This window comes from Cherax quadricarinatus, chromosome 7 (genome assembly GCF_038502225.1).
Source record: "Cherax quadricarinatus isolate ZL_2023a chromosome 7, ASM3850222v1, whole genome shotgun sequence".
Lineage (NCBI taxonomy): Eukaryota > Metazoa > Arthropoda > Malacostraca > Decapoda > Parastacidae > Cherax > Cherax quadricarinatus.
The window spans coordinates 17183953-17245742 of NC_091298.1; the positions used below are offsets into that span (position 1 = coordinate 17183953).

At 40.5% G+C, this 61790-nt stretch overlaps 3 protein-coding genes across 3 annotated transcripts; all 3 read right to left on the reverse strand.

The window, feature by feature from the left end:
* Positions 1 to 10407: 10407 nt before the first annotated feature.
* Positions 10408 to 12701, reverse strand: LOC128706263 (MFS-type transporter SLC18B1-like). Its single transcript, XM_053801230.2, has one exon. The coding sequence runs from the start codon at positions 12473 to 12475 to the stop codon at positions 11087 to 11089; it is 1389 nt and encodes a 462-aa protein (XP_053657205.2). The 5' UTR covers positions 12476 to 12701; the 3' UTR covers positions 10408 to 11086.
* A 22679-nt stretch (positions 12702 to 35380) lies between these two features.
* On the reverse strand, positions 35381 to 40099 carry LOC128686817 (MFS-type transporter SLC18B1-like). Its single transcript, XM_053773932.2, has one exon. It carries the CDS (start codon positions 37617 to 37619, stop codon positions 36222 to 36224), a length of 1398 nt encoding a protein of 465 aa, XP_053629907.1. The 5' UTR covers positions 37620 to 40099; the 3' UTR covers positions 35381 to 36221.
* Positions 40100 to 44592: 4493 nt separating this feature from the next.
* Positions 44593 to 46835, reverse strand: LOC128686816 (MFS-type transporter SLC18B1-like). The gene has a single exon (XM_053773931.2). It carries the CDS (start codon positions 46503 to 46505, stop codon positions 45126 to 45128), a length of 1380 nt encoding a protein of 459 aa, XP_053629906.2. The 5' UTR covers positions 46506 to 46835; the 3' UTR covers positions 44593 to 45125.
* Positions 46836 to 61790: the final 14955 nt, after the last annotated feature.

Here is a 61790-nt window from a genome sequence, read left to right on the forward strand (position 1 = left end):
TCATGGGAAAACCTTACCTTTTACACTTCTCCTTCAAATACTGACACCATGACCTGTACTGAACTCTACAAAAGCCTCGGTGCTGGAACAGTCAAGTATGCATGTGAATCACCGCTTCACTTCACACTCACCCAAGTTCTTGAGTTCATCAAGCCTCTACGTTTCACCTTCAGCAACAAGGCTAAATTATACCACCTATCTAGAAGCAGCTTCAAAAAGTTCGAAAATGGCTCCATTGCCAACCTGCCTCCTCAGTTACTCCTATAACTCCCATATGTGTTCTACCTTCTGATGTGACCTAGCCTGCTGCCAGCTACTCAAGATTCAAGACTTAAACTACCACAAGTTCAATGCAACAGTCCCTGCTATTCCTGTTCTCAAGTCTGCCCCACGATCGCCTTAGCTGCTGGGTTAAGCCCTGGCTCTATTTCTCTTACTAAGAACACTCCTCTCCAGAGCTATTCTTCATCTGTCCCGTCTTCCCCGCTCATCCCATTGGGATCTTACCTAAACTTGTTTGCTTGCTTGCTTTTGCCTGCTGCAGTGTTTCTCCATATGCTCGTACATCAGCGGAGGTTGTAAATTGTATGCGATACCCATAAAATGTCGAAAAGGACGATTGTGTACTAAATAATGTAGATCTTAATATTACGGATTGCGAAAAAGATTTAGGAGTTCTGGTTAGCAGTAATCTGAAACCAAGACAACAGTGCATAAGTGTTCGCAATAAAGCTAATAGAATCCTTGGCTTCATATCAAGAAGCATAAATAATAGGAGTCCTCAGTGGCAATATAAACACAAATGCAGTATAATGTGATCCTTTATTGACTACGTTTCGCCCACACAGTGGGCTTTTTCAAGTCACAAACAGAACTACCTGGGGTGGAAGGAACGCGAGTATTTATAGTCCGGCTGAGGTCAGGTGAAGAATGCTGCATCTGATGATGTACCGAGTTGGGTTGTAGAGTCTAAAAACTTGGGTAGCTTGGAAAGGAGACTGGACAAGTTTGTGAGCAGACCTTCTACAGTGTTCTTATGTGGGATAGCGATGAAGAAGTTTCTTGGCAAGTGGTTCAGCTATGTTATAGAAGCCACTATTCTGGTTGAAGTTGTCGGATATAGGGGTATACATAATCCCTTGTAATGACTGCAACAAGTTATACGTGGGCGAAACATCAAGGGACCTCCAAACACGTATTTCAGAACACCAATACGCAAGCAGGTCTGACGACACAAGGAATGCCTGCGTACAACACCGTAATTCACACAACCACTTGATAAACTACAGAAACTCAAGACTTATCGCCACAGAAGACAACACTCAATACCGAAGAATCCTGGAATCATCACTTATTTCTATATCCGACAACTTCAACCAGAATAGTGGCTTCTATAACATAGCTGAACCACTTGCCAAGAAACTTCTTCATCGCTATCCCACATAAGAACACTGTAGAAGGTCTGCTCACAAACTTGTCCAGTCTCCTTTCCAAGCTACCCAAGTTTTTAGACTCTACAACCCAACTCGGTACATCATCAGATGCAGCATTCTTCACCTGACCTCAGCCGGACTATAAATACTCGCGTTCCTTCCACCCCAGGTAGTTCTGTTTGTGACTTGAAAAAGCCCACTGTGTGGGCGAAACGTAGTCAATAAAGGATCACATTATACTGCATTTGTGTTTATATTGCCACTGAGGACTCCTATTATTTATGCTTCTTGATATGAAGCCAAGGATTCTATTAGCTTTATTGCGAACACTTATGCACTGTTGTCTTGGTTTCAGATTACTGCTAACCAGAACTCCTAAATCTTTTTCGCAATCCGTAATATTAAGATCTACATTATTTAGTACACAATCGTCCTTTTCGACATTTTATGGGTATCGCATACAATTTACCACCTCCGCTGATGTACGAGCATATGGAGAAACACTGCAGCAGGCAAAAGCAAGCAAGCAAACAAGTTTAGGTAAGATCCCAATGGGATGAGCGGGGAAGACGGGACAGATGAAGAATAGCTCTGGAGAGGAGTGTTCTTAGTAAGAGAAATAGAGCCAGGGCTTAACCCAGCAGCTAAGGCGATCGTGGGGCAGACTTGAGAACAGGAATAGCAGGGACTGTTGCATTGAACTTGTGGTAGTTTAAGTCTTGAATCTTGAGTAGCTGGCAGCAGGCTAGGTCACATCAGAAGGTAGAACACATATGGGAGTTATAGGAGTAACTGAGGAGGCAGGTTGGCAATGGAGCCATTTTCGAACTTTTTGAAGCTGCTTCTAGATAGGTGGTATAATTTAGCCTTGTTGCTGAAGGTGAAACGTAGAGGCTTGATGAACTCAAGCACTTGGGTGAGTGTGAAGTGAAGCGGTGATTCACATGCATACTTGACTGTTCCAGCACCGAGGCTTTTGTAGAGTTCAGTACAGGTCATGGTGTCAGTATTTGAAGGAGAAGTGTAAAAGGTAAGGTTTTCCCATGAGGGTTTACTGGAGTCGTCGTTATCTTCCTCTTGAGGAGTGAATTCACTGGGAGAATCTACAATGGTGGTAGCAGGTGACTGAGGTTCGACAGGAGCAGCTGTGAGGTGTAATGGTTGTGTAACAGCAAGCTGGGAGAGGTGGGAGACGGTGGCTGAGGCAACTTGATCAACGTTGTCAGCGGTGGAAGTGGTTATAGAAGTTACAGGAGCAGTTGCTTGGGCAGGAGACAGGTCTGCAGGTGCAGTAAAGTTCGTGACATTGGGAACATAAGAACATAAGAACGAAGGAACACTGCAGAAGGCCTACTGGCCCATGCGAGGCAGGTCCAAGTCTCCTACCGGCTTAAGCCAATGCACCCAACCTAGTCAGGTCAGGTCACATTGACTTAAGGGAGGAACACGGCAACCGACCTGGTAGCACAAGCTATCAGGTCTAACTCACACCCACCCACATCTACTCATGTATTTATCCAACCTATTTTTAAAGCTACACAACGTTCTGGCCTCTATAACGGTACTTGGGAGTTTGTTCCACTCATCCACAACTCTATTACCAAACCAGTACTTTCCTATATCCTTCCTGAATCTGAATTTTTCCAACTTAAAACCATTGCTGCGAGTCCTGTCTAGGCTAGATATTTTCAGCACACTATTTACATCCCCTTTATTTATTCCTGTCTTCCATTTATACACCTCAATCATATCCCCCCTAATTCTACGTCTTTCTAGAGAGTGCAGTTTCAGGGCCCTTAGTCTATCCTCATAGGGAAGGTTTCTGATACATGGGATCAACTTTGTCATCCTCCTTTGTACATTTTCCAGAGAATTTATATCCATTCTGTAATACGGTGACCAAAACTGTGCAGCATAATCTAAATGAGGCCTAACCAAGGATGTATAGAGTTGAAGAACAACCTGAGGACTCCTATTATTTATGCTTCTTGATATGAAGCCAAGGATTCTATTAGCTTTATTGCGAACACTTATGCACTGTTGTCTTGGTTTCAGATTACTGCTAACCAGAACTCCTAAATCTTTTTCGCAATCCGTAATATTAAGATCTACATTATTTAGTTTATATGTGGCATGGTTATTGTCCTGTCCAACATTTAGAACTTTGCATTTGTCTATATTAAACTGCATCTGCCACTTCTCCGACCACTGCATCAGTCTATTCAAATCTTCCTGGAGTGCTCGAATGTCCTCGTCAGAATGAATTCGACGGCCTATTTTGGTGTCATCGGCAAACTTGCCGATGTCGCTCTTTATGCCCTCATCTATGTCGTTTATGTAGATTGTGAACAGCAGGGGGCCCAACACTGACCCCTGTGGAACACCGCTCGTGACACTTCCCCACTCTGATTTCTCCCCATTTATGCAAACTCTCTGCTGCCTATTTGTCAACCATGCCTCTATCCAGGAAAAAATTTCTCCTCCTATTCCATGTGCTTTAATTTTCCTCAATAGTCTCTGATGTGGGACCCTGTCAAAAGCCTTACTGAAGTCCATATACACAATATCATATTCATTACCATGATCTACCTCCTCAAATACCTTAGTGAAAAAAGTTAATAAATTCGTAAGGCAGGAACGCCCCTTTGTAAAACCATGCTGAGATTCGTTGATTAATTTATGCTTTTCAAGGTGGCTACGAACTGCCTCGGCAATTATTGATTCCATAAATTTTCCCACTATGGAGGTTAGGCTTATTGGTCTATAGTTCGAAGCTAAGGACCTGTCACCTGTTTTGAAAATAGGTATCACATTTGCCATTTTCCACTTATCTGGCACCATGCCAGTTTGTAGTGATATGTTGAAAAGATTAGCCAAAGGTGTGCTAAGCTCCTCTTTACATTCCTTTAGAACCCTTGCATACAGTTCATCAGGGCCTGGGGATTTGTTAGGTTTTAATTTATCTATTTGCCTAAGGACCATGTCACTTGTGACCCTAATAGTGCACAGTTTATTATCGTCCTGTTCTACATAATTTATCATTACTGGAATATCGCTGGTATCCTCCTGTGTAAAAACTGAGAGGAAGTATGTGTTAAAAATTCTACACATTTCCTTATCACTGTCAGTGAGCTGACCCGAGGAACTTTTGAGTGGGCCTATCTTGTCCCTGATCTTACTTCTGTATACCTGAAAGAATCCTTTTGGGTTAGTCTTCGATTCTCTTGCAACTTTAACCTCATAATCTCTTTTTGCTTTTCTAATTCCCTTTTTTATTTCTCTCTTTAACTGAATATATCGATTTCTCAATTGCCCCTCTCCTCTTTGGATTTGCCTATATATGCCTCTCTTTTGACCAATCAGATATTTTAATCTATTGTTCATCCATTTAGGATCATTTTTGTTTGATCTGATTTCCCTATTTGGAACATAATTTGACTGAGCAGCTAGAACTATGCCCTGGAAAGCATCGTATCGGCAACCATCACCACCTACCTGACCCTTAGTCAGGTCATTCCAGTTCAGCCCACCTAAGTAATTTTTCAGTCCTATGAAATCAGCCAAGCGAAAGTCAGGGACGGAGACTTGATTGCCATTATTAGGGGAATTCCATGATATATTAAAACTGAGTGATTTGTGATCACTTTCCCCAAGCTCATCATTAACCTCAAGATTATTAATTAGTGTTTCTCTACTGGCAAGAACCAAGTCAAGGAGGTTATTTCCCCTAGTTGGCTCTGTCACAAACTGTTTTAAAAAACAATCCTGGATCGTATCAAGAAAGTCACCTGACTCTAAATTTCCTGTCAAATTGCTCCAGTCAATCTGTCTATAGTTGAAATCTCCCATTAGCACAACATTTTCGTATGTAGATGCCTTACGAATTTCATCCCATAGAAGTTTACTGGACTCCCTATCAAGATTTGGGGCCCTGTAAATCACACCCAAAATTAGTTTTTCTCGGCCCTCGAGAAGCTGTAACCAAACAGATTCAGTGGCTGACGCTTCTAATTTAATATCTTGTCTAACACAACAATTTAAATTGTCTCTGACATACATCGCTACTCCACCACCTTTCCTGTTGACCCTGTCATTGTGGAATAATTTATAGCCTTGTATGTGACATTCAGAGGGCATCTCTCTATCTTTCAGATTGAGCCAGGTCTCTGTTATAGCAATAATATGTATGTTTTCTGCACTTGCAATTAATCTTAGCTCATCTATCTTATTTCTTACACTCCTGCTATTAGTATAGTAAACCTTAAGGGAGCTAGTCCCTTGCTGCCCTCTGCTGTCCCCCTTTGTTTGCTGACCTGATCTATTGTCTTTATTTATAACTTCATGCTGAATGCCTTTTATACATTTACTGTTTCCAACCCAAGTGTTGCAACCTGCTTGTTTCCCACACACACCCATACCTCTATCTTCCATCAGTTTAAAATCATAGGCATTTCACCAATGGCCTTCTCAATCGAGTCTGCAAGTGCTACCACCCCAGCCCCAGAGAGATGTACCCCATCCCTTGCATACATATCATGTTTGCCATAAAAGTTGTTCCAGTTGTCAATGAATGGGATTGCAAGTTCCTTGCAGTATCTGTCTAGCCAGCAATTTACACCAATTGCCCTAGACAACCATTCATTTCCTACTCCCCTTCTAGGCAAGATGCTACATATGATTGGGATCCCTCCCTTAGACTTAATGAAATCTATAGCTGACCTGTACTTATCTAGCAGCTCCTCTCTCCTACCCTTCCCAATATCATTTCCACCAACACTGAGACAGATAATGGGCTTGTTCCCATTACCTGACATGATATTATCCAGCCTGTTGACAATGTCCCCAACACCAGCTCCAGGGAAGCACACTCTATCTCAGAAGACATCTTGAGGATGTCTTCTGAAGGTGTGGAGTCCGGAAAATTGAAGGCAGGCATGTTGTTCAGACGGAATAGTTCGTTAATAGTGGTGTTGAAAGTGCCGGGGTTTGCTGCGTTTGCAAGGTGTGCATACACCATGCAGTACAGCACCTTGGAAGGAGCACCGTCGGGGAGTGGAGAGAGGGAGTTGCTGGGCGATGGTGCCTGTAGATTAGCGTGTAGAGTCTTGATGGTGTCGGTTTGTGGTTTGGTTATTGCAGCATATGTCGGTGAATTGGAGGTCTTCTTCAGAACTTTAGTTTTCTTCAATATGATTTCTTTCCTGAGTGGGCACTTAGAACATAAGAACATAAGAACATAAGAACGAAGGAACACTGCAGAAGGCCTACTGGCCCATGCGAGGCAGGTCCAAGGCTCCTACCGGCTTAAGCCAATGCACCCAACCTAGTCAGGTCAGGTCACATTGACTTAAGGGAGGAACACGGCAACCGACCTGGTAGCACAAGCTATCAGGTCTAACTCACACCCACCCACATCCACTCATGTATTTATCCAACCTATTTTTAAAGCTACACAACGTTCTGGCCTCTATAACGGTACTTGGGAGTTTGTTCCACTCATCCACAACTCTATTACCAAACCAGTACTTTCCTATATCCTTCCTGAATCTGAATTTTTCCAACTTAAAACCATTGCTGCGAGTCCTGTCTAGGCTAGATATTTTCAGCACACTATTTACATCCCCTTTATTTATTCCTGTCTTCCATTTATACACCTCAATCATATCCCCCCTAATTCTACGTCTTTCTAGAGAGTGCAGATTCAGGGCCCTTAGTCTATCCTCATAGGGAAGGTTTCTGATACATGGGATCAACTTTGTCATCCTCCTTTGTACATTTTCCAGAGAATTTATATCCATTCTGTAATAAGGTGACCAAAACTGTGCAGCATAATCTAAATGAGGCCTAACCAAGGATGTATAGAGTTGAAGAACAACCTGAGGACTCCTATTATTTATGCTTCTTGATATGAAGCCAAGGGTATGATGATTACCCTTGCAGTTAAGACATGTTGGTGCTGTAGTAATGGTGCAAGATCTGAAATCGTGTCCATCATTCCCACATTTTGAACAAAACTTCTTATTCTTGATGGGGCAGTCCTTGGTGGTGTGATTATAGGAGTAGCAGGTCCAGCAGTGGGAGATGTATGTGAAACGTTCTTGTTCTATATGACTTGGGTGAATGTGGTAATATGAGATGCCCAGACCGTCAGAGAGAGCTTGGGCAGCCATGGAGATGTCTGAGAATGTAATCTTTAGCATTGATGCGGCGTTGGGGATCTTTGAGATGTTGTCTACCGAGGCCCACGTGTTTTGTTCCTCAATAGATGTCTTCAGTGCTTCAGTAGAGAGAGAGGTGACGATATTGTCAAGTCTTTTCACAAAGACCGAACGTTTCGACTTCAAGAATGGAGACGGGGATAGAGTGAATTGTTGTGTTTGTAGGGTCCTGATTGAAGAGTCGTCCATTAGTTTTAGTGCTTCCGTGTCATCTGTGCAGACGACAATGAAGGAGTCTTTCAGAGAGTGGATTGCCGTAAATTTGACCTGCAGGCAGGTCCTAACGACAGTAGCTAAAGCTAACTTCGAGGAGTCATTTATTGCACCATTCACAGGCTTGATTTTCACACGATTCGACAGCATTGTGAAAAGGATATCACGTTTGTAGAATATAAATTCTACACCCCGACGGGGTCAAAGAGAGGCTTCTTGCGGTGTAGAGCAACTGTATGATCGGACTGTGTTATCGAGCGACAGTGCAGCAGGCCTACTGGCCCATGCTAGACAAGTCCAACTCATACCCACCCACACCCACTCATGTACCAAGGTTCATGATTCAGCCTGGGAGTTTGTTCCACTCATACACAACTACATTGCCAAACCAGTGCTTTCCTATATCCTTTATCCAGCACAGTGTTGCAAGAGTGAACAATACTTCACGCGTGACTGCAACAACTCTCCCCGCACATAGAGAGGAGCCCACGACGACAACTTGTGGATGGTCCAAGTTGGACCCGACCCTCGTCCCGGGCTTCTCTCTCCTGTGTGCGGGATGTTTGTGTGTAATTCCCACCTAATTCATGAATAGTGGACGGAGAATCGAGCCTTCACTACCTATTCTAAATGATCCACGTGGGTTTTGAGTTTTATAATAATAATAATAATCGAAAATTAATAATGAAAGCAAGACGACGTTTCGCTTCGTTCCTAGACTGAAACTTGATCATTATCTAGGAGAGACCGAAAAAAAAAACTTGAAAATGGTCTAGGACAGATCGCCACTGACTGGCGAAGATACCCAAATGTCTCATTTATAAATTTAGTTTTCTAAACCATTTATACATTCGTCCTACATAACGTTTTTAAAAGGCTGTTAAAGTGCACTTTTTCAATTATTATTATTATAATCATAGCCAAGCGCTAAACCCATAAGGCTTATACAGCGTTGACACTTTTACAAGGTTTCGACTGGAAGCGCTGAAGTGTTAAATTCTAAAGTTAAATCATCCGCTTGATCTTACCAGCTACACCACAACTCCATGTCAAAGTTGCTGGGAGAGTTCTAAGGCCGTAAGAGTCATACAGCGTATGGGAAGTAGTTTGACCCATGAAACAGGAGGGTAACTCCAATTCCTTGGATCAAGAGCCCTTCACTAAAATCAATATCCCTCCTTTTAAAGGGTGTGTTATACATATCTTAAGTGTGCTGGCACCGCTCAGCCGGAGAGCATGTAGTAGTAGCTGCGGTAGTAGTATTACTGTAATAGTCGTGGTAGTAGTAGTAATAGTAGTAGTAGTAGTAGTAGTAGTAGTAGTAGTAGTAGTAGTAGTAGTAGTAGTAGTAGTAGTAGTCCAGTAGTTGTAGTGGCAGTGGTAGCAGTAGTGTAGTAGTAGTATTAGTATAATAGTTGTGGTAGTAGAAGCAGTAGTAATAGTAGTAGCAGTAGTAATAGTAGTAGCAGTAGTAATAGTAGTAGCAGTAGTAGCAGCATTACAGTAGAAGTAGCATAGTAGTTGCAGTAGTAGTGTAGTAGTTGCAGTGACAGTAGAATTAATGGTACTAGCTATGGTAGTAATAGTAGTAGTATTGTAGTAACTGTAGTAATAGAAGTAGCTGCAGTGGTAGTAATAAAGTAGTAGTAGTAGTATCAGCAAAATTGTGGTAGTAGTGGTACTAGTAGAAATTGCGGTAGTAGAAATAGCAGTAGTAGTGGGCCTAGTCAGAGTACGTAAACCTGTGCGATCACATTATGTCAGAATTTTCAAGGTACAGTCATGACCTTTGCTGCCAGTCACTGACTGCATTTTTACCACAGTGATCTGTTGGCATACATGATACTTAAGCAGCACCAACCCAACAACACAGTAGTCACATGATTTCATCGTCTACCCGTCCTCATCATAGGCAGAGGTTGTTTTGATAAGGACCTGCCTCGCATGGGCCAGTAGGCCTTCTACAGTGTTCCTCCATTCTTATGTTCTTATGACATTCCTCAGGTCACGTGCGTCACATCTCACTCTCCGCCTATATATATAATGTCTTTCTACCTCTGTATGTTAGAAGTGATCAAGGTCCCAGGACCGAAACGTTTTCTAATAAATATGTCACAGTGTTTGCTTACGTGTCTTTCTAAACCAACTTGTCGGTATTTATTACCAAGGTTTATACCATGACGTTACTGTATACAAGACCAAGTTAATTACAACAAATCAAATTTAAACTTCATTATGAACATTCTATGATTTAGTGTTATACTTTGACAAACAATATTCGATTTTTATTATCTTTTCCTTTATTTTTTTTTATTAAATTTTAATCTCTAGCCTTTTTCATTTTTATTTTTAATTATTTATTTGCATTTTTACTAATAAGTAGCAAAGTACTATGTTAGCTCTACACACACACACACACACACACACACACACACACACACACACACACACACACACACACACACACACACACACACACACACACACACACACAAGGACGTGTATAATAAATATTATATCAAAGGAGGTAAAATCAAATTAAGTTTTATATAAACTGCAGTTTTATTTTATAAGTTAGACAACATTCTCACAAACGTTTGACTCGATATATCTACAACCTGGGTAGAGATGAGAGGCCCTGAGGGCAACACTTATAACAATATTGAGCAGTCGGTAGGAGTACCATTAGGACTAATTAACAATACTACTGAGACCTGCAGGGGGTGACTTAGTTAAACCAACATTAAGTACGGCTAAGGAACAATAATGCTGAGTGTTGTAAGATAGCAGGAACCACCTCTCCGCCGCCTGCTTCTCCTGTTCTCCTGGACCACAGTACTAGGTCGGTCGGTGACCTGTGCTTGTACTAACTGATGACATCTGGACGCTGCGCAGCCACTCTGGTACAGTTGCGGTGGTTATCTACGGTGGGCGCTGAAGTCATCTGACTTGGAATCTTTCAAGTTGCGGACAGCTGTCGTGAAGCTTTATACACATCAACTTGCGTAAATCTTCGTGTCGTGGGAGTGTAGAGATCGTCCATTTGATAAACATTGAGTTACCTTCCAAACACCTCCACTAGATGCCTGGTACTTGCCAGACTCGGTGGGACTGTAGAGGATGTCCATGAAGTAAACCATGATTTACCTTGCCAACACCTCCCCTGGGTGCTTGACACGTGCGAGGACTAGTACATTACTCACATCTAAGAAGATCTTTTGATCAATACACGTAATATTCATTTGACGAGTCTGACGCCCCACTGAAGTAAGAGGAATCTGTTATGGAGGTGATGGAGTGTTTCTTACCAAGAAGCGAAGCTTTCTCTGGGTCGTTGTGAGCTAAACTTTGGTGGATCTTGGTGTACAGTCCCGCGCTGACCTTCTTTTTGCCGAAGCACATGTGGAGTGAGAATGACAGCGCGACGATGAGATGCAGCGCCACCACGAATACGGTCGCCCAAGAGAAGCCGATCCAGTCGAACAATGCCCCGGCTGCTGATGGCCCAATGAAAGCTCCTAGGGCGAAGGTAGAGGTCCAGAGACCTGAGACCAGGCCATAGGTCTGAATGTCGTCGGGGAAACCATTTTGGACAGCATCTCGGTGAGCACTGGTGAACGTGGCGACAAGTTCGGCGCCAAACCCAGTGCCGTGAAGGACAAGAGCGATGATACACAGGGGCAATGTGGTGGGGATGGGCAGGAATGGAGCTGGTCCTATTATGATGAAAGCAGCCATCACCACAAGGGCTCCAAAGATCACCACAAACCTGGGGTTGATGCATTTGTCACACAAGAAACCCCACAATGGAGCGAAGAGGCCGTAGGTAGCGCCATTAAGGACGAACATGAGACCTAACTGGAAGGGTGACATCTCAAGTGGACGAAGATGAGGCTCCAACGTCGCTTGCAGGAAGCCAATACTGATGGAAGAGGCAATGATGGCGTAGGCAGCGAGGGCGATAGCAGGGACCTTCATCAGTGAGATAATATTGCCTTCAGATGGCGCTTCACCTTTTGAATCTGAACCGTAGGATGGCAGGATACAGTAGGTCAAAGAAGCAGCGACGAGCAGCATGCTACCCAGAGTGACGAAAGGCAGAGTGTAACCACCCAGCTCGAACAGTGCACCACCCAGCGTGGGACCCACGATCATTCCCAGGCCGAAGCAGGTCTCTAGGGAGGCGAAGGTGGCACCAACATTTTCAGGGAACTCCATAGCGATGATACTGAACGATGCTGTTAGAAAGCCGGAGTTCCCCATGGCCTCCACTATTCTGATGGCGAAAGACAGCCCAATGAAAGCTGTGGTGTTGTTGATTCGATCTAAAAATCCGAACAATATGCACGTCGTGGCGGTGGTGAAGATGCCAGCGTTGAACATGAACTTTGGGCCGATTTTGTTCAAGTAGTTACCGTAGATGGGGCTCACGATAAACACCGTCAGCTCGAAGATGCCGAAGACGAAGCCATACTGAGTCGGAGTCGCACCCTTGGACTCCGCCATCATTGGGTAGAAAGGAGCTTGTAGAGATACGCAGACGGCACTGCAGAAGTCGGCGATAGCAAAGACGATGAGGGTGAGCCATTGTTGACGTGTATATTTACCCATGTTGATAGAGTAGATGTGATGTTGCGTATAACTTTGTGAACTGCTACGAAGATGTCGAGAGCCTGATGCCTTGAGTGAGATTATTTCTTCAACCACGTTGTGGAAGTGGCAGAAGGTGGCAGGCAAAGGGGTGAACGGCCAGTGATGACTGAGAGGACAGTCAAGATCACTTACACCGCCTAGGCTCCCGGGCGAACTGCCCTGACTCCATGCTCTCCCAAATATATATAGGAGCCTGACTGAGGATGGCGGAGGTATGACTGCCTTCTTAGACGTCTAATTAATAACTTTTCATCATTAAACGTTGCTTAACCAACAAACTCGCTTAACATTTACACATAAGATAATATTTGATTGAGATTCTACACCAAAGTCGGAAATGAAAAGCTGAAATGTGGGTTGGTAGAGGCGTGCGGCATCCCAAGAAGAGTTAGTGACGTGGGAAGGGCAGGGATGTGGCCATGACAACAAGGGCATGTGCTGCCCCCGACGCCACTATGTCGTACTCTTGGGTGCCTACATGCAAAATCTGGTTGACGAGACAATCTGCCGAGTAACTAACAAATCAATCCCTTGTATCTGTGATGTCGTCATACACGAGCACTAATCACCAGCTTATCGCTTTCCTCCCACCTCCTCTCTTACTCGTAGCTAAATAGGTATGGCCAGGAACTGGATGGGTGACCGCGGAAGCTCGTGGCTTGTAGAGATCTCCCAAGACTGTGTACTATTATTTTAATAATATTACTGATCATTACTATATTTCAATAAGTGTTAAAACTCGTGGGGACTATAAGGGTATCTCTAACTCCTTGGATCAAGAGCCATTCACCATCTTAAAATTACCTTTCCCACCGGGGTAAATACACAAGACCTACCCGGAAATTAGTTAAATCTTCAGTATATAAACATAAATAGGTGTATATTATTATTATTATTATTAATATATGCATGGAGAAGCCCTTAAGCAGTTGTAGTCATACAGTAACAGGATGAGAGAAAATCAGGCCCGACCCCAGGAAAGGGAGGATAGCTCATATTCCATGGATCAAGAGCTTTCACCGGCATCAGGGAGCCCCCTCCCCCTCATCTAGGGGTAAGCAGAAACACCTAGTTTTGTGCATTAACACATGTCCGGAAGTAACTCTAATAAAAAATGGCTCTTTAATATCCTGTTAGAAGAAGTATGCGAAATGGTTGGTTGGTTAATGTAGTTTAAGTCTAACGACCACATCAGGGTATTAAGATGCACCTAACGTGTTCACCACCATTGAAAAATGGTTTAATCCCTTAAAAGGGGATTAAAATAACTTCCCAGTGTAGAGTCTATATATCAGACAAGACTGGCCCAGGGCAGGGCTACGGGAGGCATGGAAACTCTCAAAACCCATCAAAGGTATATTACAAGAAGGTAACATACACCTGTATCTCTCCCTCCTCTCTCTCTCTCTCTCTCTCTCTCTCTCTCTCTCTCTCTCTCTCTCTCTCTCTCTCTCTCTCTCTCTCTCTATATATATATATTTATATATATATATATATATATATATATATATATATATATATATATATATATATATATATATATATATATAGGGTGGTAGACAGCAACCACCCAGGGAGGTACTACCGTCCTGCCAAGTGAGTGTAAAACGAAAGCCTGTAATTGTTTTGCATGATGGTAGGATTGCTGGTGTCTTTTGTCTGTCTCATAAATATGCAAGATTACAGGCACGTCTTGCTACTTCTACTTACACTTAGGTCACACTACACATACATGTACACGTTTATTTATACATACTCATCTAAGTTTTCTTTGATTTTATCTTGATAGTTCTTGTTCTTATTACTTTTCCTTTTATATGCATGGGGAAGTGGAATAAGAATCTTTCCTCCGTGAGCCATGCGTGTTGTAAAAGTCAACTAAAATGTAGGGAACAATGGGCTAGTAACCCCTTTTCCTGTAATAATTGCTAATAAGAATAGGAAGAAAATTGTCAAAGTGGTATGTCTGAAAGTGCGTGGATGTGCGGATGATAAGAAAGAGATGATTGTGGATGTTATAAATGAGAAAAAGCTGGATGTCCTGGCTTTAAGTGAAACAAAGCTGAAGGGGGTGGGAGAGTTTCAGCGGAGAGGAATAAATGGGATTTGGTCAGGGGTATCAAATTGAGTTAGAGGTAAAGAAGGAGTAGCAATAATGTTGAGGGATAAGCTATGGCAGGAAAAGAGGGACTATAAATGTATTAATTCAAGTATTATGTGGAGTAAAGGGTGGATGTGAAAAGTGGGTTATAGTAAGCGTATATGCACCTGGAGAAGAGAGGAGTGTAGAGGAGAGAGAAAGATTTTGGGAAATGTTGAGTGAATGTGTGGGGAGTTTTGAACCAAGTGTGAGAATACTTGTGGTTGGGGATTTCAATGCTAAAGTTGGTAAGAATGCTGTGGAGGTAGTAGGTAAATTTGGGGTGCCAGGGGTAAATGAAAATGGGGAGCCTTTAATTGAGCTATGTGTGGAAAGAGGTTTGGTAATAATACATATTTTATGAAAAAGAGGATAAATATACAAGGTATGATATAACACGTAATGAAAGTAGTTTATTAGATTATGTATTGGTGGCTGAAAAGTTGATGGGCAGGCTCCAGGATGTACACGGTTATAGAGGGGCAACTGATATATCGGATCATTAATTAGTTTTAGCTACAGATAGAGTAAGAGGTAGATGGGACAAGAGGAAAATGGCAACAACAAGTAAGAGGGAGGGGAAAGTGTATGAACTAAGGAAGGAGGAAGTTCGGGTGAGACATAAGCAACTATTGGCAGGAAGGTGGGATAGTGCAAGTATGAGTAGTGGGGGGGTTGAAGAGCGTTGGAAAAGTTTAAAAATGCAGTATTAGAATGTGGGGCAGAAGTTTTTAGTTATAGGAGGGTGGGTGCAGGAGGAAAAAGGAGTGATTGGTGGAATGATGAAGTAAAGGGTGTGATAAAAGAGAAAAAGGTAGCTTTTAAGAGGTTTTCTCAAAGTAGAACTGTTATTCGAAGAGTAGAGTATATGGAGAGTAAAAGAAAGGTGAAGAGAGTGGTGACAGAGTGAAAAAGAAGAGCAGATGATAGAATGGGAGAGGCACTGTTAAGAAATTTTATTAAAAATGAGAAAAATTTTTGAAGCGAGTTAAACAAGTTAAGAAAGGCTAGGGAACGAATGGATATGTCAATTAAAACAGAGTAGGGGATTTAGTAGATGGGGAGATGGAGGTATTGGGTAGATGGCGAGAATATTTTGAGGAAGGTTTAAATGTCGACGAAAAAAGGGAGGCGGTAATTTCATGCACTGGCCAGGGAGGTATACCATCTTTTAGGAGTGAAGAAGAGCAAGATGTGAGTGTGGGGGAGGTGCGTGAGGCATTACGTAGAATGAAAGGGGGTAAAGCAGCTGGAACTGATGGGATCATGACAGAAATGTTAAAAACAGGGGGGGGGGATATAGTGTTGGAATGGTTAGTATTTTTGTTTAATAAATGTTTAAAAGAGGGGAAGGTACCTAGGGATTGGCAGAGAATGTATAGTCCCTTTAAATAAAGGGAAAGGGGACAAAAGAGACTAAAAATTAGAGAGGAATAAGTTTACTAAGTGTACCAAGAAAAGTGTACGATAGGGTTATTATTGAAAGAATTAGAGGTAAGACAGAATGTAGGATTGCGGATGAGCAAGGAGGTTTTAGAGTGGGTAGGGGATGTGTAGATAAAGTGTTTACATTGAAGCATATATGTGAACAAAATTTAGATAAAGGTAGGGAAGTTTTTATTGCATTTATGGCTTTAGAAAAGGCATGTGGTAGAGTGGATAGGGGAGCAATGTGGCAGATGTTGCAAGTATATGGAATGTGTGGTAAGTTACTAAATGCTGTAAAGAGTTTTTATGAGGATAAGAGAGGGAGACTACTTCCCTGTTAAAGTAGGTCTTAGGGATGTGTAGTGTCACCATGGTTGTTTAATATTTTTATAGATGGGGTTGTAAAAGAAGTAAATGCTAGGGTGTTCGGGAGAAGGGTGGGATTAAATTATGGGGAATCAAATACAAAATGGTAATTGACACAGTTACTTTTTGCTGATGATACTGTGCTTATGGGAGATTCTAAAGAAAAATTGCAAAGGTTAGTAGACGAGTTTGGGAGTGTGTGTAAAGGTAGAAAGCTGAAAAAAACATAGTAAATTAAGGTGATGAGGGTATCAAATGATTTAGATAAAGAAAAATTGGATATCATATTGGGGAGGAGGAGTATGGAAGAAGTGAATGTTTTCAGATTTGGGAGCTGACGTGTCAGCGGATGGATTTATGAAGGATGAGGTTACTCATAGAATTGATGAAGAAAAAAAGGTGAATGATGCATTGAGGTATATGTGGAGACAAAATATGTTATTTCTGGAGGCAAAGAAGGGAATATATGAAAGTATAGTAGTACCAACACTCTTATATGGGTGTGAAGCTTGGGTTGTGAATGCTGCAACGAGTAGGCGGTTGGAGGCAGTGGAGATGTACTGTCTAAGGGCAATGTGTGGCGTGAATATTATGCAGAAAATACGGAGTGTGGAAATTAGGAGAAGGTGTAGAGATAATAAGAGTATTAGTCAGAGGGCTGAAGAGGGGTTGTTGAGGTGATTTGGTCATTTAGAGAGAATGGATCAAAGTAGAATCACATGGAGAGCATATAAATCTGTAGGGGAAGGAAGGCGGGGTAGGGATCGTCCTCGAAAAGGTCGGAGGGAGGGGGTAAAGGAGGTTTTGTGGGCGAGGGGCTTGGACTTCCAGCAAGCATGCGTGAGCGTGTTAGATAGGAGTGAATGGAGACGAATGGTATTTGGGACATGACGAGCTGTTGGAGTGTGAGCAGGGTAATATTTAGTGAAGTGATTCAGGGAAACCGGTTATTTTTATATTGCCGGACTTTTGTCCTGAAAATTGGAAGTACAATGCCTGCACTCTAAAGGAGGGGTTTGGGTTATTGGCAGTTTGAAAGGATATGTTGTGCATCTTTAGACGTATATGCTTCTAAACTGCTGTACTCTGAGCACCTCTGCAAAAACAGTGACTATGTGTGAGTGAGGTGAAAGTGTTGAATGATGATGAAAGTATTTTGTTTTTTGGGGATTTTCTTTCTTTTTTGGGTCACCCTGCCTTTTGTTAGTGGGATGAATTGTAAAGGACCTGCCTAGTAGGGGCCAACAGGCCTGCTGCAGTGTTCCTCCTTTCTTATGTTCTTATATATATATATATATATATATATATATATATATATATATATATATATATATATATATATATATATATATATATATATATATATATATATATATATAGGTAGGATGATCAAGTGAAAATTACGAGAGTCATGTCACACATAGCTTAAATTCCCCACAAATTATATTAATTATAAATGAATCTAATTTATATATCTCGTAACTAGTAATTAAATCAATACTATTTTTTTCATGAAACTTGATTCAGTTATATTTCCCTCAACCACAGACCTGCTTGGTACAACTTTCTCAACCTTTTGAGTATCAACTGGATAGTTAAAATCTCTCACATAAATAAAAAGAGCACTAGAGTCTTGTCCAGTTCTAATGCTCTAGTTTGACCGTAATAAAGTTTACTGTATGTTTTACAGTGAATCTTATAGACACAACCATTAGCACTTTTTGGAGAATTCTTAATCATTTTTTTTACCGTATTAGTATTTTTAAATACAACTTAGATTTTAAAATTCTTAGGTAGAGAAGGTATATCAAGAAGGTTTCCATGGTGGATCCAGGAAAAAAAGCCACAAGAAAGAGTCAAAGGAAAAAAAAGTCAGAAAAAAGTTAAAGGAGAAAAAGAAACAATACAGACTTACCCTAACACTAAAGATTCATGTAACGCCATGATATATGAGACGTTTTCAATCTCCACATGTTATATATTGTCAATAAATGACTGATCTAAATGTTTTTCCTTGCTTAAGAAATTGAATAAAACGTTATGTTTTTTACATATGTGTAATGCTATCTTATATATATAAATTTTGTTGTCAATGTGTAAAAGTCATGTATTGTCAGGTTAATAACTGATTTAACATAATTTTGTTTTGTTTATTACTTTAATTGTTTATGGTATTTAAATGTGATTTTTTCCAGCGACTATTTATCCTAGCCAAAATTGTGACTTTTTTCCTGCGATTTTTTTTTCCGGACACCTTCATGGTAAGGAAGGGCCAACATATTCTTGGTGGAATATGCGTGTTTGTCCTTTATCGATTGTACAATGTAATTTTGGGAATTTAAAGGATTTATCAATTAGGTATTTTGGGTATTTTAGATCATTTAGCTATTTCATAAATCTTCAAAATTTCTTCATCTATGAGCTCTGGGCTGCAAATACGCAAAACACTCAAAAACATGGATGAAAATACAGAAAGTTTAACTCTATCATGATGTGAAGAATAACAGTGCACATAAGAACAGTTACTTGTGGTTTTCTGTATATTTTGAATTTAAAATCATAGTTCCCCTTAATAATTAAAACATCTAAAAAAGGCCATGAGTTATTTTATTCAAACTAAACAGTAACATTTATGAAATGAGCTAAACTAATTAATTCGACAAGAAAATGGTTTATACATACATATATATTTCTTGGGCATTAGGCATAAAATATCAACATATCTATATCACTTAGCTCTACTGGGAAGGACTGGGGGCGGAGGGCACTAACATTCTGATCGATCAGGCTAGCAACTAGGTGGCCTGGTCTGGGTCCGTGCCGTGAGGGCAGTGACCTCCGGAAGGGACTCAGGTAAACTCCAGGTAATATTATCTCGGTATGATCAGTCTTTAAATAAAGTGAGGTCAAGGTTTGGTGGACGGTACACATCTCCAGCCTCACTTTATATCATATTATTATTATTATTATTATTATTATTATTATTATTATTATTATTATTATTATTATTATTATTTTAGGGTCTCATTGGAGAAGCTAACTACACTTTTTGAATTACAAACACCAGGTCGTCTTTTTCTTTCCCATATACAGTACAGTGTAATATGACTAGAAATGTGTTTATTTTACTAATTCAAAAATTTCCTTTTCAGAAAATCCGTGACTCATTTATTTCAAAATCTGTATATACAATTATTTAGTTTACAATTTTGAGGCCAATGATGGCACTATTCAGATCACTACTTGTGCTCTCATGTCTGTGCCCAAAGTATCTCTGGGGGGTATGAGAGATAGACCGTCATTATTTGACCGGCAGCCGGTTGACCGGCAGCCGGTTTAACAAACCTAAAGAGATATCGAACTGGGTTGCCAGACGTATCGCGTTCATTTTAAATGTACTTTTGTGGTTATAAATATATATATTTTTTGTAAGTTTATGTAGCCTAACGTTACTATAAAGTGGTCACTACCACACTGCCATGTCAACTCACTTTAAACAAAAAGTTCATCTACGCCTGCCGGCCCATTAGACATTTACGGACGGAGAGGTAACATAGGTAAGGAGATTGTTTTCTACTGGTACAGAATAAATGAAATATCAATACTATTGAGAAAGCCTTACAGAAATCGCATTGTAGTCTTATGAGCGGAGAAGAGAGCTATGATAATTTATACACTGAAAATACTGGAGGACCTGGTCCCAGAGCTGCGCACTACCGTAAAAATTAGTGGAGTGAGAAATACAGGAGGACGTGGAAAAAATAAATCCGGTGAACAGCTGAAGCAGCACATGCACAATACTGTCATCATCTGTGACCCAAGATTCCTACCATCTACCAGAAAACATTAGAATTACCGTCTGGAAAATATTACTTATTAGAAAACAGGACCACAAACTAGACCCTCTGTCCGAAAATAACAATAGCATACTTGACAGCGCAATCCCCCCATTTAAATATTTAACGACATACTTGGCTGATTTAGCGTAGATCTTCATTTCTTAATTAGTATCATTAAACAGATGGCAATGTGCGATTATAAGATAAGATTTCGTTCGGATTTTTAACCCCGGAGGGTTGGCCACCCAGGATAACCCAAGAAAGTCAGTGCGTCATCGAGGACTGTCTAACTTATTTCCATTGGGGTCCTTAATCTTGTCCCCCAGGATGCGACCCACACCAGTCGACTAACACCCAGGTACCTATTTGCTGCTAGGTGAACAGGACAACAGGTGTAAGGAAACGTGTCGAAATGTTTTTACCCTCCGGGAATCGAACCCGGGCCCGTCCGTGTGTGAAGCGGGAGCTTTAGCCACCAGGCCACCGGTATTTCACCCAATATTTTAATAACTGCAGTAGGTCTGCAGTGTTCTGACACACTAGCATTTTGCCCAGAATGTGACTTAAGCAGAAATGGGATTTCTCGCATGTATTACGGTCCGCTGAACTTCGTCCGATCGAAGTTCCTATAAAAAATATATTTGTTATTATTCCTTTGATTAGGCTAACGCAAATAAACCTATATTTATTTATAATTACCCAAAAATGACAAAAAAAAAAGGTGGCTTACGTCCTGCAGCGTGAACTATATCAGAGTCGCTGGAAGCGTTGGTATCTCCGTACATGGTATTAATGTTGGCTCACGGTCTGAGCAGGACTTGAGTTTCTAGTCGCTTAGTGTTGGTATCTCTACGCATGGTGTTGAAGGTGGAGGACTGGGTCAGCAGTAGCGGAGATTAACATACAGTATTTGCATAGCAATTTGGTCCCTTTGATTGGGGTGCCTAAGATTGTAGTGAAGGTCTCTTAATCGATGGAGTTAAACCACCTCCCTTCCTTTGATCAAACCTCATTACTTCACAGTAGTATTAGACTCACAAGTGCAATTTTATAGGTTGGATAAACAAAAACAACCATCAAAACAAGAGATGCAAATGCAATGATACAGGTTAGAGCTCTTATACTCTCTAGACTGGAATATTGCTGTACACTAATAGTCCCATTTAAGGCAGACATAACTGCTAATATGGATAAGGTACGGAGAAATTCCAACAACCATATAAATTCAGTTAAATAACTAAGTTACTGAAAATGCCTAAAAGTCTTCCAAATTGCACATGGGGAATCACAGCGAGTCATACTATAATTTACTTCTGGAAAATGTTGGAGGGGCTACTTTCAAACCTTCACACTAAATTATTTCATACGAGAATAGCAGAGAGGCAACAAGTAAGCTACGAAATAACTCAAGTGTGAAGGAACCAAGACATTGCAACCCCACTCCCCAACCCTTATTAAATATTAAGGGGAATTTGCAACAGACCTCTAACTGTCTTCAAGAGGAAACGTGATGAATTACACACGTGCAATACCTAGATATTTTTATACTGTAGACGTTTCGCCAACAAGTGACTTATTAATAAAATATAAATGGAAAGATTGTTGAAGCGGTAATCAGTCCCTCAGCCTAGAGGCAGGTGCCAATACCTTAATTTTGAATCTGAAGCACAGGCAGGAAGATGGACGCTTATATACTGAAATCAGATGAGGTGCAGCAGATAAAGGTATTGTCACAGGTAGAAATGACCTATTAGTGGAAGTAGGTTAAGCTCAATAGATGGACCAGAGGTTAGCAAGTGGGTCGTGGAGATGTCCTCTGCTCTAAGATTTCATAGTGTTGCTGTGTCTGACAAGTATCATTATAAGAAAGATACACAATACAGATAAGTTGATAAATTATACACATATCTCAAATTCGCCAACTTGTCAGTACTGTTTACCAGTGATATAATGATAAGAGGGAACTTGGTAAGTCATTCCAGTCAGTTCCTGATCATCCGGACTGCGATGCTTTCACTGGACTGTGGGCAGCTGGTACCAACCACCTGACTGAAAAGACTATCAACTTGGATGCCTGATCTTGGGCCGGGTAGTGGGGCCATAAACCATTACCCTAGAAGAGGTAGACAACACGCAACAGTGCCACCGAAGCGTAACCACTTTAGGATGCTGCCGCAGTGTGTGCATTCGCCCACTTCCTGGGACCATCTCAGACACAATGAAAAAGATTGGCAATATTCCTGACGACAAACCTGTACCAAGGACTCCTTCGCCGTTTGCTTTAATGATGACGAAATCAACAAGATCATCGCCACCTTGGATATGAACTTTCTCAAAGACCGTGACTTTTAAGTGGTTCCTCTTCCTGCGTTGAGGGCCCTTTGAAGGAAAAGAAATACTGTGGCACTGAAGGACATACTCATAAGGATTTCACCTCTATCTCTCAATCAAACTGTCTTAACTGCAAGAATGATCATCACACTCTTGCAGCCAAGTGCCCCTTCAAGAAGGAAATCGTCAATAAGAAACAACTCGAGGCCCCGACTTATTCTGAAGCCACAAAACTTTATGCTAACATTAAAAAAAATTTCCATGTTACCCAACAGACTACTTCTGTTGCCAACTTTATTTCAACATTCCCAGACGACGCTCAACCAGATCATGCACTACATGATGTATGTCCACATGAAGAACGCAGCCTGTCCTGGAACCTTCAACTCCACAATCAATGAAGTTTTCCACCTCAACAACCTTTCCAACTTCAAGTTTCTAGACACTGAATCATCAGAAGAAATATTGAAAAATCTTCTCCATCATAGGAAGCATCACCATCCCATTAAATCCTCCAACCACAGCAGCCCAATCCACTTCTGACCCACCAGCTGCCCAAGCTAGCCCACCTGCCACCACCTCTATACCCACTGCTACTCCACCTGTAGATCAAGATTGCAGAACCTCTAACGAAGAAGCTGAAGTCGACGACCAAACCCCCGGATAAAACTAGAAAAATCTACGACTCTATGTTACACCTACGAACACGAACACCATGTTTGCTAATGAACTCCACTCCTGAATCTGCAATGGAATTGTCAAATGCGCCTCTCTTGCACCACACATGTTCACAATACAGTGCAAAATTTTGTGAAAATATTCTTCGATAACTTCGACAACTAAGCAACACTCACCTACCCACCAAAAGAAGTGTTAAGAAAATTCAAGAATAAATCATTCCAATTAACAGAGTAAAGTGAACTTCACCTGAACTGCGCTTGCCAGTTGTACCCAGCCTGACTCCTGCTAACTTCATCTATGCCATCAAGCTCTCCGCTGTAGGCTTCAGCCCTGGCTGTTTCTACGACTGAAGGCACTTCTCACCAATCATTACTTCCCCGCTCTCTCTTTAACTGAGTTAGTTAGGTAGACAAGAGATAGGTAGACATGCGGGGAAGGAAGATCCAGAAACGTAGACCAACAAATGTTTAAGACCTGCGCGAGCCAGGTAATTTTCCCTGACAAATAAATAAGTTAAAAGAGGCAATAATGGAGAACTTCATACACCGTCTAGGTGTGTTCTACAGAGCTAAAGAATTGTCTCCGGTGTGTTTGAACGTACTTAAGTCATCCACCATCTGAAGGACTCAAGAGTAGAATTTAAACCTCTCTCCTCACTGGTGTGAGACTGTGCAAGACTGCTTAAAACACCTATATTTAGTCGCTGAAAATAATTCGAGTTCGGCAGATGGTGCAAAATATTCCCTCTGAAAAGCTGTGGCGCAATAAGTGTAAAGGTACCAAGACTTTTCAGCACTCTTTTCATACAAGAGATGAAATTACCAACAGACCCCACGATGTCTTCAGGAGGGAGGTGGATGAATTTCTATAGTTAGTTCCTAATCAGACGGGCTGTGGCACCAACAGCTTGACTGATCAGGCCATCAAATAGGAGGGTTGATCTGGGACCAAGTCACGAGGTGGATGAACCCCCGGGTCTACAACAGGTAGACTACAAGAAGGTAGAAATGAAAGTTTACTAAACGTGTACTAGATCTATAATATTAAGTCTATACAGAAAACAAGAGGTCTTAACGGACGTAAACAGTAATTTCAAGTTGAATCTGGTATGAGATGAAGGACAAATCCAAAGACGTGTTTATTGCTAAAACAAATATATTAAAGTCTGAGTGAGCAAAATGGAGTAGGTTTGTTATGACCTCTGTAAGTTGTCTACGCACTCCTCCCAAGGTCGCTGCTCCTGACCTAAATGACACTCGTGTGTGTGTGTGTGTGTGTGTGTGCTCACCGACTCTCACTGATTTGTTTCAGGGGGGGGGGGAAGTAGAGTCTCAGTTCTTGACCCCCGGTTCCTAGGTTGTCTTTATTTGTGAAACAGTGTCTAGAACTTACCTCAACCACTTCCTCATCAGACTTCACTCTTCCCTCTCACCTCTTTTCCTCCCTCCCTGCTTGACGCTACAAAACTGCATCTTAACGTTCCTATGGCTCAACTGTTCTTCTAGCTTGCACCTGTGTCCCTTTGCCCCTGGTCTTCGCTATTTTACGAGCCAATCTATATCAATCTTATCAAATTCTCTTATATTTTGTACATCGTAATCAAGCCCCTCAAAGACTTTCTCCGCCAGGGTCGCCAGGTTCTTTTTCTTCAACCTCTCCACAAAGTATTTTCTTCTCAGTTCCGAGACCTTTCTTGATCTAACTGCAAATTCTTGATCATTTTCGAGTATCTAAGAGTGTTTGTCCAGATGAAGGCCCCAACCTTGAGCCGTGTACCTGAGGGTGTGTCTAATATATGTAATAATATAGAGTCTATTAAGTCCCTGATTTCTGCTGAGTTACTAGTTTTGTTTATGCTAGTGAGGTTATATGGTTCGTGAGTAATTCCAACAATATAAGCGGTGATACGAATCCTCTGATCCTATTTTTTTTTCATTTACTGATAACTGTAACTTCATACATCTCAGTTCGTACTCTCACGTCTTCCCTTCACCAAGTTGCAGGAACCTACATTTATTCGAACTGAACTTGCTGAATCACTTTTGTATCCAGTCCTTGTACTCTGTGACCTCTCTCAATTCGATTTTGATTTTATCTTCCTCATTAATTTTATATTTATGGTGTCGGAATGGGTGGATTTGAGTGGGGTACCACAGGGATCAGCAACAGGGAAGGTGCTATTACTTGTATACTTGAATAACATGACGGATAGAGTAGAAGCAATTCCTGTCCGTAGATAATGTGAAACTAATGAGAACAGAAGCAGACGTGGACCAGGAAAGGCTACAAATGGATCTGGACAGGCTGCATGTCTGGTCTGACAAGTGGCTACTGGAGTTTAACATCACCAAGACCAAAGTTATGAAGTTTGGGGAAGGGCAAAGAAGACCGCAGATGGAGTACAGACTCGAGAGGCAAAGGCTGCAAGCCTCACTGAAGGAGAAGAACCTCGGGGTAATCACTGTACCAAACTTATCACCTGAGGCGCACATCAACTAAATAACTGCTGCTGCAGCAAATGTGCATCTGGCAAATTTAAGACTAGCATTAAGACATCTAAGTTAGGAGTTATTCATGACACTAAACCGTGTACGTCAGGCCGATATTAGAGTATACAACGCAAGTATGGAACTCACACCTGGTTAAGCATGTCAGCAAACTGGAGAAAGGTATGCAACGGCTGGTGTTAACCCGCACAGCAGTACTCTGAGGAAAAAACTTTCCCTTACTCCTTCAGTTGCTGTCTCACAACTCTGAATAGCTCCTGATGACCCAGTGATAAGTGTGAAAGTACTTGAGTTAAAGATTTCCACCCCCTGTTAAGATCGCCAGTCTGCGAATGTTTGCATATATATATATATATATATATATATATATATATATATATATATATATATATATATATATATATATATATACATATATATATATACATATATAAGCCATGCGTGTTGTAAGAGGCGACTAAAATGCCGGGAGCAAGGGGCTAGTAACCTCTTCTCCTGTATATATTACTAAATGTAAAAGGAGAAACTTTCGTTTTTCCTTTTGGGCCACCCTGCCTCGGTGGGATACGGCCAGTGTGTTGAAAGAAAGAAGAAAGATATATATATAATTATGCAGAACAACCACTGTGAAAGAACAGCGAAATTCCAAGCGCTTTCGTGACTTCTCACATCATCAAGGAACTATAGTTCCCTGATAATGTGAGATGTCACATTATCAGGGATCTCGTTATTCTTTCACAGTGGTTGTTCTGCATATTGTGATAACCCCTGTTTACTGTGATTTTATTGCATATATATATATATATATATATATATATATATATATATATATATATATATATATATATATATATATATATATATATATATATATATATATATATGGATTACTCACCGCAAGGAGTAGTTATGTAAACCTGCAGACAGCAAGCACCAACAGCCTAACTTGATCAGGTGGTCACTCGTGGGAGTATTAAATTGTAAACTGGCGACAGGTGTCACTGGCACAGAGGACGTCAACACAACCTTCCCGGAGCTACACTCGTCCTCGACCCCATAAAGTGCATCCAACACTTTTTTTTCTGTGTTGGTTCACACTCAAGGCTTTCCCTGCTGGAATAAATAACTTTCCCCGGCTGTCAATGTCAGACTGGGCACAATATGCATAATGTCAAGGCTGCTTCCGGAGGCTGTACATCAGCCCTTTTTCATCCATACACAAGACCCAAATGATATTCCATCTTAAACAAACAAAAAAAAAACATTCATATCAACAATACGTTGAAAGACTGATTCAGGACCGGACCGAGGAGACTGTGGCTCCAGAAACCATGAGCATTTAGGTAGGTAGGTAAACAGGTAAGTAGGTTGGTACGTAGGTAGGTAAGTAGGATGGTAGGTAAGGAAGAAGGATGGTAGGTAGGTAAGTATGCTGGTAGGTAGGTAAGTAGATAGGTATGTAGGTACTAATTAGTTTCTACCATTTCATGGGTGGGAGGTGAGCAAGAATGGACTGAGAAAGAATTTAGGAGGGACTCTTGGATGCCTCGCGTGGCGCACACCAGAGTGATGGAGTGTTTTCCCCTGTCCAAACATTTAATGTCATTAGTCAAATATTTACACAGATTTCATGACCATGTTCACTCATTTGTTGGCTTGTTGCTTACTCGCCAGCTTGTTTTCTCACTTTCTTCCTTACTCGTTCATTCGCCTACTCGTTACTCTCACTTGCTCATGCATTCATTCACTGGCGCTCTTACTTGCTCACTCACTTTCTTGTTTACTTTATCACTAGCTAATCTGTATGTTTACTTGATCATTCGCTTACTAGCTTCATTGTTTACTCGCTTGCTCACTCCCTTACTCCTCTCCTCAATCACTTAAACACTCATTTGCTCACTCGTTCATTCACTTTATCATCGACTTAATGACTAGTTTACACACACACTCTCATTCTCTCCTTTGTAGCTAATAAAAACAAGAAAGCAATGACTGAAAACTTTACTCATTCAATATTTCGTCTGTACAACAGGGTTTGTCAAGCCAATAAATTATGCCACGGGAAAGGAGATTATATACATATGAGCGAGGAGAGGTTAAGTGATTGGAGAGGCCAGGTGTGTGGTAAGGTCAGGTGCTTAGAGAGGTCGGGTGCTTGGAGAGGTCAGGTGTTTGGAGAGGTCAGGTGTAAGAAGTCAGGTGAGGTAGTAGTTCAACTAGACTGTAAGTCTGGAAAATACAATATACTTTTACGTACACTCATTCTTTCCTACCAATATTTTCTAACGATGCATTCGACGAGGTTAAGACAGGTACTTGTCAGTTCTCTGAGCCATTCATCTACAGATATTGTAATGTCCAGCTTCACTTGAATATTTTTTCTTAACTCTGACACACTTTGCACTAAGATAATTACTGACCAGCGAAAAGTCCGAGGCCTCCCTAAATGTCAAGTTTCCGTCATTTATGAATTTGGCGAATTTACGCCAAATTAATTCGGATATAAAGAAAAGCGTGTGTATATTTGGGGAAGGGGGCTTCATTCATTTGGTAAACAGAGTTGTGGATGTGTGAACACAATGACAGGTGAGGTCACTGAGCATGGGTCAGTAGGCCTACTGCAGTGCTCCTCAATTCTTGTGTTTATGTTCTACTGGAGGTAGGCCTACATCAGTGTGCACTTGACTTGTTTGTCTATAAGCGTATAAGAACATAAGAATTAGACACATGTGCAACATTTGGGTATCTTTATTGTAAACTTTTCGCCATCCAGTGGCTTTATCAATACAAATTCAAGGATATAATTGGAAGACAGTAGAACTATATATATACGAAAAGATGGGGTAATCAGTCCCTCAGCCTTGGAGTTGGTGAAGAGCACCGTAGTCGTGAAGCTTCTGAAGCACAGGCAAGAAGGCTGGCGCTTATATACTGGCGTCAGGTGGTGAGGGGCGTGTAGCAGACAGACATAGTCATTGGTAGGCGGGAATACCCAGTGGATGTAGGTCATACCCAAGACACAGGCCAGTAGTAGTCAAGAAGGTTGTGATGTCCACTGAACCAAGATTCCATGATGTTGCAGTGTCTGACAAGTTGTAAAGATACCCAGATGTTGCACATGTGTCTAATTTTTATCTTGTCGGTATCGTATACCATTCATGTACAAAAGAAGAATTCAGCTCCATGGAGCTGAACTCTTCTCCAGGCTGAGGGAATAATCACCTCAAATACTTTTTCTCCAAGGTTGATGGACTGATTACATCGTCTTTATTTCACTATTACTGCTCCTTTCGTGTTTAACTGAAAAAGCCTACTGTGTAGGCGAAACGTTTCATCAAAAATGATACCCAACTGTTGCACATGTGACTTAATCCTCAATATTGGCGTTATTCTATAATGTTGAATATAGATTACTGATATAAAACTTGGGAAATGATACCGACAAAGTGGTTAAAAAAAAAAGATACGTCAGTAAACACTAGGATATATTAAGAAATGATCAAGGTTCCAGGACCGAAACGTTTTCTTGTAAATATGTCTTAGTGTTTGTACACAAGTCTTTTTAAACCATGGATTATTCTTATAAATTATCCATACCGTCAGTGTGCATGCATCTGTGCATGTGAGCAGATCAGGACGGAGGCTGAAGCCTTCAGCAACGCTTACCTGCAAAGGAAAAGTGATTAGTTAAGATGAGAGAAAAGTGAAAGCTAGTATGAAGACACTGTAACGAGTACAACCAAATATCTCCAGCCACCACAATCGTTGATATAGCATCACCACCACAACCACCCCCATTACCAGTGTCACTACTCATTATTACTACCACCAGAAATCACCCTTACCACCACCTGCTACTCCCATCATCAATCACCACTACCCTCACCATCAATCCATAGCAACTATTACCAGCACTAGAGGTGTGAGCATACAGACTGCTGCTCACCTCAGCCCACCCAAGGTTAACTCTATGGTGCAACAATGCCACATTTTACACTGAATCCCTTAGAATAATGTCATGTCAATAAACAATGAAGAAATCAATGAACACAATTCAAGGGATGGGAGAGAAGGATTTGCCGTGATGCTGGTGAAGAACTCTTGATTCAAGGAATTGGAGCCACCCTCTTCTTCCTCTGATCAACCCTGACTCCCTCCCATTTCGTAGGAGTTCCATGACTCCCATGGGTGTAAACTTTAACGTTTCTCCATTAACATAATCATTCGATCAGTAAAGAAAATCTTGTATTTAAGCTGTGTACAAGATACTGCGCAGACTGTGATGTATTACAATGGCGAAACAAATGAATTTAAACGTGTAGTTTCGAAAAGAATCTGTGAATGTAGTCACATTTCTCATCAATTATTTAGGGCTACCTACCTTGTAGGCCCTCAGGCACAACCCCAGGACAACTCCAGGTTGTTATGGAAGAGTAATGTCAACATTCCCGCTGTTTCCAGAAACATTAACAGGTGCAGGAGTTTTCCGCTTCTTATTCTCTGACTTTATGCTACAGATTTATTGTACTAAAAACTATCCCAGTTACACGATTTATAATTTTTATCTGTGTGTATTACAAATATAATATAGGCAACATTATTTATATACAACAGAAAAATGCCTCAGTTTGTGCTCACTAATCTACGTTCTCTTCTTGGCAGTGTGTCACAGAAAACTATATTGCACCACATTATTTACACACTCACTCAATTATTATTATAATAATCATGGCTAAGCGCTACACCCACAAGGGTCATACAGTCACTCAGTTACTACAAAACGTAATTAACGTTTTACACTGAGAAAGCTGTATTATAATAATGTTTATGCGACTCAATATATTAACTGTCAAAGCTCATTTATAAGAGGGTTGCTTAATTAGGTTTAAAGGAAGAGTCATGATATGAATGCCGCAAGGCACTGTTTCACCACCAGTCAAAAATATCTTAATCCATAAAATATGGATTAAAGTAAACTCTCAGCTTACACACACACACACACACACACACACACACACACACACACACACACACACACATACACACGCATATACACACATGCATATACAACAGGCCTAGTGTCTAATCGCGTATATATGCATATATACGCTGAGATAAATCTACCTCTCATGTAATATATCCCATAATGTTGTTGCAATCAACACTGAGACTCTGTTCATAGTAAGTTTATTCACGTACACATAAATACAGTTACATAAATTATCATACATAGCAGCATATGTGTAGGGATTGCTGGTGTCTTTTTTCTGTCTCGTAAACATGCAAGGTTTCAGGTATGTCTTGCTACTTCAGCCTACATTTAGGTCACACTACACATACATGTACAAGCATATATATATATATATCTATATATATATATATATATATATATATATATATATATATATATATATATATATATATATATATATATATATATACACCCCTCTGGGTTTTCTTCTATTTTCTTACTAGTTCTTGTTCTTGTTTGTTTCCTTTTATCTCCATGGGGAAGTGGAACAGAATTATTCCTCAGTAAGCAAAGCTGAGAGTTTAATCCTTTTTTTTCATAAAGTATTTTTGTCTGGTGAAAAGGTTACTGTGCAGCCTTAATTAATGACCCTAATGCAGTCTATAGGCTTTAAATCCCATTAATCAATCAACAAAATTAGCTTGTATACCCGTTTATGAACAAAGTAACGACACACCCATAATTTAGATCAAAGATATAGTATCACGGTGGCCGTTGAAATAGAAGCTGGGGCTATAACTACAGTATACTGTAAACACTAGCTATGGTTCAGTGGCACGCTGAGGTGGAGAATTCGGCTCACAGCCAAAAGATCACGTCTCATTTCCGGTCGGACAGAAATGTAGGGACAAGTTCTCCTAATATTACTGGCTCCGTTCACCTTCCGTAAATAGATACCTAGGAGTTAGTGGACTGCTGACTGTTATGGATCGTATCCAGGAGAAGAACCTAAAAATCCTGTAATAAGCTACATTATCTGGCATTCTTGGTTTATTCTGCGTTATTAACACTCAGGGGTTAATCACCCAGAATAAAATCTTCTCGTACACTTTAGGTTCTGTAGAATTAATGAGTTCCTACAGGCATTTTTAAAGATATAACTTTCACCCGTTATCCTCTCCTTATTCAAGGAACTGGAATTACCTTCCTCTTTCTTAAACATATTTTAACTACCATTCCCCAAGCGTTGTCTGACTCATATAGCTTCAGCAGTCCCATAAATATAATAATAGTAATACGAGGCTAGACTTGGTATACAGAACATTGTTTACAAGAGTCTCAAAGGTAGACAATGTTCACAAGAGGCAAAGAAGTGAACAACATTCACATGACATACAAAAGCATGATTACAGAGAGCCTCACCCACTGACCATGTAATGATATACAACGCTATGTTACTATATTATAGTAGACCTCTCTACCTGCTCCGATTGTTATTATTATAATCAAGGGGGAAGCGCTAAACCCGGAGGATTATACAGCGCCTGGGGGGGGGATGTGGAAGGCATTCAGGCTTAATTCGGGGAACTGGAGCACAGATCCAATTCCCTAAATCAAGAGCCCCTCACCAACATCAAGGAACCTTCCTTGAGGGGTACCTTCTCCGAGGGCAGCCAGGCCATGAAAGGTCAACAGCCCCGTCAGCCCTGCTGTAAGTTCCATCCAGCCTCGACGTCTGTTTGATGGATGTGACGCTCTCCTAAAATGCAAATATCGCAAACCAAGCGATACAGGATGCAAAACAACCCCATGGTTGTTTTGCACTCTCCTAAAAGTGTTGAGAATCTTAACTAGTTATGCAAAATCGAAATACAATCTTTTAAATAAATCGGATGTTTCTTTTGCAGATTTACTAAGAAATACTGAATCTTCTGTTATCAAAAAGAGTAAAAAAGGCAGTGTTACCACCCCATGTAATCAATATATTCACCAGTAAACGCTAAACCCATAGGGATCATATAGTGCCAAAGGAATTATGATAATCACATTTGATCTAAGGAGAGGGCAGAACCGACTCCCTGCCTAAAGAGTTCTCCAGCATTTCGAACATTCTTAATGTCACTCACGTTACACATACTGCAGCAAAATCTTAAGACACTGCTCTCGATTTCTGTACATTCTCCTTGGTGATATGTTAATCACAGAAAAAGAGTTGTTATATAGGATAAATTGCAAAGTAACGGTTGAGCCGACCAATGTGAGACTGAGGGGAAACCTCAAAAGGTGAATTATTATATTTAAGAGGGTACGCTAAACTCGCAGGGGTCATGCAACGCCTCGAGGAATGGTAGGAAATCAGGTTTGACCCAAGAAAAAAAGAGGGTAGTTCCAATTCCTCAGATCAGAAACACTTGGCAAGCATTAAAGGATTCCTCTCTTTGGGATGCAATCCTTGAGGCTTAAACAAGAATCATCATAACATGTCACAAACTAGCAGTGAGAGAGAAGCAAATACTACAAGGCCAAGATAATACAGTATTTTGCATAAAGTAAATAAACACGGAGCGAAACTAAGGTCATGAAGTGAACTACAATAGCACCACCACTGGGAGAGCCGAATATGGCCTCATTCAACACTGCCAAGAAAGTGAGAAACTGCAAGCAAGGTGAAGGTGCGGTGGCCAGTGAACAGGCATAAATTATACACGCAGAGAGTATATATCATTAATAATGAATATACCTACAAGTATGTCAGTAAAATACAATATGAGGTTTATGACATTTTATGAAGATGTTTCGTCAACTAGGACTTCATCAACTGATACACGAAACATAATAAAATGACATAAACCGCACAACATGTATCAGTTAATAAAGTCCTAGTTGACGAAACATCTTCATAAAATGTCATAAACCTCATATTGTATTTTACTGACATACTTGTAGGTATATTCATTAACACTAATATATACTCTCCGGGTGTATAATTTATTGTCTTATGGAGAGTCTGTGTGTTGATTCACACCTTGCATCATTCACCACTACCACCCTATCCCCTCCGTTATACTCCAGCATCTGCACCAACACAACTATTACCATCACCATACTCGGCGGTCCTAACCACTACCACCATACTCCGAGCCCCACACCATCACTTTACTTTATACCTACACACAATGAATCTAAAATGTTATTGTGTGTAATATTCACCAAATTACAAATAACTAAAGAATAAATACCACACTACCGTGGCTGGAGCACTTGAGAAATAAACCGCAGCTTCAACTGCCCTACCAACTACTCCCTTCCACAGTTGGAGTAAGATCACATCACCTCACTCCTGTATGTGGATCATTTTTACTCTTGTTATTAATACTTCTGAAGATGTGTGAACATGCAAATAAACCGAGGATACATTGCCCGGAGATTCAGTCCCAGATCTTTTTGTTCACCGAACGCTCTGACCACTGAGATTTAATATTTTTATGAATGTTTAAGGCCACTCGATTAGAAATTGGAAAAAAAAAAAAATCTGTTACCCGACAGAGGAGAAAAAAGGACCTGGAGCATACGATACAACGTCCAGCTGGGAGCAGCGCACCTAGCACAACGCTTTCACATAATTATTATTGGTAGTAGTACTAGTAACTGGTAAGTGCTAAAACAATATGGAGTCATACAGTGCCTGGGAGGTAATGCAGGGGATGGTAGCTTCAATTCCTTGGATCCAAATATCTTCATTACCATGTGCTTTTGAAGGGCAGAAACAATACAATGATTGTACAATAAGTACACTAAGAGATAACTTAATACGTGTGTGTATATATTATTATAATCATGGGGGAAGCGCTAAGCCCGTAGGATTATACAGCGCCTGTGATGGGGGATGTGGAAAGTATTCAAGCTTAATTCAGGGAACTGGAGCACAGATCCAATTCCCTAGATCAAGAACCTCCCACCAGCGTCAAGGAACCTTCCTTGAGTGGTCTCAATACGTGTACAGGGACCAGGACTCGTCAACATCCTTCCTTGATAAATAAGAGGAATTAGCAACAGACCCCTGGCTATCTTCAACATGTAAGGTCAGTTCTGATCAGCCGGGTTGTAGTGCCTACGTTGGACTGCGCTGTGCCATCACGAAAAGCCTGTTTGATCAGGTTCTTGAACAGGCCTGGTCTGGAACTGGGCTGTGGGGGTTCTGACCCCCCTGAATTGTCTACCAGGAATGTCTATAAGCTACAAGAGAAAGCTCCCATTCCTTGGATCAAGACCCTTCACTAGCATCAATTATTATAATCAAAAAGAAGCGCTAAGCCACAAGGGCTATACAGCATCACTAGCATCAAGGGTCACCCACTAGTGAACTATTACACTACTTTCTCATGAATATTATACCATACAGTTTACAGAATATAAAAATATTTACCATATTTTAATAGGAGAAAAGTGCTAAACCCGTAGGGGTCATACAGCTCCTAGGAAATAGAAGGTAATCAGACTCAATCCAAGAAACTGAAAGACAAGTTCAGTTCCTTGGATCAAGAGCCTCTCACCAGTATCAAGGCGCCTCCCTTGAGGGAATAAATATAAAGACCTTCGTTTTCCCATTATTATTATTTTTAAAAGCCTTAAAGATGTAATTAATGCAATTAATCTGAAGAGACATTAAACTGATGTAGTGGACACTTTTAATTATCATCAAATACAAGTTATGGTTATCACAAAGTTAATTAACCAGTTTAGTTTGTTGCATATACAGAAAAAACTCAATAGTGTGACCTAGATACAAGTTATACATGGTTTACATAGAGACAAACATGACACATTTATAAGATCACGGCCTAGTAATACACATTTATATTTTCATCCAAGATGTTGTTTTGTAATGTTCGCTCCATCTCAATACAGAAAATATGCAAGTAGAACCTGTTTTTAGTAGTTTACAGTAACAGATTAATTGGGGAAGCAGGTGGCCAGTGATGAGTGTTGTGTGGAGAGAGAAAATGTTGTTTTGCAGTGATTGTAACAATAAAGAACAATTCTGTGACCAAAGAACTTTGTCCATTGTTTTCAAAACTATTGACACAGCGAATTTTGTTCCGTATTTCCGAAGTCCGCTTAACTGAGGGTCACGATTTATACAAACGGATTCAGTCACAAAAAGGCAGCACCTGATCCCTTTCCCCCCCCCCTCACACACGACTCAGAATACAGTGGTTAAATAATGTGAATACAGATGCTGTGGTAGAGCTGTCATCCGTACTTGGTCGACTATGAAGATGTCTTCAACAACAACAACGCCATGAGAGATCGCCCCAGCTCTTGTCAAGCAGTTTTTCGTATTAACGAGGCGCCAGCGTCGAGTCAGTTTGCCAACATGGAGGATATATTAGGACGAAGCGAAACAGGACACTGTAAACTGCAAAGAACTTAAAACCACTCAAGATATGCTGAGGAGGTTCTTCTGTGAGGACCTCGCGCTACCATAAGTGGAGTCACACTCGCCATCCACGTGGGACAAAAGCCCGTGGAGCTCATCCCTAGCCTGCGATAGGCTGTCATGCACATTTGTACGTAATACTTCGTTTCCACTTCCCTTGAAGCATATAAAAATTCCTAAAGACAATGCTACTAAGGCATGTAGCGCTGCTACGAACACAGACGCCCACTTGAAGCCCACCAGGTCCAGAAGAACGCCACCAACCGACGGGCCAATGAAGCATCCAAGGGCAAAAGTCGACGTCCAGATTCCAGACACCAGGCCGTAAGTGTGCAGGTCATCATGAAATCCATTTGCTATAACTTCCCGGTGACAACCAGAGAAGGTTGATACAAATACAGCACCTAATCCGACACCATGAACAATGAGCGAGCCGATACACAGAGGAAGGGTTGTTTCCAGTGGGATAAATGGCATAGGTCCTACCAAAATAAAGGCAATTATTACCACAACAGTACCGAGTGTAGTGATAATTCCAGGAGGAACTAACTTATCACATAACGATCCCCAGCAGGGTGTAGTTAGTGCGTACATTAAACCACTGAGCACGAACATAAGCCCTAACTTAAAAGGTGAGAGGTTCAGAGGACGTAGATGGGGCTCTAGTGTCGCCTGTAGAAAACCAATGCTAATGGAAGACGACAAAAGAGCTAAACACATCAGTATAATTGATGGAATCCGAAGAGCTGTGGAAAACTGTCCTCGAGAATCCAGAGATTCAGGTGTAGCATCAGCTCCTGTGGAGGGCAAGAGGCAGCTGGTCATGATGGCTGCCCCGAGAAGCACACTGCCCAGGGACACGAAGGGAAGAGTGTAGCCGCCCAGTTCGTAGAGAGCACCTCCTACCGTAGGTCCAACAATGAGTCCTAACCCGAAGAAAGTCTCCATAGTAGCAAACGCAGCACCAACATTTTTGGGAAATTCCTTGGCGATGATGCTGAAGGCGGAGGTTACAAAAGCTGCGTTGCCCATCGCCTCCACAATCCTGATGGCGAATGAGAAGCCGATGAAGAGGGAGGTGGTGTCCATATGGTCGAGGAACCCGAAGAGGATGCACATGATTGAGACTGTAAAGATGCCAGCATTGTTGATAAACTTGGTGCCCCATTTGTTCATGAACTTCCCATAAATGGGGCTCACCAAGAACACTGTCAGATCAAAGCTTCCAAATACTAGACCATACTGGGAAGCGGTAGCGCCCTTCTTCTCTGCTTCCGCTGGATAGAAAGGTGCTTGAAGTGACACACACGCAGCGTTGCAGAACTGAGCCAAACTGAACAGGATTATCGTGACCCACTGACGCCTTGTGTAAAAAGGCATGTTGTCGCAGGGCTGCATACCAGATGTCTACTGTCCGTACACCATTCTTAGCTTCTTGTAAACGGTTCAGCAGAGGCCAGGAGGCAAAGCGTTGGAGAACACGAGTGCAATAATTTTTTAAAAAGTTTTGTAACAGGGAACACACGATCGAGTGCGTCCCTCACAGTTATGAATTAATGACTGTCTTGTCTCTAGACTACCTGAGTGCTCTACTCGCCTCGCCCTGCCAGAAGCACGATGAACGCCTCTCCCCTCGTTACTTCTCGACACTTTAACACACTTCCTGTTTTCTCTATGAGGATAATAATAATAATAATAATAATAATAATAATAATAATAATAATAATAATAAAGACTTGCGACTACGCGATATTCACAAATAGGCAGAATATTAGAGCCAATGTATGCAACATATAAGGACAACATTTAGGAACCCACTGCTTCGGTTGCTATACCAAAATTATTATTATTATTATACTCAAAAGCGATAGACCTGTAAGGATCATACAGAGCATGGGAAATGGAAGGTAGTCAGGTTTGATCCAAGGAAGGGGATGACAGGCCCGTTTCCCTGGTTCATGAGCTCCTCATCGTCATCAAGGCATCTCCCTCAAGTGGTACACCAACATATAAATTAATTAAAATAAAGTGCTTAACTCACTGGAGTCGCACGGCGTCGAAATTTTAATGAATGCTAAAATATCCTAACCACTTAAGCAAAGACAATAATGAACTGCTCATCCATGGACTGTACCTGGGAGACAGTAGTTGCCCAAGTACAAACCACGTCAACTGCCCCACTATATAAAGTCGGAGCAGCCGGCTTTGGGGAGAAAGTGACTTGGTCTTTAATTCGAGTACCGCACAGAACCCAGGCTATCCATCTGGTCCTTCGCTACACGCCTAGATGTAGTAACTTCATATTATAGACAATATACATATACTACCGGCAAGCTAGTAAGACACGTTAAACACTTGGTACTTCTACTGACGAAACGTTTCCCCTACACATCATATATCTTTGATGAATTTCAGAGTTTTGGCCTGTGACCAAACTCGTGTGGTACTTGCCTGGTCATCCAGGCTGTTGCTGATGGTGACCCGGTGATCCACATATCCATCACAGCCCGGCTGATCTGGCACCTGGTGAAGATACTTCTCCAATTTTATCTTGAAAATGTTTACACTTTGTTCCAGCAGTGTTTCTATTATCTTCTGGTAAGATGTTGAATAGTCTGGGCCCCCGGACGTTCATACAGTGTTCCCTCACTGTGCCCACCTCACCCGTGCTTTTCACTGGGTTTATTTTGCACTTTCTCCCGTATCTTTCAATCCAGTATTTTGAGGAACCACTTATAATTAGTAACTGTTTTCCCCCATTATCAACTTAACGCCAGTTAATCGAGTCAAGGAGATAGAGTTAATTCGGATGATTTACATAATATTTGCTAAGGGCAAGAGGCAGGTTCCATTAAATCGGTCAGCTTTACTCAAACATGTAGGTACCAGGGATATGTGGACGTTATTCACATATATAAAGCAACAAACGGTGAAGTAGACTAATAATAATAATATCAATAATAATACTGTAACAGGGGTTGATAAGTGAATACCAACAAACTGTACCAAATAAAATACTTCACTGTTGTATACAAAACTTTATAAATGACAGTTTTCCTTGTATACTAAGTGTAATGTTTTTATAGTTTACCATACTACGGTATATTGCCTTACTGCTAATACTACCACTACTATTACTATCCTACTACTACTACTATTAATAATGGTTCAGTCGCATTGGGGTTACACAGGAATGGATCCCCTGGCTTCCTTTGCCTTAGAAGGACTTCAAATGTTTTCGTACCCTCGTAGACCGATCCTGGGCCATGCTTATCGGGTGTTTGCCTGATACTCCAGGCTGTTTTTGCTGTCGGCCCGCTGGCCCATATATCCATCACAGCCCGGTCGATCTGGCACTTGGCGAAGATACATGTCCAATTTCCTCTGCCAATATACCTCACGAGGCAAGTTAAGAGTGTAATGAGGGATTATTATACGGTGTTAGACAATTAATTCCATCAATCACTCAAGGGAAATTTGGTTTAAGATTCAAGTGTCAGGGTCCCAGAACTTCTTAATGTAAGCTGTGATATGCTTGTAACCGGTTCCAAGAATTATCCTACTCCCGCAGTCTTGATCTTGGGTCAAGTTTGTTTGGTGCGTATTTGGCCAACCAGGCTGTTGCCGAACCGCTGGTCGGCTGATCTGGCATTTGGCGAAGGTTACACGAGTTTCCTTTTGAAGACTGATACACTTGTTCCAGTAGTGATATTTTATGAAACACTCAGAGGATTGTAATGAATTGTGATTAAGTTCTCATCAAGTTGATTTGGCAATATTAAACACAGAATTTCCCCGCCTATATTATGGAAGTTTCTGGGTGTAAGACCAGGCATGCTGGTTGAAAGACTGGTCAGATTAGTGCTCGTGGCTCACAATTCCACATATTATTATTATTATTATTATTATAATCAAGGGGGAAGCGCTAAACCCGGAGGATTATACAGCGCCTGGGGGGGGGGGATGTGGAAGGCATTCAGGCTTAATTCGGGGAACTGGAGCTCAGATCCAATTCCCTAAATCAAGAGCCCCTCACCAACATCAAGGAACCTTCCTTGAGGGGACAATTCCACATAGATACCACAGTCTGGATGACCAGAAAAAGTTTGCGTAAGCTCCTTAGTTCCTTATTGAAGACAAAGCTCTGTTGGTAATTACCTTTATACTTAAATTTTTTTTGAAAATTCCAAATACTTCATTTTTGTTATAAATCACTGCATTTATTTAAACAACTTTTCACTGTGGGGATTTTGCATCACTTATATCTCTCGTGGATCAGTTATTAAAGTATTTTTTCAAGTGTAAAATACATGGTACTCGCTTGCCCTCCAGGATAAGGGTTGAAGGATTTTTCGCCATTCCCAATAAATTAAGTCTGAATAGATGAGGACAGTGAAAGGACTTCGTACATTCTCTTTACTTCTAATTTTCCAGCATATATGTCTAGAGAACTATCACTGCTAGCTTGCCAATAATCTTCTGACATGCCCACACTACTACTCTTTCCCGCTTTGTACTACCACGGCGTTGTGACATTTCAGATTGTCCAAGTGGCCACAAGTGGTGTCGAGAGGTTGGTTTGTTAGGTTCAAAGTATCAACTGCACGAAGATCCTTGAGGCTTCATTTTACCTGTAAAACACCAGTTAAGAGTATTTAAACCTTAGAGATTGAAGTATACCACTCAGTGTATTTCCACCGACATAAACTTAACAGTGTATACCCAGTGTCAGGAGTTATCATAACTACGCGCCAAACCCACAAGGATCATACAGATGTCAGGAGACAAAACGTGGCATTATGGATCGTAACAATCCCTCCAGAACGCTGATGAAAGCTAGTTATTTTGTACGCTCACTAGGCTCTGCAAACAGTGCTTCATGAATAACGCTGGTTCAACTACACGTTGTTCATAGTAAGATTATTATTATAATCAAATGACTGGTAACACCTTGGGAAGAAATTGACACGAATGCATTCATTGAGGACACCCTTACTGAAGACGTTTCGGCCGTTGGACCTTGATCACTTCGAGAATTTGAGTGGATGCATCAATGTCCGTTTCCCCTTACATGCTGTTCCTCCCTCTTTCACTATACATACCTTGCCATGGTGTGCTTGTCAGCGTGACATACTAAGACGCAACAGTCCCTGGCTCGAGTCACCTATACTACTCTCACCATATTTTTGTATGAAAAGTTCATTACTATGAAACAGAGGGATGAGAAGTAATTAGGTTTGATCCAAAGGAAGGGAAGGCATATCCAGTTTCTTGGATCAAGAGCCTTTTACCAGCATCAAGACACCCCATCCCCCTTGAGAGGTTTAGCTCTCTTCAAAAAATATTTGTAAGTACTTGTTTTTGTGGGTGGCTGTAGTGACTTGTTGTGTTGACTTGGTCAATAGAAAGTTAGCGCAGTGGTTCAAGGTTCTTAGCAGGTGTACAGGAAGCTGAGAGAACCACCATCACCACCTCTGCCTGTGTGCTATATAAACTATACCCTATTACACCCTATATGAGCTATACCTTATTACACTTTAGTGTAATACCAGACATGCCTTTGTGATACAGTAGATATACTTTGATGGTATAGCACAGATGTAGGCAAACCGCAGTTCTCGAGCCGCATGCGGCTCCCGAAACAATATTGTTTCATTGTCATTTTTCCTAAAATTATATTAATAATCTATAATAGAACAGTATATACCAATATTAGAATATTATATATATATATATATATATATATATATATATATATATATATATATATATACACACGGATAATTTACATTATCTTTTCAAGAGAAGCAGAGTTGAGCTGCAGGAGGATGCGAGTTTGACGCTAGTACATAGACGCTCATCTCTGACTTCTGGAAACAAATCCTAGAAGCAAAATATCCCAGTCTTCTGAAAACTAGCTTCCGACTACCCTCTGTTTTTGGGACAGCTTATTGATGTTATCTCTCTTCTCTTTAATGAAATTTATAAAGTCAAAACATCATGTTATCCTCACTAACCACCTCACTGAACTTCAGCTTTTATATACTACCAGCCATATATTAAACTATTAACTACAAAAATGAAGACTCAAAGTCTTCAACGAGCAGACATTAAATATATTTTGTTTTGGCGTGCAAGACTATTATACAGTTGTATTTTTTATTTATAAATACAATTTTAAATTATTTTCTGTGGCTCTTGAACATTCAGAAATGTATGAAAACTATTATATGTGGCTCTTCTTATGGAAGAACTTGCCCACCCCTGGTATAGCAGCTCGACCTGGGTGTTACAGCAGACCTACCTCAGTGGTACAGGCGAACTACAGGTTAGCAATGATGCGAATAAGAATGAAGATCTCTGGAAATAAAGACAGCGATGTGGAGAGTGCTGGCATAAGAGAACATTAAGGTACTGTAGGTGTCGCAGCAAACAGTAGACGGAGCACCCCGTGAGAGAGCTACCATACTTCACGGGAGGGGCCAGAGAGCCAGAAGTTACGCAATGGAATAAAAGTTGGTAGGAGCACTGTTAGTGTCCCACCACACATGAGTTGAGGGCAGCTCACGACACCCAAATAACTGAATTTGGCGAAGTTGATCGAATAGCCACTGAATATAATGATAATATAGTTATTGAATTAATATTGTTTAACAGGTAACAGTAATTTCACATGGATCATATACAATGTCTGGAATGGGAGGCATTGCCAGGTGTGATCAAAGGAAGTGAAGGGTAGATGCAGTTCCCTGGATCAAGACACCCCCATGAATTCTACATAATAACAATAAAAAGTTAATCAAATTAAGCTCTAAACCCGAGGAGGTTATACAGCAATACCCCCGTGAAGAGAGCAGAACAAAAGATCAGCAATCCTGTTAAATGTGAAAAAAAAACAGGTTACCACCAGGCAGGTGAGGAGTGGTTCTTCCCTGGATGGTTGCTCTCCACTATCCTACAACCTTGAATGGGCTTCCATAAATTTCTTACTCTCGCAGCTCGGCCCTGGGCCAAGCTTGTCTGGTGCATGCCTCGTCAACCATACGCAAATTATTATTAGTATAATCAAAAAGAAGCGCTAAGCCACAACGGCTATACAGCGCTGCAACCATACGCAAAGAGCCCACACATATTATAATAAAAAAGAACGCTAAACCTACAAGGCTACAATAGTCCGTACATAGAGAGGAGCTTACGACGGTGTTTCGATCCGACTTGGACCATTTACAAAGTAACACTAAAACAAAAAATTAGGTTAGGTAGGTTCGTCAGGAAACAGGAAGTCATACCTGACGCGGGTCTTAGTCATATGACCCGCAGCTGGAACTTTTGGTCCTCTGGCCGAGGTCTTCCGCTGACTTACCGATCAACCCCTTTAAAAATTATAATTATAACTAGTCTAAATTCCTTAACACAAATAATGAGGGAGCCAGTATATACCGGCGAGGGGAACAACAACGGGAGCAAGACTGCTGGCGGCCTTATGGTCCACAACTCAGCCTGTTTCATCCTGCACACACAAAAATGGCGAAGCACTGCAGCAGTCCTAATAGCTACGATAGCCAGGCCATTATCATTATTATAGGTAAACGCTAAACCCACAGGGGTCACACAACGCCTGGAATAATAATAGGTTCGACCCAAGAAAAGGGAAGATTGGTCGTTGGATCAAGAGTTCCTCAGCGGCACCAAGACACATCCCTCGCGGGGACGGGATGGTCAAGAGCAACATTACCTCTCACTAGCGTTGCAATCCCAAGTTGTTCAGCGTGAGCTGTATTATTATTATTATAATCAAGGGGGAAGCGCTAAACCCGGAGGATTATACAGCGCCTGGGGGGGGGGGATGTGGAAGGCATTCAGGCTTAATTCGGGGAACTGGAGCACTGATCCAATTCCCTAAATCAAGAGCCCCTCACCAACATCAAGGAACCTTCCTTGAGGGGTGCGTGAGCTGTAGCTCAGCACCATGCTGTATTCAGCATGAGTTCTCTTCCGTCTAAATAATGATGGGCTCTTGATCCAAGGAGTTGTAGGCATCCTTCCCCTCCTTCAATCAACCCTAGTTGCCTCTTATTCAATTCCAGGCGCTGTATGATCACTACAGGGCGCTTCCAATGAACATAATAATAATGTTGCAACTCGACTCAATTTGTTCATACCATTTAATACTACTTTAACATACCTTTAAAACATCCTTGACCTATTTATATTTTCTTGTTATGAACTTTAGGAGCTGTGAACGACTGATATCCAATATAATGAACAATAGTAACATCAATTTTCATGAACACAATATCATATACATTAATTAATTTTAATGCGAAAACTTTTTATAGTTTATAATTATTTTGGGGATTCATTAAAGACACTGAGTATACACTTTTATTTGCATTAAAAATACTATGGCTGTCATTATTAACAATAAAAATATTTAAAAAGTAATTATGATAATTTATGGCACTAAAAATACATATGCTTAAAAATAAGCCGGATACACTATGGTGATCGGCAGGCTCTCTTACATCATGATGAAAGGTATATCACAGACTATTAAGATCACCTTATTATTAAAAACTAATATTTACAGCCTTTGTCATTTTGTAATGATAGTTCATCATAATATACACAATTTCCATCAAGGAAAGTCTACCAGGTCAATTTGTACAAAAAGGGAACCAATAATTCCTTTCCCTTCACACACGACTCGACATAATGTAGATAAAAAATCAGGACACAGGATACTGCCGAAGACCTTGGGCAAAAAACTGTGCCATGAGAGATCCTTCCCTGCTCTTGTCAATTAGTTTTTAGTGTTGGTAAGGCACCAGCGTCGAGTCAGTTTGCCAACACGATGGACAAAGCGAAGCAGGATACTGTAAAGTGCAAGGAACTAAAAATCACTCAAGGTATGCTGGGGAGGTTCTCTTGGGAAGACCCCGCGCTACCATAAGTGGAGTCACACTCTCCATCCACGTGGGACAGAAGTCCGTGGAGCTCATCTTTTGTCTGAGATAGGCTGTCATGCACACTTGTACGTACCATTTCGTTTCCACTTCCCTTAAGACATATAAAAATTCCTAAAGATAATGCCACCAATGCATGCAGTCCTGCTACAAACACAGACGCCCACTTGAAGCCCACTAGATCCAGAAGAACGCCACCAACGGATGGTCCAATGAAGCATCCAAGGGCAAAAGTCGACGTCCAGATTCCAGACACCAGGCCGTAAGTGTGCAGGTCATCAGGGAATCCATTCGCTATAACATCTCGGTGACAACCAGAGAAGGTCGACACTAACACTGCACCGAATCCAATTCCGTGAACGATGAGCGAGCCGATACACAGAGGAAGGGTTGTTTCCAGTGGGAGGAAAGGCATAGGTCCCACAAAAATAAAAGCAATTACCACCACAACAGTACCGAGTGTGGTGATAATTCGAGGAGGAACTAATTTATCACACAACGATCCCCAGCAGGGTGCAGTCAATGCGTACATTGAACCACTGAGCACGAACATAAGCCCCACCTTAAAAGGCGATAGATTCAGAGGACGTAGATGGGGCTCTAGTGTCGCCTGCATAAAGCCAATGCTAATGGAAGACGACAAAAGAGCTAAACACATCAGTATAATTGATGGAATCCGAAGAGCTGAGGAAAACTGTCCTCGAGAATCCAGAGATTCAGGTGTAGCATCAGCTCCTGTGGAGGGCAAGAGGCAGCTGGTCATGATGGCTGCCCCGAGAAGCACACTGCCCAGGGACACGAAGGGAAGAGTGTAGCCGCCCAGTTCGTAGAGAGCACCTCCTACCGTAGGTCCAACAATGAGTCCTAACCCAAAGAAAGTCTCCATAGTAGCAAACGCAGCACCAACATTTTTGGGGAATTCCTTGGCGATGATGCTGAAGGCGGAGGTTACAAAAGCTGCGTTGCCCATCGCCTCCACAATCCTGATGGCGAATGAGAAGCCGATGAAGAGGGAGGTGGTGTCCATACGGTCGAGGAACCCGAAGAGGATGCACATGACTGAGACTGTGAAGATGCCAGCATTGTTGATAAACTTGGGACCCCATGTACTCATGAATTTCCCATAAATGGGGCTCACCAAGAACACTGTCAGTTCAAAAATACCAAAAACTAGACCATACTGGGAAGCGGTGGCGCCCTTCTTCTCTGCTTCCGCTGGATAGAAAGGTGCTTGAAGTGACACACACACGGCGTTGCAGAACTGCGCCAAACTGAATACAACTAACGTGATCCATTGTCGCCTCGTGTAACTAGACATGTTGCAGGAGAGTATCTTTATATTTTCTGTGTTCTCTTACTACAGATAATTATATTAATCACTGTCTATACGCTATGCCTCTCGTCTTCTTGCCGCACACTGTGGATGAACTGAGGATCGTTTAGCAAGTTCAGCAATCGGTAGAAGCGAGGCGAGCCAGAGTAAATGCACTTGGCATGTACCACAGGCTGTGGTGGTTCAATGACTGAGTGTCTCAGCGTCCACCTCAGGGCTCCACCCGCCTCACGCTGCCAGATACACGACAACTGCCCTTTCTCCTCTTCTCCTTGATACCGGTTACTATTGCTCTTAATCTCCAATACTAAGGGTCACGGTTTAGGAGTTACATATAATTAATGACACAATATATTGGAATCAATATATATATATATATATACTTCAGTTCAGAAAAACTTTTTTGGAGTCGATTGGTGCCACTACTGTAGCTGTTACTCCAGTACTAGTTTCGGACCACTAGCCTCCTGTGCTCTCACTAAGCACTAATGCTATTACTATACACTAATCACCATCACGCAGGGGTGGGGAACCTGCGACCTTAGAGACCGCATGCGGCCTTGTGAATTAATTATTTTATTAAAGTATATCTAATTAAAATTTCTTGAACGTGGCCTTATTAGACTACACATAACTTTATTGCAGCCTCCCAACTTAAAAAAGGTTCCCCACCCCTGCCTGAATCGCAGTTAGTGACTAGTGTCATCAGTACCGCAACTCGTTAAACCGTTTTCATATCGTGCGTGAGTTTTCTAACGTTTAACACATCCACAATGTATCCTATGTTTACCAAGGCTATAAACGTTAACCTAACATAACAGAATAACAAATATTAAATTTCAAATATTTGCTGTTAAGTGACGTAAATTTAGTGACGTGCGTTAGATGACGATATATTCGTAAGGATCAAAGTCCTAACACGAGTCTTGTATCAGTTGATGACCCTTCAATGGCTCCAGGAGGAGGATCGGCGACAGTATTAGTGAGAGTTAATAGCATTGTGAAGGGGGACTGGTTATTTCATCACTATGGTAAGAGTGAACGATTGCAGTTCTGCAATTGTATTACAGTACGCCCTATAGTTCCAACAAAGCCCCTCCATCAAAATTGAAACTAAGGCAAAAATCCCTGGGTTAGATTAGCTTACTTTTATCCTTGATGAGTTTCTAGAGTCTGCTCCTGGTGCTAGCCTGGTCAACCAGGCTGTTGCTGCTGGAGGCCCGTTGCCACACATCTATCATAACCTGGTTGATCTGGCACCTGGTGAAGATACTTGTCCAGCTTCCTCTTGAAGGCTTATAAACTTGTCCAGCAGTGTTTCTGATATCTTCTGATAGGATGTTGAATAATCTGGGGCCACGGATGTTGATACAGTGTTCCCTTTGTGTTAGGGGGAGGGGCTTTTGTCTTACACTTGCGCTATGGCGGGGCAGGTCTTTTCGTGCACATTTACCTTTGGATAAGTAAGACACATGTGCAAGACGAGACGATTCTCCTGCTCAGCAGGTTTTGTTCAACGAAATACAGAGAAGACAACATAAGTGGTAGGGATGTAGATAAGAGGTGATCAGTCCCTCAACCTTGAAAAAAAAGAAATATGTTGAGCAGGCTTCAGTCAAAATACAGAGACAGAAGTAATGAAGATGTAAATATGAAGTGATCAACCTTGAAAAAGTCCGAAGCTAAGGGACTAATCACTTCATATGTACATCTTCACTGCTTCTGTTGTCCTCCCTGTATTTTGGCTGAAAAAGCCTGCTGAAACGTCTCATCAGTAAAAATACCAAACTGTCTGTATTGTGTACCATTAATATGATACAGCTACTGTTCTCGATGGTGGTGGTCTTCTCACAGCTCGACAAACTCATCATTTCTGAGGGCCCATCCCGACTATGCACCGAAGCTGGAAGGCGAGCCTGACTCTTGGTCTCACCGCCACTTCCGGCCTACATGAGCGATGTGCCTCAGGTATTCAAGTAATTAAACATACTTTCTAGCTGCTGCCTATGCATCTTTATCAACTACAACTTGTCGGTATATTTTCTTACAATATACTGCTAGTAAAAAAACACAAATGCAGTATAATGGGATTTTTTATTGACGACATTTCGGCCACTTTTTAACCGATTAAGGATCTCAATATACTGCATATGTCTCTCTCTTTACTACAGTGTCAGTAATTTATACTATTACAACGTCGATTTTGTAGAGGCCCAGCAGCTCAGACTGTGAGCGCGATCTCAAAAATAACAGAGGTCATACCCAAACTTTTGTAACTTTAGATATTACCTACATTACAGTCTCATCATACAGTAGATTATTTACCTATATAATACAAAATATGGATATAGTCTCACAATTTCACGTGTCTTATTAACAATAAGGATATGCACCATGTCGGTTAGGTTGTGTATGGCCTCTTGAGTTTAAAGGTCCTGGTGAAGTTGAGTTGGTGGTGGTGGTGGCAACACGGTCAACACATGCCAGGGTCGCAAAAACTTAGTTCGCTTTATTGCTCCCTTAAATTTGCATAAATGACGCCTGAACATTAAGTCTTCGGCTGGCTCCTGCGGTCCCAGGCACTACCACCTGTTTCGTTGGCAATCTGAAAAATCGCAAGTGAAAAAATCAGAAAATTCTTGGCCACAAATTTCCAAATACCACAGCAATCGCGCTACACTTAATTATATGCTGTTTTTTAAAACATTCACGTGCCTTATTTTGCTTTTTGATGAATGATTTTAAGTTCTGTGTAATATTTTTTTTAATTTAATATTATTTTTACAAAGTTTGTCACATCACATAATACGTTTATGTTGCAACAAATTATGCTGCTTATTTAACTTTGGAATAGCTAAACGAGACGAGTGTGTACAAGCAGAGACGAGTGTGTACAAGCAGATAAAATTTATAAAAAAAAAAAAACTGTGTAAAGACATTTACAGAAGATTTTAGGTTACAAATTAAATCATAATCCATAATCCAGCTAATACACCATAGTAAACAAAGAGTCACTGAAGAGGACCTCTCTGCCTACCAATGCCGATCTGAATTTCTTTATTCACAAGTTAATGAATTAGACACATTTGCAAAACTTGGGTATCTTTATTATGAGGACATTTCCCGAATCTTCGGAAGACTAGATGAAGTGGCTTGAGGGACTGATCGCCTCAAACTACTACACGTCTTTCACTGATTCTAATAAATATTCTCTGTGCTGAACTGATGAAGCTACTGATTGGCGAAACGTCTCCACGATAAACATACCTATGTACTGTACACGTGTTTTATTCATCTACTTGACGGTTTTGTAAACTAATAATATAAAAGTAACACTAAAATTTCTACTGTCCAAGACGAAAAAAGGCACTATTTACAATGATTTACATACAAACGGATGAGCAGTGTCGTAGAGCAACTCGTCCATGTTAGATGCACCTCCATACACAGCCTATGAGCGGTAGTCAAAACATTACAGTGGCGCTTAATAATGGGCCTCAAAGTTTTGATAGCTTAGCAAGTTACAGTAGTAATGAATTATTTACATGTTTATATGTGGTTATAATCGAAATGAGTTATTTATGTAGACATGAAATTAGTCGGGGGTGACCCGACTCAGGTCTCTCAATCATCGTTGGTAAGATTCTATCAAAACTTTACATTTCATATGGTGACATCTCCATATAAGTTGAACTGCCAAAGATACTTGTGGAAGGACACATTCTTAGGGTTCCTAATCGGGAAAGATATTAACCCAGAATAAATGTCTTCTTTAACAATCCAAGAAAGCACAGTATTGGTTATAAAGACAGTGGCTGCAGAGGATCCTTTTAAAACAACGTTTCGCCCATGATTGAACTCTGTCAACTACCTGATCAAACCAGACCTTGTGAGAAACATTTTATTAAAAGGATCCTCTGCTACCCTCGTCTTTGTCGTCACTTGTCGACTTTCGTCACTGTCTACCATAACATAGCCTAATTCCGATGGCGATACTGTAGTACTACGGATTATTCCTTTGAATATGACGACGACAGTTGACTAGTTTTTAGATCCCTCTTCACTGTTAGGTAAACATGAACTACAGGTGTAAGAAAACGTTCAGTGCTTTTGTTCGTTTGTGCCGTTCTGTGACCTAGTTTATTGTGAGCCCCATACTCATCCTGTGAATAGTAGCTTACTGGGCACCTACAGCTCATCCTGTGAGATGTAGTTTATTGTGCACCTGCAGCTCATCCTGTCACTGGTAAGCAAGCGTCACCGCTTATGTGGTTCACCATACAGCCATTAGGTACTTTGTGCGTCCTTACGGAAGTGTTGCGTAGCTCACTAGTGATAGCATTCCACTCACAATCGCAAAGTTCCGGGTTCGAGTCTCTGGCACGGAGAAGAATATGGGTAAGTTTTCTTACAGCCCTGCCCATCTAGCAGCAAAACGAGGTACCTGTTTGTTGGCCGACTGTTGTGGGTATCTTCCAGAGAAAAATTTGTTAGACAACTCCAATCCTTCTGAAATGTTACACCATGTACAAGAAAACCTTCGGTACAGTGTCAGAGACGTTCCAGTACCTGCTGGAAGGCTTCGTGTGTTAATGAAAAAATATCCGTGTATCTAAAGATTTTAATTTAAAAGGCATCCGTGTACTTAAAGATGTTAATTAAAAAATATCCACGTGTCTAAAGATGTTAATTAAAAAAGTATCCGTGTATCTCATAATAAAATAAAGCTTCCTCAATAAAACACAGCATCTTGCCTCGAGAAGCCGGTACTACCCACCAGGTCGGTCGTGCGTGCGTGCGTGCGTGCGTGTGTGTGTGTGTGTGTGTGTGTGTGTGTGTGTGTGTGTGTGTGTGAAGACAGGGCCATACACTAGAACATTATGGTATCTGAACATCTAACCTTACTCTGATACTTCCATGCAAACCTTACAGAATATGGTAAAATACCTCACTGTTAAGGATAAGATATTTAAAATCTTGATTGAGGTTGTATCCACATTTTGCATCGACTAGATAACGAGGAGACTGCAACCCACTTATGACCCATGTTTTTTTTTTTAGTGGTAATAAGATATAATATTTTTTGAGGTTGCATTCCATACTGTACTATGTACCCTAACTATACGAACTAAATGTAAAACATGAAATGAATAATATTTCTTTCTAGTGATGTAACAATGCTCAGTGGGGTCTGATAAAGTTCCACTGTGAGGTCTGCAGGTCGGGTTAGGTAAGATTCGTTAGGAAATAGGACAGTGTTTCCTGACGCGGGTTTCAGTCATATGATGACCCGCCGATGGAGCTCTTGGTCATCTGACCAAGGCCTTCCGCTGGCAAGGCCATCCCTTTAAAAATTGGGGGTTATATCAATCCTTATTTTTTTTTTTTTTGGCACTACCGCTCCCGGGATGAGCATGGGGTGCACAACGTAGCGGTTCAGACGGCACAACTAAACTCACCGATTCAATTCACTGATTACAGCCTCATCATGTTATGGTTAATGTAATTTGTTGATCTAAATTGTAGATACTCTTTCAAAATTTTCATTTTCTTATCATTAACAATGAAGTGAGCTGCTATTCTGTGTAGTTTTAATTTCCAAATGTCTCTGAATGGTTACAGTTTTGAACTATGATATTGTGTTCCACTGTGTGGCCCGGTCTATGTACATATTTAACATTGCATGTGATTGAGGTCACCAAAACAAACAAAATTGCTAAAGGTACTTAGCCTAGCTCATACGTCTCGTCCCTCAAGGAAATCAAGCTCTGGTCCTTTTAGTGTACCCCAAACGGTCTCCTAGTCACGTAGCCTCGTCTTAGCTCAGTACTGATGTCTTGTAGTCCACTGATAATGTGATTTTCTTCATACACACGTTTCACTTACCAAATTTCATTGTAATGGATAATATATCTGCTAATTCCTATTTTATTATCTTCTAATTTGTTTATTTAAATTCACTTGCTAGCTTCCCTGATGAAAACGCATTTAAACTTCTGTTTAACATACTACAATTGTTAACACCGTTTTCTTCATTATAAGTTCAATCAAGGGGTTGACTATCATGTTCCTCGAGGCCTCTGCAAGAAGGAATGCTCAAAAGTTTGACTTGATTCTTACTGTCATTAATGTGTACTTATCTTCAAAAGCAATCATTTATTTTCTTATCGTAAGTTATTTAAGAATAAGTAAAGATGTATCACATAGATACAAAAGTATAAAAAATGACAAGTGTAACGTTACATGAAGACGATCCCGGGGGTCACTGCCCCTGCGGCAAGGTCCCAGACCAGGCCCCTCCGTTGGTGGGCTGGTCAACCAGGCTGTTACAAAAAAGTATATAATACCAATAGGTGTTTAACAGAGACACTCGTGCAAGGTCAGATAACTTTATTATAGAAACCTGTGCAAAACTTTCCCATAATAGAGTTACTTCTCGTTTCATAAGTGTCTTTTTTATTACATATCAACCAAGCTGTTGGTGCTACCCGCACTGAGGAACATATGCACTACAACCCGGTTAATCAGAAAATGACTTGAGGAATTTGTAAAGTTCCCAACTGAAGACAGCCAGGGGTCTGTTGGTAATAATTCCCCTTATGTATGTAGGGGGTTAAAGCCTGGATCCCTTTACACTTAATAAGTTATCTCTTAGTATACTCAATAAAACCCTGCTTGTCATCGGGATTATTTTACGCAGTTTGTCAAGTCTATTGCTTTCGTAGGGAGTGATTTCAGTGCGAAGATTCAGAATGAATCACTAGTATTTTTTCTAGTATAAATGATAATGTATCTTTCTCCCCTACGTTCCAAGGAATAAATTTGGAAGGACTTCAAGCATCTTTAATAATTTAAGTGATTTATTAAATTTATACGGGCAGTGAAAGTTATCTGCACATTCTCCAGATCTGTAATTTCGCCTGCCTGAAAGGGGGATGTTAGTGTACAGCAATATTCCAATCCGGAGAGAGATAACTTAGAAAGTATCATTAGCTTGACATTTCTTTGTTCTGAAGAGTTATCCAGTATTTGATTTTCCTTGCGATTATGATAACATTGTTGTGATACATGATCGCAAAATCTTTTGGCATTATCCCTCGTAAGTTCTTCTCAGCGAAGTAGTAGATTCGTGACAGAACTCACGCAACCAAAAGTGTGAGAAACCATTAGCGGCCAGCAAAGAGGCGGGGTTAGGAGCCGAGACTCGACCCCTGCAACCACAAATAGGGAAACCAATAGTTAAGTACATTAATCTTCCAGTCTATTGAGTTTGTTTTATACTATATACAGGTTATTTCCTCAATTTTTTTTTCATGTCTCATTGGAAGACTTGGTTATATTAGCGTGGAGATTTGCTATGTCCTCAATAGATGCCATTCTCATGCAAATTTTAGTATCGTCTGCATAGAATGATATAGTGCTATGTCTTCAATATGATGATTAAAAAAGAATTGGGGAGAGTACTTTGCCTTAATTTTTCACTGTGGCAGCCGCTGATTTTACTTTGTTCATTATTACTCTGAATTGTATTTGTTAGAAAGTTTAATATGCATCTGCTGACCTTGCCATTTATCCCCCTAGCATGCATTTCATACGTTAATATACCACGATCACAAGAAGCCTTATCAATTTCCTAACTTTGCAGACGAGTCTTTCTTTTACAACATGATGAAAAGGCAATTCCATGGTAGCAGAGGGTGAAAGGTACACGGCCTTATGAGTAACAGTAGTTGCTAAGTGTTCATGCTTCCTAGGAAGTGTTAAGACATATGAAGGCTAAATCTCTCTGAGAGGGTCTTCAAGACGCGAGGCAAATGAGAAACCTCCAACTGGGTATTGTTGGTTCAGTGAGAGCGTGACCTTGGGAATGACGCGGACAAGAGAGGCGTTGTTGGCCTAGATCCTCCAGGCCAGGCCTACCTAACCCTCCCCAAGCACTGCCACAAACTTCCTAAATAGGGTAGCAGCACATTGCTGATATGTTCAATTGTGCTAATAAAAACTCCTTTTAGTATTTCAGTTTTTTCACGTATTGCTCAACGTCCATTTCTTACCGCTTTCAGTTTTTCCAAATCATATTTTCTTTATTTGATTTTGGAGTAATTTAAGATAGGTTAGGTTAGTCATTAAAAACCTATAATACGTATACAGAATCATAAATAAGAAAATTAAAAAAAAAAACAGTGTTATGTCTAGCAACAAGGTAGATATGGAAAAACAAGCAATGTTCGAATCTGAACGCTTATCATTGGTGGTGCGAAAATGGACCACTGAGGCAAATCCCCAGTGGCGTCACTGCCAAAGATCATGTGCTGGCTCTCACGTATCCGAGACCAACCACACAGCAACCCATCCAGGTGAGAGTCCTCTCCGCCTCGCTCACAACAATGTTAATTTGTATATCTTCCCGTCAAACCCTAGTCATCGTAGGTCATGATACAAATATCTACGAAAACATCGAGTACGTTATTCAGTACTGTTGATGGTGCTCGAAGTGCCGCCTCTGACCAGCGACACTGTGGACTCACTGTTGACACTGACGCTACAACTAAAGTGTTATCACTGACAAAATATTATGCATCTTAGGGATACTTTACACATTTACATATAATACCAGGAGAAATGACGCTTCAACAGGATGGAGGAACTTCTCTTATGAAAAGAAAGAGAAGAGTCACAGCAGGTTACCCACAAAATTCAGCGTATTATGTGAGAAAACTTATATGTAGCTTATGTTAATGTGACTCTCCTTAAGCATGTGGCAGGTTGCTATAGCAACGCCAGGAGAATGAAGAAAATGCGGAGTGGAAAGTGGAATAAACACACACTCCACCATTATATCTTACTGAGAGAGACAACAACACAAACAAAAGTCAGGCTAAGATTCATGTTAAACATGAAAAAACACAGGTTTAAAACAAGCTTTTGTCACAAAAAAGCTTGTTCTTATTATTATTATTATGTATCACCGATAGTGTATATGGAAGAACACAATTCTGTACAGTTTAAGGCATTTATTAGAGGAAACGTTTCGCCACGAGTGGCTTCTTCAGCTCTAATGAAGAAGACACTTGTGGCGAAACGTTTCCTTTAATAAATGCCTGGAACTGTACACGTCTTTTTCCACATCTTCTCTTTATCACCATACCATTTTTTTTCAATTGTGTACGTTTAAGTGATTGTATTACTTTACTTCTTCTAAGGACTGAAAACCCTACACAGAATCTGCTTCGATGCTGGTATACCCTACCAAGGTAAAAATACATGCAACAATTGTCACGTGTAAGCGCCCTCAGGTCAGAAAGATCCCTCTTTTGATCATATTCATACTTTCAACACTGGTGTTTCTTACTCAGAAAGATGGGATGATTATTGGAAGTGTTGGTGCCAATCTGCCAATATTATTTTTAAAAGGGTGTGGTATTATTTTCCGTGAAATATTTTGAGTATACTTCATCAGCAAAGCTGCAATCGTTGGGCCTGATGCATCTCAAAAGAAGAATGTTACAATTAAGTTTAGGCTTTGTAGACGTAAATTTGCAATTACACCAACACTTAAAAAATTAAATCATAACTCGAGAATGCCTCTCACGGTTAGCTTAAAAATTCCATCGCCGGCGTGTTTTTCTCAACGAAAGGTTCGTGTTATTACTGCACTAAGTCCCAATAGGCCAATTTTATTAAACAATTTATCATACTGATTTTCATTCAATAACTATTAATGCTGATGTATTACAATAATCACAGTATCATGCTAACCCAAAAAGATTCAGCCAACTAGATGCATTTCTATACATACACTAGGAAGTTATCATGGGCTCCAGAGTGAAGGTTTTTTACAAATGAATCTCATACCAACGTGGCTGTGGCGAGCTGTAGCTCTAGTCACGAAATCGTGATATCACGATTGTAAACAACTTACAAAGAAGGCAGAGTTCGAATCCATGGCAAATCGATCCTAAAACTGGCACGCCAGTACAATTTGAGAATAACAGATAAGTATTTGAAGACATTAAGAAATGATTCAAAGAGGCTCTTACAAAAGACAGTGGAGGGTTAACAGTAGACACTGTTGTAAGACCAGATCAATAGGTGCAAGAAAGCATCAGTACCGCTTAAGTGATGAGACTATTAGGTGAGCTTGATGCAACAAAAACAACAGAATCAAGTAACACATCTCTATAGGTGCTGAAAGAAGGAGCAGAACCACTGTCACCCACCAACAAAGGTATATAACCAACCTCTCCAATTAGGACAAGTGCCAGAAAATTTGGAAAAGGCAAATGTGGTCCCAACATATGAAAAGGAAAGCAGACAAGAGGTACTAAATTACAAACCAGTATTTCGAACATGCATATTGTCAAAAGTTTAAAAGATAGTAAGGAATAGGTTACTGAAGCACTTGGAGAGAAGAATCTTTACAGAAAACCAGTATGAATTTAGGGATGGAAAATCCTGTTGGGGTTCCATGACAGTCACAGATATAAAACAATAAAGACAGGGCTGGGCGGTATGCATCTACCTGAAGGAGAAAGTAACTGAAGCAATACCACACTAGAAATTAGAGGAACAGGTAAAGCTAAAGAGCTGAGTGCTCCGGTAGATCAAGGAGTACCTGAATGACAGAAAACAGAGAGTAATAGCAAGGGATGAGACATCAGTATGAGAGTAACGAGTGAGGTTCTGCAAGGATCAGTACTAGCATCATTACTGTTCCTAATATACATGAATAACCTATCAAACGGGACTGATTCCTGTGTGTCATTAATGAGAAGAATAAGAAGAGGAGAGAACAGCGATAAACTCCAAAGAGACCTCCACGGACTACAGATGTATTCAAAGAAGTTGCTTCTCGAGTTCAACCCGAACAAATGAAAGTTAATGCAAAATGGATAAGATGAGGTCAGATCGAACACAAGTCTGTAGCTTGGGAGTAGAGAAGCTGCAAATATCAGTGAGTGACAAAGACTTGGAGTGAATATAATATGTAGTATGCTGCCAAAAATAAACATAGATGTCAGCAGCGTATGCAAGATTAGGAACCCTCAGAATAACATTCAGGAACTCGATCAAAGAATCCTCTGAAATCTTATATACAACCTATGTTAGGTCAGTCAATGAGTATGCGGCCCACACCTAGTCAAGCATGTGAACACGCTCGAAAAGGTCTAAAGGTTCAAGACCAGGTTAGTGCCAGACTTAACAGGAATGCAGATGAGGAGAGATTGAGGGAACTGAACCTGACGACCTTGGAAGAGAGAAGGGCAAAAGGGACATATTTATTAAATAAAAATCCTAACTGGAATTGATAGAGCAGATATACATGAGGTAGAGAGGTCTAGGCTTACAGGATACAGGGATAACATTCTCGGATCGCGTTGCTACCGAAACACATTAGTCTTTTCAAATGTCTGATTTTTTCTTCCTCCCCCCCCCCCAATCCCTAGGTTTTCGTTGATAATCTGAGAATGGCTCATCCAACATAAAATGCAGAGTAACTAGGAAAAGGTTCTTGCAACAATTATCCTGTCCAGGTTCCCTCTGGTGTGATAAGTTGAGAGAGCCTCGTCTGAGTGGCTTCAGACTTTAAACACTGGTGTATCCTCGGAAGTGTGTAGGTGCCAAGCTACAAAATGGTATACTAGTTTTTTTCTATGAACTACTTCAGTTTTTAAAAGTTGATGTACCTCATGAAGAGGATATTCTCAATGTAATTAAGCTTTGTCAATGTAAGTTTGCCAATTTCTTAAATAGTTAACATAATTAAAGTTGTTGAATTCCGAACAATAAATACAGAATGCCTCTTGTGAATGGCTTGAAACTTTCATCGGAATATTTAGGAGTATTTAGATATTAACAATTTATTGGAATTCTTAACTGATTCTAGTGTCTTACTAGTAACTTGATGTGTTAATATTTGTGGTGTATGTTTTAATCATGCTAGTAGTTTATGGCAATTTCTTTTTTGTCAAGTGAAACTTTAAATTAGTTTTTAGGCTGTATAAATTTGAATTTGTTATATTTTAATAAATAATATGATTTACAGACAATAACTGAAGAACGCATCTTTTGGTTAGTTTTAAACTCTGCACACTGGTGTATTTCAGTAAGATATTTTTTGTACTGATTTTCAACTGTGTGCCAATTTGCCGATTTTAATGAAGTGTAAAAATTGAAATACTGGCTTTCATGCGATAATTTGTGAATGCCTGATTTGATCGGCTTCAAACTTTCAATGATGTTATATGTGCCCTGATGAAGCCTTGGATTGTTACTGAGTGTGTTAGTGCCAACTTGCAAAAATTTACTTTAACCCCTCAGCTGTCTTATCTAATAGCTATAGGACTTATGCAAATTTCTTAATAAATCAAATTTTTCCTCTTATAAGACTGTAGCGAATATATAACAGAATATAACTGAGAAAAGAAAACTGCGAATTATTTTTGTGGTGTTTTAAGTTTCATGAGTTTAAAGAGCCCTTAATATCATTTTTTTTGTAAGGCTTTATTGCAGAGCCGGCACATATATACTCAGGTATAACGATCTTGCCTTCCTCCAAGGATCATATAACTTCAGAACATTTCATCCGATCAACTCCAAATTTTCAACGAGTCAAATATAACTAGAAAGAGGTTCATGGAAATAGTAGCATGTGCGTAGGCCATCTGGTCAATTTTATAAGACCTGTTTCGATTTTGGTTTCTATGTGATGACTTGAGGAAGCATCTTCTTACCGTCTTGAACCTTTCAACATTGTTGTACGCTACTGAGAAGATAATTGGGAGTGTTACTGAAGTGTGTAGCTGCTAATTTGCCAATTCTATTTCTAAAGTGGCAAGATATTTTTTCCGTGAAATAACTTAGAGTATGTCTCTTCTGAACGGTGTCAGTCTTGAATTGTTGATAATAATAATAATAATAATAATGATAATAATTAAACAAGCACGAAATATGTTTTAAGTTATCAATTCGGCTACCATGAGAGTAATGTGAGGAGAAGTTACAATAGTGGTACAAGTGCCCTGGACCAGCATGCATGACCTTGGTAATGTTGGGAAGCCACAACTGGCTCACTCTTTACTATCACTGTTTCTTCTCCACCACAAACATTTTTACTCTACAAGTGATAATCGTACAAATTCGAAAGTTTCCCCATGTTGGACATTCCCTCTGTGTCCAAAAGTGTCGGGCTGTTTTTCTTTTTAAATTTGCTTATTTGTGATGAAATTCACATTTTTATAGGTTTACAAATTATAATTTAACTTAAAACAAAGTAAATGTATTTTTTAAGTTAAGAAGGAGTGTTAAGAAATTGACGTTGTGAATAATGTAAAAGACTAATGTAATAACTAAAGCAATAACTATCATACAGTCATCACTCGGAAAATTACAAAAAAAAAAAAAAGAGCATTGTGATTTTGGAATATCTACAAACAGTAAAGACTCTTTTTATATTTATTTGATGATTGTTACGGGGGATCATCGTCCTCGTGGCCTTGTCTCTGACCCGACTCTCATATTGATGGTGCTGGCGTTACTGCTAGCAAGGCAAATCAGAAACAATTTATAACAACTTCTATATTTCTTCCTGAAGGCTGTTAGGGATCCGCTTGTAAGATGGGAAGACGATAAAACGCTAGAACCCTTTATATAAAGCTTACTGAGGTTGCTTACTGGGAATATTGTCTTGCGTCTACATAAACAACCCACACACATAGGAAAGAAGAGCTTTCGACGACGTTTCGGTCTGACTTGGACCGTTTACAAAGTCACACTGCGTCTACCTTGCTTCTCGCTCTCTTAAGCGGAACCTTTAATATTTTCCAGCTACAGATTTTGATATATCTTTCTCACCGGTTCCCGAAACATTACAGTTCGAGATGTTTTTATTACGTTACTAACAGTTTACATGCATGTCATTGTAGTGTATTAATAAATCCACTGGATAGCGAAACGTCTACAAAATAATGATACCTAGATACGGCACGTATGTTTAATTCATCAAACTGTCGGTATATTACTTTCGTTCTAAGTAAGAGAAGGTGTGGAATACCGACTCGTATGTAAATAAAACACAAGTGTAATACTGTATTAGGATACTTATTGAGATGTATTTCACACAGAAGTTTTATCAACCTATCGCATTCATTAAGCTCGTGTGCGCGAAACGTCTCAATAAATATCCTAATAATACATGTATCTTATTCTCATGCTATCGATCTATCATACAAAGATTTTGTTGGGCAAGCCATAGACATATGGCTCGTCCAACGAAATCAACAATAGACAGTATGACACACAACCAGCGTGCAGCACTTTATAATGATGTATAGCGCCATATTGTTGTGTGTCATATTGCCCGTCGTGTCTACACGTATCAGTACTTTCTACCTTTCAACACTCCTGATGTTACTAATGCCCGTCTCCGGCTAAGAATGTTAAATGAGTTACTGAGATACTGGAATGTAAACTGGAATACCTCACTGTATTTTAACATATACTCGGTGGGTCTCCGTTGTACCAGTCTTTGATGCAGATTTAATAAAATGTAAACTTTAATTAACAGCAAAATTGTATTCTCACACTTTGTATCATCATGTAGTGGATTATAAAAAAATAATCTAGAAATAAATCTTTCACAGATATTTAGGAAATCTTAAAATATTTTATCGCTAATGAAGGTACCAAAAGTCCTAATCTAGTATCCCATTTTCCTTATTCCTTATAATTCATAACTACTGTAATTTGTTTCTGAACCTTTAGACTCATCCTTTGTCTATTAAATGATGGACTGGGTACTTCATAAAAATTACCCAGTGAATTAGAGAACCACCAGGGTCATTATACAGAATCTTCAACGGTACACTAATTATATTTGCTACCACCACTATATACATACTGCATCTCTTGCTAGTGTAATGTACATGCATGCAAGTACCTATATATTAAACTGTACTCTCCTTTTATATTTTATATCGCTGAATGTACAGGTTAAGCATGTTATCCTACCAAAACAATCGACTAACATTTAGGTATGTATTAGCTGCTGGGTAAATATGGAGCAATATGTGAAGTAGAATTACTTTTAAGTCTCGGTTCGGGTCATTTCGATTCTGTGTGCAGAGTCCTACTACTGAACTACAGGCCCTAGTACATTCTACATCACACTTTTGCTCTCGCATCACCCTTACAGTAGGCGTATCTCTAATGCCTAAGTAATAATAACGCCAGCTACTGAACCCGTAGTTGAATACTTGACGATAGCCTCAA

Excerpts from the sequence above, each read along its gene's own strand:
- LOC128706263 (XM_053801230.2), bottom strand. The coding sequence starts at position 12,475 with ATGGGTAAATATACACGTCAACAATGGCTCACCCTCATCGTCTTTGCT.
- LOC128686817 (XM_053773932.2), bottom strand. The coding sequence starts at position 37,619 with ATGCAGCCCTGCGACAACATGCCTTTTTACACAAGGCGTCAGTGGGTC.
- LOC128686816 (XM_053773931.2), bottom strand. The coding sequence starts at position 46,505 with ATGTCTAGTTACACGAGGCGACAATGGATCACGTTAGTTGTATTCAGT.